The 67,832-nt window shown below is 36.2% G+C and overlaps 2 protein-coding genes across 8 annotated transcripts; both read right to left on the bottom strand.

Annotated features, from left to right (window-relative positions):
* Positions 1–7,273: 7,273 nt before the first annotated feature.
* Positions 7,274–14,407, bottom strand: LOC132278728 (uncharacterized). Of its 2 annotated transcripts, none has more exons than XM_059780595.1 (8): positions 14,056–14,407; positions 13,500–13,611; positions 13,319–13,405; positions 12,552–13,238; positions 11,276–11,609; positions 9,124–9,205; positions 8,250–8,505; positions 7,274–7,669 (listed from the first exon to the last, which is right to left on the bottom strand). In XM_059780595.1, exons 1-7 carry the CDS (start codon positions 14,254–14,256, stop codon positions 8,299–8,301), a joined length of 1,710 nt encoding a protein of 569 aa, XP_059636578.1. In that variant the 5' UTR covers positions 14,257–14,407; the 3' UTR covers positions 7,274–7,669; positions 8,250–8,298. The 2 variants fall into 2 exon arrangements, with proteins under 2 accessions (XP_059636578.1, XP_059636577.1); XM_059780594.1 differs by having other exon boundaries at positions 11,276–11,636; positions 14,056–14,405.
* A 5,998-nt stretch (positions 14,408–20,405) lies between these two features.
* On the bottom strand, positions 20,406–39,476 carry LOC132278563 (uncharacterized). Of its 6 annotated transcripts, XM_059780377.1 has the most exons (12): positions 39,212–39,468; positions 39,012–39,063; positions 38,751–38,802; positions 35,998–36,083; positions 31,603–32,735; positions 30,951–31,043; positions 30,661–30,839; positions 28,977–29,208; positions 28,006–28,141; positions 21,790–21,884; positions 21,552–21,675; positions 20,406–20,717 (listed from the first exon to the last, which is right to left on the bottom strand). In XM_059780377.1, exons 1-12 carry the CDS (start codon positions 39,292–39,294, stop codon positions 20,649–20,651), a joined length of 2,334 nt encoding a protein of 777 aa, XP_059636360.1. In that variant the 5' UTR covers positions 39,295–39,468; the 3' UTR covers positions 20,406–20,648. The 6 variants fall into 6 exon arrangements, 5 of the variants coding, with proteins under 5 accessions (XP_059636360.1, XP_059636363.1, XP_059636364.1 ...); XM_059780380.1 differs by having other exon boundaries at positions 38,425–39,063; positions 39,212–39,308; XM_059780381.1 differs by lacking the exon at positions 39,212–39,468 and having other exon boundaries at positions 38,425–38,802; positions 39,012–39,026.
* Positions 39,477–67,832: the final 28,356 nt, after the last annotated feature.

The following is a 67,832-nucleotide window of genomic DNA, read 5'->3' as shown; positions in this document are numbered from 1 at the left end:
ATAATTACGTTGTTATGTGTTAGATGATTAAAATATCATCTATGGTTGTTGTATGTATGGATTGGATTAGGGTTAGATATTCTTAAATGAGAATAGTTTAGTACTTACTGGTTAGTGTATTATTTTACATTAATAAAATAATATTGGGGAAGACGTGGATGATTTGTCAAAACTTGGATTTTGGATATGTGATTTAAACAATTAAAATCATTATCGGGTTGGGATTAAATAGAGTATTTCTTTTATTATAATTTGTTGTTTAAATGATTAAACAACTGACTAGGATGGGATTAAGGTCAAAGGAGTTTTTATAAAATGAAATGGTAGATTGGTCTAGGTATGAATATTATTTTAATAATTATTTAATAGGTATGGAAATTTAATAAACCTATTAATGGATATGATTAGTATAGTATATAAAATTATATATAGACATGTATATCGTGCTTTATTAAAGTTAAAACTTTATTAGGTTTGGTTTTGATCAGAGATGATCTGCTTATTGGTTTTCAGAGGCCTGGTAGAGTGAACTTGCTCGTAGGGTTTAACCTACGATTTATTTTTCAGGTTATTAGAGGTTCCAGTCTCGAGGTTGAGGATCCGCAGCTGGGAGACTGTCATTCGTCTATTCATCTTGTGTACTTTTAAATAGTATTGGATTATTGGATAATGTTTTAAGGGGTCCTTGAGTTATGGGATTTCCGAATTGTAATTGTTGGAGAATCATTAAGTAATATTTATTTATTAGTTTTCTTCAGCGGTTTATTTATTCTTTATTATTCTTCTTTGTATTCTGTGCTTGTTAAATACTTAAATTGTTTTGATATCCCTTGATTTTGTGCGCGGACTTGATCAATCCGTGTTCCAAAATTAGGGGGTATCACAGTATACCCATACAAAGAGATAAAGGGTCCCATGAAGTCAATACCCCAAACATCAAAGATTTCAATCACAAGTATAGATTGTTGGGGCCATTCATTCCTTTTGGTAATCTTACCTAAGAGTTGGCATCTAGGACATGTTAGACAGTAGGTATGGGTGTCCTTAAAAAGGGTGGGCCAATAAAAACCTGATTGTAAGATTTTCGCAGCGGTCTGTTTAGAGCTAAAATAGCCACCACAAGCCTGATCATGACAGAATGAAATGATGGACTCTTTGTCTACCTCGGGGACACACCTACGAATGATTTGATCTTGACAATACTTAAACAGGTAGGGGTCATCCCAAAAATATTCTTTAACCTTAGCTAGGAATTTATTTCTCTCTTGCTTGGACCAAGTAGAAAGGGTTTGACTTGTGACAATGTAATTGACAATATTGGCATACCATGGTGCAGGAGATACCGCAAAAAGTTATTCATCATGGAAATAATCAAAGATGGGAAGAGAATTGCTAATCGAATCAACAACTAGATGAGACAAATGATCAGCGACTACATTCGCAGAGCCTTTCTTATCACGAATTTCAAGGTCAAATTCCTGAAAGAGTAAGATCCATCGTATCAACCTAGGTTTGGCATTTTTCTTGGAGAGAAGATGCCTCAACGCAATATGATCGGTATAAATGATGACCTTAGATCCTATCAAATAAGAGCAAAATTGGTCAAAGGAGAACACTACCGCCAACAATTCTTTCTCAGTGGTCGAGTAGCTTAGTTGGGCATCATTCAGGGTTAGACTAACATAGTAGATGACATAAGGTGATTTATCTTACTAGCATAAATTGATGGGAATCTGTTTACCTTGAGTAGGTTGGGTGTCGAGAACAATGAAGTCGACTGGGTAATAAAAATCGGTCACTTTAACAATCACATCCTCAATGATACCCCTTGGAATCTTAACTGATCGATCAGCTAATTGGATTCTAACATCGGTTTTCCTCAAATTGTTCAATCATAACTCTTGGTAGACAGAATAAGGTAACAAGTTCACACTAGTACCTAAATCCAATAGGGATTAGTCAGCAAAATTTTCGTCAATCTTACAACTGATAGTTGAACTACCAGGGTTTTTATGTTTGACCACAGCTTGGTTTTGTAGGAATGAGGAACAATGTTGGGCGATGAAGGCTTCCTTAGGTATGTTGGTTTTCCTCTTTACTAAGTTTTTAATGAACTTTTCATAAGAAGGAATTTGCTTAATGGCAGTAAGAAATGGAATATTAATCTGAAGATTTTGAAAAATTTCGAAGATCTCACTATATTGGGAATCCTTTTTATTATTGACCAGTCGGGAAGGGAAAGGTGCAGGTGGAACATAGGGCGGAAGAGTGGGATTATCAATTTGAGAATCTTTGTCCTTTTTGGCTTTTGAAGTGTTTGATGGACGAGACTCTGATAGTTCAGGCTCATGTTGGGTGGGTAACTCAACCTTATTATCAATTTGTTTCCCTGACCTAAGGGTGATGATAGAATTCACATGGCCATTTGATTGGTCAATGGAAAAGGAAGTTTCAATATGATGAACCCCTTTTGCCTTAGGGTTGATTTCAGGTTGGCTAGGCAAGGTACCTCTTGGTCGTTCAGACATAAGAGAAGTGAGTTGACTCAACAAATTTTGCATTGATTGTTGGAATTGCAGTTGGTTATGAGTTAAAAGGTCAAAATGGCTTTCTAGCTTTTGAATTCTCTGATTGGATTGCTTATTGGATTGGTCGAGATTCAGAGCAAACATCTTCAGAGTGTCCTCATAGTTGGAAACATGTTGGTTTTGTGGGACAAGAGGAACATAATTGCTCATGGGATCAAGTGCTAGATCATGATTATTACTCAATTGGTTGGTCGGTGGGAACTGACCTTGAGGAACTAGCAAACCTTGAGATTAAGCTTGCCTATTGGAATTACCTTGGAAACCGGATTGACCACCTAACGTTTGGGGAGGCAAATTTTGTCGCCATAAAAAATTAGGATGGTTTCTAGTATCAGGATGGTAAGTTTGGCTAAAGGTATTAGCCGTCGGTCTCCTTTAGGTATTAAAGGCGTACACTTGAGCATCTGAAGGTTTAGATGTAGAATAGACAGGACATGCTTCAGTAGGATGAGATGAAAATAATACAGAGTTCAATATTTTTTCTAAAATTCTTTCGTGTAATTCTTTTATTTTATTTTTATGAAGATTGTTTTTATTTCTTTATTTTGTTTTCGTATAAGTATGCTAACTTAAACACCCCTTCTCAAGGGAGTGATGAAGCTACCATGGTTGAATTACAAATAGCTGTATCATGCATATTGTGTAAGTTTTTCTCTTTAGAATATTATTTTACTCTTGTATTTTGTATTCTTATTTTTATAAAAAATTAGGAGGATTCTTCTGGTTTGTCAATTAATGGTAATTCGGAGAATGCCTACTTCTATTTACCAAAGATATATCGGATTAAGTAAAATATATTCTTATATATATATATATATAGCAAAGTGTTATTTCACGCTATTATTTTCCTTCATCCTTCCAAGTTGTAATTGGACTGGTGAAGTGATTTGATTATAAGAGAAAAATTTACATAAAAAGAAATATACAAAGTTATTTATAGTAAGCCATGGTGGTGGATTCTTTCGTTTTAGATTTTTCCAATTATTTGATCAGTCTTATTTATTTATTTTGTTTTTAGTTTATTATTCAAAAATCATCAATTGTTTTAAAAGTTCTCTCCCAAAAATTTTGGTTTTGATATTGATTCACGAGTTTAATTCTTGTATGGTTCGACCCTACTTATTGTATATCATCTTTAATTTAGTCTTTACAGGTCTTTCATTATTTTTACAAGAAGTGTAGAAAAGCAATGACAAAATCCATAAATCTACACTCGTCATGACACAAGATTGATTAATATCCATCCAAATGATATTAGTTGGATTTTTTTTTTTGTTCAAATAATCTGTTTGTTTCAACTAACTGAATTTGTTTCCAGAGTAGTTTAGATTGTTATTGAATAACTAATTTTTTTAACACCACGCTTCATTTTTGCCAACTGCCTTTATAGCTACTTTCAAATCTAACCTATGTTATAAAAGATAAATTTGAAATTGTTTGTTGACCACTTAAATCGCTAAGACTCAGAAATTGGTTATTGCGGGCGTGCCATAATTAATGTGCTTGGTTTGAATTCGAACATCTAGTCTCTTTCAGAGAAAATTGTAAGAGAGAGAACAGAAAACTCTCTCAATAGGAAAAAAAGAAATTGCAATAAAATAAAACTAAAGGGTATGTTTGGCTAAATGAAAATAGATGGTGGAAAGTGAAAGTAAAAGTCAATAAAATAAAATTAAAGGGTATGTTTGGCTAAATGGAAATAGATGGTGGAAAGTGAAAGTAAAAGTGAAGTGAAGGAAAAGAAAATTAAGTTTCCATGGTACATTGTGAGAAAATATTATGTTGTTAGTTTGGATATAATGAAAGACAAAAGAAAATAATTATACTTGTTAAAATTGTCCTTATAATTTTAAATATTAAAAATTTAAATAAACTTGAGTAAAATTAATTCATGCATCAAATTTTGTTGTTGATAATAATATTATGAACTTGTGTGAGACACCAAGTCACCTAAATTACTTTACTCAAAAATATTTTATTATATATATATATGTGTGTGTGATTTGGACATTACAATTTATTAAGATTGTTCCACTAGATGTTTTTTTATATTAGAATAAACAAAACTAATAAAATTTTACATATAACAACCAAGTTTACGAGGGTTTTTTTTTTTAAATTCAACTATAATTATATAACGATAGTATATTTTGTATATAGAATATTTTGTATTATTCTTTTTAAGGAACGTATATATTTCCTAAAACAAATTCTAAAACCTAGTTGATATATATAACTACATATTGAAAATTAATATAATGCACTTAAAAAATACCCACCATAATATGTTATATGTATATACGTATTTGAAAAAAAAGAAAAAAAAAAAAAAAAAAAAGGGGAAAAAAGAATAAAGCAAAAAAATGCTAAAAATAAGATCTCTCACGAGTTCATTTACGTTTGGAAAAAAATTGTCTGTCAAAAAGGCATAAAAAGATAAAGGAAACTCAAGTTATCCAACAAATAATTATAGGTATAATAAGAATTTATAATATAACTTAACAATTTTTCTGATAAACAAAAATTTTCGCGTATTTTTCGTTTCATTCTAAACAAACGGACAAAAAAGTTTAAATATTTTTGAATTTTTTTTTCATTTTTACTAGTTCTATCTAATCAAATGAACCGTTAGTGAAATTAAACGAGAATGAGAAAACTATGATAACTGCTAAAATCAAATTAATGAAACGAAACTTCTAGGAACAAGAATTCAGATTGCAGAAAAGAAATAATGAAGGAAGTTGCACTAGAATTTGATCAACTAAAAGAAAACTGAATTAAAACTAGAAAGAAAATCAATTAAACTAAGAAAAATTTAGAAAAAGAATACTATTGATGCAATTGTTTGAGAGGTGCTGGATCCCTTACCATGATTATTGCACTACTATTTAAAGAAAAACCAAAGAGTCCTAATACAACTCTTAAAATAATACGATAATTAAAGACTATCATAATGTTAAGACAAACTAAACCACTAAAAAGTCCGAACATCAAATAACTCATTGTCCATCAACAGATTGACCTCCTTCAACGTTAGAACACCCACTGTCGTGCCATCACTGCCAAATCCAGCTTTGTCATGTCACTGCCCAGAAGGGTGTCAACACTGTCACGGCCTAGGGTTTCTCCAGTACTATAGCCACCTCTGCACTCACACATACTTGGGTATTGTAGAGGGCTCTCACTCTTGGTGGGCTCCTCGATCAATCACTTGGAGCTTGTTGGTACACTCCATGACCTATTTATAAGCCCAATGAATTCGTTTGAGGACCATTTAGGATTATTATTGGTGTGACATTCCTCTTTCTTATAATTAGTTAAGATCCTCAATTTGAAAAACCAATGCAACAGAAACACACCATCACAATTACAAAAAAATTTAACAGAGTATAATACATATAATAAAAATTAAAAATACACCACCACGTTACAAATTTATAATTAACAAAACACCCAAACAGAGGGAAGGACATCTCTACATAGTAGAAAGAATGGACAAAATTAGTCCATTAATTTGTTTCAGGAATGTTATAGAACAACTAAAAAATTTTATCACCTTTTACCAACTATCTTCATACCTACCCTCAAAAGAAAATTTAAATTCATGATAAAAAGTAACTTACAGACCTTACTCTCACTCCGCTCCACCCGTGGAGGCAATTGTTCGAAAGAGGAATAATCTATTAACCTATTAATATGTCTCCTAACTGCAACTCTCCACGCATTCTAATAGTTATGAGTCTACAAAATTTTCTACTCTTTTGAATCTTCTCTATTTCTCTACATATTTACAAGTTCTTCTAAAACCTTCCAACTCTCTCTATATTACACCACAATTCCTTATACAAATTCGGAAGACTCTAAAATTCTATTATACTCTACTCTTTTCATGTCATGTAAACATTCTTTTCAGCGCTCGTGTGTCGAGTGTTATGCCATAATATCCCTACAATTAGGCAGGGCGAAGACTCTAAAACTCTACTATATTCTACTCTTTTCATGCCATGCAAAGATCATTTTCAGCACTCGTGGGACGTGACGCCATGCAAACATCCTTTTCAGCGCGCGGGACGTAACATTAGGCAACCATTGTGAACGTTGCACAAGTAAAATGGTGAATTCCTTTTGAGGACCATTTAAGATTGACATATCATTTGTGTCTCATTCCTCGTTTTTATTATAATCAACACTTCATATAAGATCCTCCATTTCAAAATTCAGGTCACTTGGGCCTAATTTGGCAACGCATGAATGGAATGAACCAACAATTTCCTTATTTGGTACGACATTTAAAGTGGGAATGACTATTCCCTCGGAATGAAAATCTATTTCACATCTAAACCGATGGAATGAAAATTCATTATAAGAAATGAAATTATTGGCTACCACCACCACCGCCTTCGTCTTCCACCTTCCGCCACCGCCTTCCCCAACGCCACCGCCTTCCACCATCACCACTTAGAATGATGATTATCACTTCATTTCATATTTGCAACCAAACAATAGAATGAGAATGACCATTCCATTATATTTTATTTCTTTTCATTCCTACCTACCAAACTGGTTTTAGAGAAAAACCAATGTGGTGACACGAGGTAAAATAATTGCAGCTAGGCTTTCTTCTAAGAACTGATGCACATTTCTGAAATCATATTGGAGAAAGTAAAGATTTTGGACCATCACAGTTTCGTATAGTTGCACAGCAACTCCATAAATATGGAAAGAATATTAGTAAACAATAACATGCAAGAAATTTGCATACTTATAATTCCAAATCTCTGGAAAAAGAGCGAGCCCAACCAGAATAATACCTACACTGTTTTTTCAAGATTTGGTAACACTAAAGTTGTTTACATACTTACACACGTACAGGCATTATTAGACAAATTCACTAAAAATGGATTAAATTCCAAAAATGCTACAGAGGGTGGATATTGCTTATCATCTGAAGATCTTTGTTGAGGTAATGGTGCTTGATGCGGCTAGAAAACCGAGTTACCAATTTAAGTGTCGAAACATCAATTGCTCTGCACTGTTCACCATTCATTCGCCTTCTCCTACTCCAGTCATCCAACTCATATCTGGGCAGAGATTCAATAAACTTTTTACTATAATTAAAATATATATTAGTTAATCGAATATGAGGTCTTTTGAATTCTAATGGGAAAAAGATCATTTCATGGTAGTGCACCATTCTAATTTAAATGAGTCCCTTATTGTTACATGTAGTGACGTATATATAGTCATTTTTAGAAATTTCATAAAACTACATGAATCCAAAGTTTTATGACAATTGAAGTGATTCTATAATGGGCGCCATTCAAGTGCTAAATAAAATTGAAAAAATAGGATATCCAAATGATTTAAACGTGTAAGAGCAACATAGTGAAGAAGGCCTGATGTGTTTGTATTTGGTAATCTTCAATCAATTTGGATGAATTGACACAAATGAAAAGCACAAGTCACTATCCTAAAAGAAGTCTTGATAAAAGTGTCCCCAAAATGATGACAATGTAGCAACATATTTTGATGTTCTCAAAAACTATTGCAAATGATTATGATCTTTGAGTCACTTATATGTCAAACAATGTGGAATCTAGTCATTTCTAGGTTCTGTTAGGGGAAAATAAATGTCTTGAGATTCAAAAATAGAGAAGTTACCTGTCAATTGAGGCTGTTTAAAAGGGCAATCAGACAGCTGAATGAGGCGCTAAAAAGCATGACAGGTAAAGCAGCCACTCAAGGAACTTATCTGGCGGGTCCTGCGGAAAGATATGGCCTTATGGGATGCTCTGACAACTTGATGAGCTTGATTGGCTAACACTGAACTCCTCATTTCTTGTGCCTTCTTTTGAGCTGACCTCAGTTTGTTCATTATCTTATCCATAGATGACGATCTCTTTTTTTCCAGTTTCATCTGCACATACGTTTTAAGTCAGTAAGGTCCGATTACCAAATGGACCAAGGTGCAGAAAACACACATTTTAAATATTTACTACCAGATGCAAGTACCTCTACCATTGATGTAAAAGATTTTGCTTCATCGATACACACATTCAATTTGGTCAGCTAGAGAATTGAAAATGGAACTGAAAGTAGAATATTGAGTTTTGACGAAGTGATTAGGAATCTACTCCTTTAATATGTTTACAGTGAGCTGCACAATGTGTTTCCATTCAGATACAGACAACAATGCATGTCTTAGATTACTAAAATTTGATACCTATGGATATGATAACAAGAATATCTTACTAGACTGCACTGATATTGTTAAAAACCAAACAAGACAAAGTAAATCACAAGAATTTGGTAGGTATATATAGATAAGTTTTTTGGTATGCTACACATTCACAGGGCTTACACACACATCACCCTTTCCCACCAACACCTCTTGTTGCCCCCCTTTGGCACCTTTTGATGTTGTGGCTCATCCTTTTGGAAAAATATATATGCTGAAAAAAGAATTCATGCATAATCTAATCTATCGAGACAATTTTACAACTGTGTAAGGGAAAACATGCAATTAGAAGAGAACCTCTAGCTTACGCATTTCTGCCTCTGCTTTTGCCTTCTGCAGGTTCTCCCATGCAGTGATTTTGGCCTCCTCCCTTGTAAATCTGAAATATATATTTAAAAGTGCATATCAACAGAGGGACATAAAGAAGGAAGAAAGGGAGGATAGGGGTTGGACCGCTGGAGAGAGAGGTCATCAAAAAATAAATGTGTTGTACTTTATGTCTCCTTGCATTGTAATTTTAATTGGATTATAGTCTATAAACCACGCATACAAACATGGGACATGGGTATGCACCATACGGATACGGCCGGCAATATGACGACAACAATAACAAAAACCGTTTTTCCCAATTACTTGGGGTCGGCTACATGAACCCGGTGTTTTCATTCTGCTCTAAGGCCATATAGCCTTGGTCAAACCACAATTATCATATCCTTCCTTACTAACTCTACCCACATTAACTTTGGTCTTCCTCTTCCCTTAGTATTACACTCAATGTGAACCATATCACTCGTCCTAATTGGCACACTCAAAGGTTTTATTTGCACATGTCCAAACCATCTTAACCGATTTTCTCTCATTTTATCTCCAATTTGCCCTACTCCAACGACTCCCGAATATGATCATTTCTAATTCTATCCTTTCTAGTCTTACCGCACATCCATCTCAACATTTGTATTTCTGCCACTGTCGCTTTAAGCATATGTTGTTTCCTAGCTGCCCAACATTTTGTGCCATAAAGTATGGCCAATCTAATAATTGTTTGACAGAACTTCCCTTTCATTCGTAAGGGAAAAAACCTATCACACAATATACTAGATGCACACCTCCATTTAACCCATCCTTAATTCTATAATTAAGGTCATCTCCAATTTCTCCTTCATTATAAATAATTGGGCCTAAATAACGAAAATGCTCGCTTTTTTGCACCTCTTGATTCTCAATTATCACTACATCCTCATTTGTATTCTAGATTTACTAAAGTTACACTCCATGTATTCTGTTTTATTTCTACCAACCATTTTAATTCTAAAGCTTTTCTCCAATTCTCTAATTTGGCATTAACTCCTCTAGGACATGGCAAAAAAAATAGGACACGGCACAGCATGGATACAACAATAAAAGAATAATAATAATATAATACATTATTACATATACAAAAATTTGATTTTTACTCATTTTATCCACACTATCATAAATATAATCAACAATTTGGAACTCAGAGCTGGATGACGAAATAATAAGTGCTGCTTTTGTTTTCTAACACTTTATGTTATTTTTCTATTAACCAGTCATATTTTTTAAAATTGCATTGGAACTCTATTCCTTTTTAAAAGATCACAAAGCTACCCGTTGTATCATGAAAGTGTCCCAAAAGTATCGTTAACGTGTCCCTGTTGTCCCAATAGAGTCTAAGCAGGAAAAAAAAAAAAAAAAAAAAAAAAAAAAAAGTATTCCAACTCCAAGACACTCCTAGCCGCGTTGAACACGTGTCCGACTATTCCCACACATGCTCATGTCAGACACATGTCCAACACCCCTAAAAGAGTGACCGTGCTTCCTAGATTCTCGTAATTTTATGGAACTACAAGCAACAAATTTAAGTATTCAAGTAAAACACATTATGTTGACCGAAAGGAAAAGAAATAAGATGTGGTGATGAAATAGAACAACAAAAAAAAGGACTCTTAACAAATCCTAATAATTAATATGAAGTTCAAAAAAATCTAAATAGATCAATATCTTCCAAACTGCATGTAATCCTTTTGAAAATTCAATTGAGTTTGGCAGAGGAGACAATTTTACTACAAGGCCAATAGACTCAAAATATATCAAATAGAAAAATATGGTGACAATTCAAATAACCATAAGGCTTGATTTATCCAGAAGACCATATTGTCACTGCAACACAAAATGAATCTCTGACATGTCTTATCATACAGAGTTGTGGTTAAAAGCAGTCAATCGCAATAGGATTCTACAGACTACATGTCATGTCTTTTTATTCATTGTGGTGAGTAAACTCAATTAGACAATTTTCTAGCTGTTTCTCTTCATGTCTTGTCATTGGCTTCCTAACAGCAAAATTAAACCGGTCCCTACTCTCTCCAAGTCTCATTCATCATATTTTCTAAAGCTGGGAAATTTCATTGAAGTAACAGATACATACTTTGAAATGCTATTTGTGGTTTCTGAAACTTCCCAAGCAGAAGATCGAGCCCCCACAGCTTTCCTTTTCCAGGCATCAATATTTTCTGAACCCTTCCCTGGAAATCGAGCTCTCTGTTTCTTAGACCATCTGGTCACAGTGACCCGTTCATCAACCTGCACATCTCTCACTTCTGATTTTGGAGAATGGACACTCTGCAGCTCCACAATGGGGAGGACAGATGGAGTTGAGGGAGAGAAAGATAAATTCCTTTGGGAAGATGAGTGGAGGCTACCCTCGGGGCTCATCTGGGTTGCCATATCCCTTCTTGAAACATCTCGAGAAATATCGGTGGCTGCATCCTTAACACCATCAATCTCCTCTGAATATTTGATCCAATGCCAAGACGCCACAACCAACAAAAAGGAATGATAGACTTTTCAATTTACAAATTGAAAACCACATCCTTTAAATAGCATACACAACCAGGAAAGAAATCAAAGCAGGTATGTTGCTTTGCACATAACTCATCATTACAAAAGAATGTGAAGTTCATAAAAGGTAAAAGAGCAAAAGTGCATGTGGACTAACTTCAGAAAAAATAGTAACTCATTGACTCACCCAAATATAAAGATTCCCTAAACAATTTGGAAACACACTTTATTAAAATGTTCAACTTGTTACCAATTAGCTTTAACTCAGCCGGTATGAGTGAAGTGAGAGTACGTTGACAATTATGTTCAACTTCCTATAATTGAAGTATCATATGCAAACTCCTTCAAAAGAAATAAAGTAAATAGGAAAAAAAAAAAAAGTAGGATATTTTATTTTGCATTGGAGAACTCATTTCATCTAAATATCAACTTTATTAGATACGTAGAGTACTTTTACATAGTAAACGGATGAGGATACATATTTCTGAAAAAAGTGAGATCACCTAAATGTCAATAACGATAAAAGTAGGGCGACACATTTTTTTGTAGTTAATCTAACATGTTTTGCTATTTGTGCTTTGAATGTTGTATCCAGCAAATTTTCTGCTGTAAGATGTTGTGCAACTACTGATTTAGTGATGTCTAAAGAATATATTGAGAAACAACTGATGGTATCCAATAAATAAGATGTGTTATTGTCAATCTCATAGCCAACTATTCACTCACTGTGAGCAATCTTCAACACTGAGCCATAGCCATTCAAACCATATCAGAGAAATTGTACAGAGCACAGCATTAAATGTTAACTGAGAAGAGATGAAACTGACGTTAAAAATAAATAATAGAGAGAAATGAAACTATACCTTGGGTGCCAGCCAAGGAAGATTGATTCAAAAGTTCAGAGCACCCATGTACACTGACTGACCTTGCCATGCAAGGCTCCATGTGTGCAGGGAAACTTCCGCCTGCCCCACGACTTCCACCACACCGAATTGACAAACCTTCTGTTGCCATCACCCCAGCTGAAAACGGAGATCTAGCCATCAAACTCCTAATATTTCCTCCTTCAAGCATTGGCACAGCAGGTGAATACAGTGAGTAGTATGCCATTCCAGGAGGTCCAAGAGGCCCACTCTTGGACTTGGGCCGCCTCTGAGGCTGTGTAAATGAAGGCCTCACCGGACCATCTGCTGCAACCGGACTGAAAATCCACCTCTCAGCATCTTCCCATTTGGAAGGCAGAGTCCTCCCGCTATTGAAAGGCAACAATGCAGCACCAACATGCCTCCGGTTGGCATTGGTATGCAACGGCACACGTTCTGAGCTCCAACCCTTCTGCATCCCAACACTAGTGTGCTGATAATTTGGTGTTCCTGGGCTTGGGAACGTACCAGTTCGGCGAGTCAAAACAGAGTTTTTCTTCATGATTGCAATCCGCGGGGAGGAGCTTGTGGCATTGCTTATAGAAATGTTCAGATCTAGCGAAGCAGGTCTTCGCCTCTCCGACTTTTTCAAATGAGCTTCAGATCTGGATCTCCTGTCTTGACATTCTGATTGGAACACTAACAATTATAATTTTGAAAAAAAATAATAATAATAAAACTGATTTGAATTGGGACACAGAAATTACCTTTGAGAGCTTGAGAGAAGAAGTTTCTAGGTGAATGCAGGGTTTGAATTTCGTCCTCCGTCTCTCCCTCGTCGTCTTCTTTTTGAACTGAGTACAATTGAAGGAAATATGAAATTTGAGTGCAGTTATACTAATTTCTTGCTTTATTAGAAGACCACATGAGATCTAAGATGTAGGGTACCTTTTGCTTTTCCCACTTTTCTGCTAAGGTAACAGTTCTTGTGTACTGTTGATTTGTTTGAATCTGGATCTACACCGCTCGAAGCCTCACCCTGATCATGTCCTGCCAAATCCTGTTTCAAATCAAAGATTTCAACTCTTCGTAGTCGACAAATTTCAAATTTAAGAAGTGGATTTGATTTTTCAAAAAACACTATTATATCTTCCCAATTTCAAAGTTTTCAAAATAAAAGTCAATCACCATTACTTCCAAAAAAACAATATCGTTCAGTCGTTTTCTATCTTGCATAATCTATACATATATAGAGTGTGTGTTCTGACAGATCTTCACATGCAGCATGTCAAGAATCAAAATATGATGTGATTTAAACATGTAAGGAACAATAAATGCAGATAAATAATCAAACAAAACAGCGATTTCTTCTATCTGAGCTCACACACACTGTTATAAATCGATGTTTGTTCAAATATTCAGAACATAAATTCACTAGAAATCACCATACACACACGCACAACAAATACAATCGAAGAATCTGATGAAAACAGAGTGGAGTTACCTGAGAGATCTCGGAGACCAGAGAGTCGTGATCGTGGACATCAGACGCGAAGGAGCAACGATCGACGCTTCCAGAAGCGGAAGAGAAGAGACTGAAGTTGGATTCGACGGTGAAGATCACAGAGTCGGGGCTAACATCGCGAGCTCTGTACCTCAATCTCAGCTGGTCCTGACCTTGAAACCCTAGCTCCGGCATTGTCATTTGCTTATTCTCATCACAGTCCCACAGTTAGAAAGAGAGAGATTCTCTTTCGTGTTAACTAGAATCTGTTGCCATGAGGAACGGTTTAGGTCTCTGTCATTACCTTTTGAGGCCAAGCTTAAAGCTTACCATTATCATCTGTGTTTATAGTTTATATATATATATATATATATACACACACATATACTGTGTGTGTATATATATATATATATATTGGTTTTTGACATTTGAGGGGGTGTAAATCATGATGTTGTGTTAAACAAACACAGCTTTAGTGGGATTCACTTCTTTTAATGTTGGGTCTTACTATTAGCTTGACTATAAATTTGACTTGACTGGAAAAATGAAAGGGACACACTATAGGGACCCCCTAATTATTTCATGAGATAATGTCAGTTTGGTCCAATATGGCCCCCAAATTTAAAATATAGGAGTAACCCTTTATGATAAAAGCTCTTTTTGTTATATTTTGTTTTGGAAAGATAATATATTTTGAACTTAAAGTAAGATTTTAGATTTAAATTCCCTTTTTCCTTTTTTTTATATATATATATATGTTTTAGTTTAAATTTCAACATTGATGGTTCGAATAAAAAAAAAATCAATTTCTTATATAACTTTGTTGATTGAGGGTGACATCAGATATCTCGAGAATCTGAATCCTCTATGATATATTAAGGAAGATGAAAATCATTATTTTCACCTCATTTTTTAAATAGTTTAGTATTTCATACACAAACAAATGTGTCAAATTTATTCAATATTTTTACATACATGTCAACTAATAATTGATTGAGACCAATTATTCTCGTACTATAATAATTTCTATATTAAGAGATGTTATACTTCTCTGAAAATAATGTTAAGAAATTTTGAAACTATGATAACATTTTTCAAAAAATTACAAAAAAACAGATATTTGAAATCCATTTTTTTTTTTACCAGCTGTTCAAAAAATTGTCTACCAAACCAATTCTTAAAACTCTTTTTGATTTTTAGTTTCCGAAACTATTCTCAAAAAAAAAAAAAAAAAAAAAAAAAAAAAAAAAAAAAAAAAAAACACTCAATATTTATATAAATGTTGGTGACATATTGATGATGTTGGGATTGCCAAGAGACACGGCATCAAATCCACAATTTGTCTCAGTTAGCCACGTGCTTCGAGAAGATCATCAAACAAAACGTGATTTATGCTAAACGTGATTTATTTGTCATACACTAGTATTTATTTTGAATATTATATATGTATATTCAACTTAATTTCATTGACCGCTTAAACTGATTTTTAGCCAATCACTTGGACTAATGTTCTACTATTTGATTCACAATTTTTTTTTCCTCAATATTTGATTCACAAATTCAATGCGCAAAAGGAGAATATGTTAATTTTTTAAGTTTCAACTTATTCATTCATGGTTTGCAGTCACGATATTGATTACGATATCATTCACGATTGCGATGTAACGATTTTAATGAATTCGAGCGAATATCAATGTAAATCGACCGAATTAACTTGTTAGTAAAAATATATAACGTTATCAAACATTTTTTAAAAATATATGAACCGACCGATACTTCAAGCATAAGCTAATACAGCGAACTATGCCACCACTTTTGTTAGTCTCCTTTGAAAGAGGTGGGAAAACCCTTACTTAATAATAATAAATAATTTCTTAAATTGGTTTGAGAAATATGAGTTGGAAAATACCAACAAAAAGCAAAGAAACAAACTTTATTTTGTTCCCATTTTCTTAGTAACTTTTTAACTTCTTTTGTGTTTTTTTCTCCTGTCATTTGGCTATCTCGGCACTATGTATAATGAAATTACCTGTATGATTTGAGACCAATACTCTTGATCATCCAATAATTTTACATACGGAGTAGTAGTACTATTTAATCGATTTTATAAACCAAAACACTACTTATATAGTAGTAGTAGTATAGAGGTTGAGAAGAAAATAGTGGCATCGAATTGTTTTTGATTCTGTTGGGCTATTAATTACTTGTACCAATTGACTTCTTGTGAGATGGTGGAAATTAAAAATAAGTGGTTCGTGAAACGAGGTAGTGGGCTCACATTCTGTCCAAACTCCAAACACAACAACAGGGGTAGCTGGACAACCTGGCCTCACGCCGATCAAACCGGGTCACGTAATAAATATATAATCATCAACTACCCCCTTGGTTTGTATCGTGTGTATATATATATATATATGTATATATATATATATATGTGCATATACTGATTTATATACAGTAGAGCCTACTGTCACGGGCCTAGAGATTTGGCGCAGCGGCACGGCCCGTGCGGCACCAAGGCGTTGCTTCAGCTCGCGCAAGCGCCCTGGTCAGCCACCACGACCTGCCCTCCCAAGGATACATGCTGACTGGTTTCGGCCTGCCATGGCCTCGTCAGGGGAACGGCTCCAGCTCCCGACCAGTTTGTGCAGGGATGGCCAACTCCCTTCTTCATAGTCAAGTCCAAGACTAGCGACAAGCACCTCGAACTGAACCGAGTCGACCTGCCTGAACTCTGAAGAGGTACCATCCTGTGCTCCTGCACGCCCCTTCCCTGGAACCATTCCCAGTCAAACTCTGCTCTTTGCCAACCAGCATGCGTGTCTTCCATCCTCCAAGCGTCTTAGGAATCACTTCGTGACATTCTCCCCCACCCAAATCCTGCGACGTCCTCGTCGCAGTGCGGCGCTTCACTACTGCGTCCACTCCCTTCCAAAGTCTGCCTCCATGCGGTATGCTCGCCTTCCTACCATCGCTTCCTTGTGCAGCTCCCTGCACTGCACTCGCCCAATGATAGGCCTCGGACCAAGGGGACGTCCACTCCTCAAGGACGTGACTCTTCTCCGTCATGCCGCCTCCGCGACATCCCGAGCAAGCAATGGCCTTCTGCCGACTTGATGCTCGCCCTTCACCATGGTTTGCATCACCCAAGGACTAAGCACGAACTTTGGTGCGCGCGGCCCTCCGGCCCTTCAATGCGCAACTTCAACGGACGCTTCTTCCTGGGGAGATGGAGGCTCTCCCCCCCAACTGCATTGATTCCTCCACATCGACGCAACTTCAATGCACCGTCTTCATTCTCTGACCCCTCCCGGACCGACAAGGGGGCACCCCACCGTGCTTTACCCCAAGTCCTGCTCTGATACCATTTGTCACGGGCCTAGAGATTTGGCGCAGCGGCACGGCCCGTGCGGCACCAAGGCGTTGCTTCAGCTCGCGCAAGCGCCCTGGTCAGCCACCACGACCTGCCCTCCCAAGGATACATGCTGACTGGTTTCGGCCTGCCATGGCCTCGTCAGGGGAACGGCTCCAGCTCCCGACCAGTTTGTGCAGAGATGGCCAACTCCCTTCTTCATAGTCAAGTCCACGACCAGCGACAAGCACCTCGAACTGAACCGAGTCGACCTGCCTGAACTCTGAAGAGGTACCATCCTGTGCTCCTGCACGCCCCTTCCCTGGAACCATTCCCAGTCAAACTCTGCTCTTTGCCAACCAGCATGCGTGTCTTCCATCCTCCAAGCGTCTTAGGAATCACTTCGTGACACTACGCATGGAACTTCCCCAACTCGCATAGCTTCATCAATTCAGCGCAACATTACATTAAATTAAGAAATTTTTTTTTTATATATTTTTTTTTTCTTCAAGGGCAACAAAGTCAGTAGTTAATTATAATAGGGGATGCGAAGCTCAGGCTCGAAGCCTGGCGCTCCCATAACCACAGGTGTTGGGGGCAGGAATGCCATTTCATTACTGATAAAAGTGTTGAGGACAGTCCTTGTGCTGTTAGTGTCTCTTACTTTTTATGAAACATTAAAAATTTAATACTTTTTGACAATTTCTTCTTCTCTCTCATATTAGGATTATATGCATTTGTATAATCTCTTTAAAGTATATTTACAGTGCATCACATTCCTCACGAACAAAAAATACCTCTAAAATTTTAATTTTGTGCAAATAGGTCATTTGATAAATTTAAATACTAAGTTGACTGAATTACTTGAATCATTTTATAAAATATATAAACAATCTGACATAAGATAATGTGCACAAATCACCTATATATTAATGAGATTAGTAGCGGTATTTTCAGAAAAGTAAAAGAGCAAAACATGTATTACATCACTAATTTATGTCCGATTGTTTCATTGAGGCGTATTTTTGCATAATGTGAAAAGATAAAAGAGTTTTTTTTCATACTTTTTCAAATAAAATAAGTGTTACGGGAATATTTTTGAGGTATTTTTTACACTTATCCCTTATCCAAAAAGATAAAGTTTACCGAAGAAATGAGATATACTAAAAGTGCTAAAAGGATAAAGTGCTCAGAACTTTCAAAAGAGAGCAATAGATAGTCTAGGAATTCTTAAAATTATATAATTTTTACTTTCTTAAAAAAAAAGTTTATATATATATATATATATATATATATATATGATTTTTTCTAATAGTATATATAACTTTTATTGACTAAAATGGCGAAAATTTCGTGATGGTTTTGTGGTAGCTTTTAAGCATATATAGAATTATCTGGAAATATTTTTACCGAATGATTAGCGTGTTAGTTTTATCAATTTTTCATTACCAATACAATTACGATTGTTTATATTTACAGGTTTACTGCCAATAACATGCGACAGTTCGTTGAACTCTCTGTGCTCCTGTACTCCATCAATTACTTGGTTTTTGACATTTCAGAATTTGAGTGGCCAGTCTGCCATACTTTATCTTGAAATTGCTTAATATAGGAATTTTAACATTTATTTAAAATTAGTATTTACTCAAAACAATTTGTTAATTAACTACTTGTAAAAAAGTATTTTATTTTTGATAATGTTGTAAGTTGTAACTGTTTCCAAAATTAAGAATAGAAATTATTTTCACCACGTATATCACAAGTGTCTTTTACTAGTGTGTGTGTGTATATATATATATATAATTCATTCAAAGTAAGATTGAAATTTGTTTATTTGATGGTTTCCTTTAAATAAATAAACTGCAGTTAAATAAAAGTCTGATTTCACCAGCTCAGGTGATGAACAAGCATGTGTCCTTGCCTGTGACCTCTGCGAAATGAGTTATGAGTTGTTTAGTCACCAACTTGGCTCAGGGGCAATGTCCCTTGGCAAAGTTCCTTGGGTCATGATGAAACGTTCACGGTGTAATTAATTCCTTAGGGTCTCACGTTTGATTTTCACTGAATGTAATTAATTCTTTAAAGTCATATATTTGATTTTCACGGAGCGTAACTAATTCCTTAGAGTCGTACATTTGATTTTCACTGAGTGTAACTAATTCTTTGGGGTCAGCTTTTGTGATCATATTTTGCAGACTTATCCCACCCGGATTGGGAAGCTGCCCTTCTTAAATATTTCAAGCTTTTTAATATTACTACAAATAGAAGCATGGTTCCCAAAAAACAAACAAATTGTGAATCACTGTGCTCAGTAGGGTGAATGAGTTGGGCAAAGAGTTTCATATACTAACTAATTATTGGAGTCTTGTTAAAGGGTCATGTTTATGCCAGCCAACCAAACCCGGAGGTTACTATTTTCAGCTCTTCTTTCATCCCAAAGCAACAGAAACACGCACGCTTTCACACACATACAATAAAAGAGTAAACAGTTTTAAGATAACAGGGGAGGGTCGCTATGTTATAAATTGGGCACAACGCCAATCAATATTTTGACAAATAGAGATCTGTGTCAGACAGTACAATCGATTCGGTGGAAATCTACGTTGTATTAATTATTTTGGTTGGTATTCGTCTGTTGATAAAATTAATAAATTTGCACACCTACATGAGTTCATCTCCTATTTCAATAGTCTTGTACGAGGACAATTGACAAACAATTTTGTGTTTGTTTTTCCGTGGACGGCAAGACACACTGAAAGGACCAAAATGGCTCTCATGTCAATTGATGTAGGACCAAAAAGTACTCTCTCTGATTGCAAATACATTCAGAAGGGAACCAGTAAAGAAGAAGAGGGTACAATAGTAATTTAGAGGGAGAAATTTTGCAACTCAATAATCAAAATATCAGAAGGTACCAAATCAATGGATCAAGCCATATATATCTATAAGCACTAAAATGAAACCCTAATTAAACAAAACCACCAAAAATAGAATCATGAAGAAATAAGAAAATTCTCAAATATAATATAATATTAAATAAATTCACATCTGACTAATGTCCACAGCATAAGATAATAATGTGCAAAAATACATATAATGACATATAAAAATATACATGGGGTTAACACCTACCAGTGAAACCCCGGTCTCCCGTCACAACCTGTACATTTTACCTCCATGGCCGGTCAATATCCACAAAATCATGACCTTGGTCCTGTTTCCATAAGCTGATGCCTGTCTTCTACACCGAGGTGCTGCTGAAGTAGGCAGTAACGGCCTTCAACTTGCCATTTAAGAAGTTCTTCTCCACCTGAGAGCATGGACATCGTAAACTAAAATGTAATCTAAATTTAAAATATTAAATAGCAGAATTATCATCTCAAAATACTAAGAAATAAAACAACATACAAGCTATAGCAAGTTTTGTGGCTACAAATTTAATAGGGTAACGACAATGTGGCCTTTTCGAATATGCATTAGACAGACCACCCACGAGGAGCGAGGGACTAAAGGTAGAAATACACCCCAAAGACCATACAAATTGATCCTCCAAATGACAGTGCTCCGGTAAAAAGCATGACATATAGTCCTATACTCCTATACTATTTACAAATTTATGTCATAACTAGACAGACTCATTCAATGATAAAAGTAAAAAGACAATCAAGTTCACTTATTCAGGGCGAATTTGGATGTCAACGGAGAAGGAAATTAGGAACCATTTCGTTCTCACCAGGAATTGAAGGAACAAACCCCATCATCTGTGCTCAAATCATTACAGAAAGAGAACAATTCAGAAACAATGGTAGTTAATTTGAAAATTTTCCATGAAGTTGGAAAATTGGTCTTTTACAACCATTCTAGTCATTATTCCAATTGAGAGGACAGAATTACAAGTCAAATGCTACATAAGAAGCAATTCGGTGACTCTATTTCTTGATTCTTGTTCGAACCCCTAAGACACCATTCCACACACAACCTAGCCAAATGATGCACCCTAAGCTCATTTTATCCATTTTGACACAGTGAACGACTCTGCTTCTATTGAAGCCAAAAAAGTGGCACTAAGTTCTAAACAATACAGAAACCAATTAGTTGCCCAAGGAAAGAAGACAAAAAGGTTAGAGAAAATCTGCAAGAATACCTCTAGTGACCAGGGAGGATTATTCGATAGAGATAACTCTGCCAGTTGGTTGAGATCAATGTTTCTGGGAAGGAACATGACAATCCTGGAAGCAATCCCCTTTGCAACGTTGAAAAGAAAGTATCTGACACAGATCCGTACAAGTGTACAGTTAGAAACTCCTTTAAAGTTTAATCCCCAACTCTTCCCCCAAAAACAATAAAATAAGTCTGAATTTGCCAAAGTTAAGAAACCAAACCCATCATGTGGCTTAAGCATTGTCTTGATGTCGTATGTTGTTACTTTAGCATAACCAGGTCCTCCCCAAGGGGGTGACAAGAAGACGGTGTCAGCCTGCAACACAGGAAGGATTAGTGATTAAGTTATGCTTTCACATTAATAAAAAAGATTCACCAATTACAAAATCAGAAGTACACAAGTGCAAAACACCTACCAACCAAACCAAAAACCTGAGGATTAATATCCTACAGAAAATCAACAAAAGGGGCAAGAATGTGCAACTCCTGGTACAAGATTTATTTTAATTTCTTTGTTATTATTATTATTTATCCTGGCAAACAACTCCAACAATTTTGAAAGCATAGGACACGCAGAAATTTAATATATTATATATATATAACTAAACTTCCTTATAACTAGGACTGGAAATGAACCGAGCTGTTTATGAACAGCTCGGGCTCGGCTTGTTCAGAGCTCCGCTCAGGATCGTTTGTTTAGTAAACGAACCGAGCTTGAACAATGTTAAGCTCAGCTCGTTGAGTTCGTGAACAAGCTCATTTACAAAAATACATTATATTCCCTAAACCTATATACAAGTGTAGCCCAAATTCATTTATATATATTTCATTGGTTCAATTAGTATATTTATATGCCCATCTAACAAACAAAGTCCATTTAATTAAGAAGACCATTGGCCCAAATCATGATTTCATCTCAGCCATTGGATTAATTGTACAATATGGTAAAGGGTTAGATTGAAAACCCTAAACCATAGCCGCAACAACGTTTCTGAGTTCTGCAACCATGCTCGGCAATCCTTCCACTGCACCGTCCTTGGACTCCCCAGGCGACATCAAGGTTAGTTCTCCCTCTCTCGAGCTCGTCAAAAAATTGCCGAGCCGAGCTTGATCTTAGCTATGCCAAGCTTGCTTGAGCCGAGCCCAAACGAACTAAAGTTCGGCTTGGCTCAATTCATTTGCAGCCCTAACTATAGCATAAGAAATATTAGATAAATACTACTTATTCTCATAACTAGGACTGGAAATGAACCAAGCTGTTTATGAACAGTTCGGGCCCAGCTCAGTCAGAGCTCCACTCAGGATTGTTCGTTTACTAAACGAGCTGAGCTTGAACAATGTTAAGCTCAGCTCGTTGCGCTAATGAACAAGCTCGTTTACAAAAAAATACGTTATATTCCCTAAACCATATATACAAGTGTAGCCCAAATTCATATATATAATTATTGGTCCAATTAGTACTTCAGTATTTATATGCCCATCTAACAAAGAAAGTCCATTTAATTAAGTAGACCACTGGCCCAAATCACGATTTCATCTCAGCCAGTCAGCCACTGGATTAATTGTATAATATGTTAAAGGGTTAGACAGAAAACCCTTTACCATAGCAGCAAGAAGCCGCAACAACGTTTCTGAGTTCTGCAACCACACTCGACAATCCTTCCACTGCACCGTCCTTGGACTCCCCAAGCGACGTCAAGGTTAGTTCTCTCTCTCTCGAGCTCATCAAAATGTTGCCGAGCCAAGCTCGATCTTGCTACGCCAAGCTTGCCCGAGCTCGAGCCGAGCCCGAACAAACTAAAGCTCGGCTTGGCTCAATTCATTTGCTGCCCTAATTATAACATAAGAAATATTAGATAAATACTTCTTATGATGTCTCTCCTTGTGGTACCTATGCATGCCACCTCATCAACCTGCAGTTGAGGCTACCAAATTTGATAACACACATGAAAAATTCCACTTGTAGCATCTAAAGTACAAACAAGCACAAACATTTTTTTACAGAGAAGCCAGAATCAAACTTCAAGAAGGCTGTAAAACACATGGTACCATGTTCAATACACCTCGGATAGGCCCAAAAATGTTGGTCTAGTTTCAGATATAAGAAAGGATTAATTGTAAGAGAAAAAAGAATCTCTCTTAAAAGCATTTCTTTTATTTTACAGCACAAATCGTAGAAGAAGAAAGAACCTCCCCATGTTTTATTCTTCAACAATTTGTTGTAATTTTACAATTCAGTTAGTAATTTTGAAACAACAATTATTGCACTCCAACTGTAAATATCAATTTTAATCATACATAAAGTTACTAAATATTTTTTTCTTTACTTATTTGGGATCTCTCACTCTTTAAAATTGCATTACAAAACCTCATAGACATAGAAGTCTCAAACTGAATATCATTTTATCATGCTCGTCTTCTTGCTCCACCCTGGGATTAGTGATAGAAGATACATACAAGGTGACTATATTTGCTCCATTCCTATGCCTTCTAAGGCGATATTTGTTTGGAGACCTTCTAGGAGTTTTCTCGGAGTCGGACCCTCTTTTTCTCTTGGAACTGAATAAAGCTAGATGACAAAGCTGAGCTGGAAGGTACCTTTTTTTTATCCTATTGAGGTACCTCGAACCGACAAAAATTACTAAACCCTCCAATATTTTAACCCCCTGAGTAATTTTTTGCATTTGAAAATTTTGTGAAATAGCCAGAAAAACAATGTCAATAGCAGTTCCCTTGTCATTCACATGAACTCCTTGATTCCAACCTCCAAGCCCTCCTTTTTCCTTGATCTTTACTTAACAATTTTGTAAAACTATCTTAGTACCATTTGTACCTAGCATGTGATAAGCGTCAAATATTGCATATTTAAGCGCCCTTAATTGCATTAGTTAAGCCCATTATTTGATCTGCGTATAAAGATTAACTACATTTTTATGTTTTTGTGTTTTTGCAGGTCTTATTGCTAAAAAGGAATAAGAATAAGATTTTAAGGGTTTTTGGAGCACAAGTCATATCGGGCCTACATATCAAGTGGTTTTCAAAGAGAAATGACCTGAATAGGCGATGGATGCAACCAGAGCTAAAGAAAGAAGAAGAAGCCAAAGTAGCATGCCTCGCATCCGGACGCAAGAATTGGCGTCCGGATGCCAAACCATTAGGACCTCGCGTTTGGACGCAAGACCATGGGCCCCCTTTTTAATTAAGTCCGATTTTATTCTATCTTGAGCGGAAATTCGAATTTTGAACAAGATATTTTATTCTGAAACTCCTGTAAGGATAAATGAGGGGCAAAGGCTTGTATCAAGGGAGGAGTTTTGGTTTTTGAAAAGGAGATTGTGAGGGAGAGGATTTCTTTAGGGTTCTTGGCTGAGTTTTGCAACAATGGTGAAAGGAGGGAATTTCTCTTCTTCTTCAATCCTGGAGTTTGCTACCATATCCATGAGAGGCTAACTTCCTTCCTAGGGAGTTGATGTAACCTAGACCAAGTAAACATATGTTGATTTGTATTTCAATTTGGGGATTCTTGTATATATTCAGTTTCATAAACTAGAAGTGTTTACATTGAATTAATATATTTTACATTGAATTGATGTATGTGGTTATCATTTGAATATATAATTTTGTTGATTTGTTTATCTTGTCTTAGAAATCACATTGACACAATTATACACTTGATTTCCTATAGTGACAATGGGAAAGAATTTATGGAATGGTTATATTGGCATGTAATTGAGTATTTATATAGGTTATGCTTAAGGAAGATGGACCATGCTACACCTTTAGATTAATGTAGTTAGGTAGATGGCCTATACCAACTGAAGATAATCTATGATATTTAATTGATTTCATGTGCTGCAACATACCATTGAAGGACCTTAATAGGCCATGCCTAGGGAAGATGATTCATACCACAACCTAGTTTAGGTGGATGAACCAAGCTTACCAAAGATGGATTATGCTTAGTCGTGAAATGTATGATCTTCTTGACGATGTGATAGTTTTATACTTCTACACATCATTTTATATATATAATTGTCTATCCCCAAGATGAGTGCAATTTAACATGTTTATGAGGTTGAGGTGAAGTCAATTCCCTAGCCTTCTCTTTATAAGTTTAATCCATTCTATTCAATTATTTACTGTTTTATGTAATTTAAATTCGTACGTTAAATGACAAACCAATCGAACTATCATCTCTGTTATCAAATTAGGAAGTAATTTTTCAATTCTGTTTGCCATAAACTAGCAATCCTTGTGGTTCGACAACCCCCTACTATAGCATTAATTTGCAATGATGAATGTGCTATTGTTATAAGTGGTATTTTTAAGTGGTACACATTTGTGCGCATCAACATGTATCAGAATAGTTATATGCCTCAATAGAGCTTTGCTCACTGCTTCTTATTAACAAGTTTAAATTTTGAAGATTTTCCTCATTTACCCTAGCTTTCAACTCAGCAATTTCATAAGGCTTTAACACAATTAGCATGTTTGGTCGACCAACTCACTGTTAAGAACATAAGTTAATATTTAATAGGGTTAAATGCTCCTACACCCGAGGTTTGGATTTATTGCTCTCAGATTAAACCTGAGTAAAAATCACTATGACACCCCCTTGATAAAATAAAATGCCTAACTTACCCTTCACCCCACTTTCTCTCTCTACCCACCTCTACTCCCATGCGTCCCGCCGCACCACCTAAACCGCCACCGCCACTGCTCGCCTCCTTCATCCCTTCTCTCTCTCTTTAACCAACAATCGTAACAATCCCATTTCCTCCTCTCTCATCCAACTGGTTGCTATTCCTCTCTTTCTCTCTCTTCCTGTTCATCCACCTGTATTTTCCCTTTTCCACCCCTCTCCCTCTCTCTCTCCCCAAGCGAACTTAGCACCAACAAAGATTTAGAAATTCATGGATGGGTAGGTACATCAGGAAATCGAGGACGAAAGGTGAGATTGCGATTATGGAGGTTTCTCAGTCTCTTGGCATTCAAACTCAGGCCAAAACCCTCGCTTTGCAAAGGCTTCAAAAATCGCCGGTCACGCAACCGTTGACGGCTGCGGTTTTCGGCGGTACGTACCTCCAGCTCCGAAGCCGATGCCTCAAGAAGCCTCCGATCCTCGTGAGTGGGGGCAATTCAAAAAGACCGAAGCAACAACCTCACAAAGAAAGTTGTGTACCAGACCCTAGCCGGAACCAAAACCCCAATTCGAGAACGGGGTCGAGGTTGAATTCTGGTCGGTGTCGCTCGATTCTTTGAATAGCAAGGAGGTGACAGAAGATGTGGTGGGTGAAGAGAACAAGGTTCTAGGAAACAAGAATGGTGCTGATTTGGGAATTGAAGTTTCTTTTGGAGAGAATGTGTTGGAATTTGAAGGTAGAGAGAGGTGGGGTTTTTTGGGTTTTCTTGTTTAAAGCCTGGATTTTTTTTACAATTGTGGTTTTCTGAAGGTTTTTGTTTGTTTGATTGCTGAGAAAATGTGGAAAAGAGAAAGAAACTAAAATTTTCAATTTCTTATATTATTAAAATGTTTTGAATTTAAAGAAAGAGAAGCTGATTTCGGCGGTGGGTTGGATCTCAGCGAGAGGTTCCAATGTTCAGACGGTGGTGTCTTGACGGAGAGCGGTTGTTGTGGTGGAGGTTCAGGTGGTGCAGGATAGTACTGGGAGAATGGAGGGTGGTGCAACGGGACGTATGGGAGTAGAGGTGGGTAGAGAGAGAAAGTGGGAATGGAGGGTAATTTGGGTATTTTATTTTATTAGGGGGTGTCAGGGTAAATTAAACCAAATCTGAAAGGGGTGTCATAGCAATTTTTACTTAGGTTTAATCTAAGAGCAATAAACCCAAACCTCAGGGGGTGTCGGAGCAGTTAACCCTTGATATTTTTAAATCATATATTCATTATGTCCAGCAAGCTTCTTCAAGATTGGTCCCCTAATGCGAACACAGGTATACTTACTCATCGACGAGGGTTCGAAAAGTTTGAATTTATAGATGGCTATAGTGGGTATTAGAGAAGGATGACTCCTGAGGATAACAAGGAAGTTAAGAGAGTATTAGTTTGTTTTATGTCATTTTATATGGGAATCAAGGTAAAGGGACCCAGTCACGCTCTCCAATTTGATAAATTATTAACAAAAACCAATGAAAAGAAAGAAAACACATTTTAGGATGTAATTCACTCTTGATAAAACAAAAGGCAAAACATATACCATAATACGAAAAGACAGTGCTCCTTTTTCCTTGCTACATACTTATCCCATAATCTCATTGAGTATGAAGAATGTTATGCCCTAGTTCTTTCCCTCCACTTAAAGATATATTATCATATAAAGATGAGGATTGATAATATTAATATAACTCAGAAATATTGTAACTTCCACTTTACAACAGATGGGACTGTATGTTTAAACATGTGGCGAGAACTTTAATACCTTCAACTTTGGTGCCAGAAGGAAAGAGTCCCCTCTTATGAATTCTATACGGTCATCAACTCCATAGATGGCTGCATTATGTTGTGCATAGTCAATCTTCTTCGGATCAATATCAATTGCAATGACATGGTTGCTCCTGAAAAGAAAATGACAAAAGAAAAAAGAGAGAAAGAAAATCAGAACATTTTAACAAGAAAAACATGATAATCATTTATATTATTCTCTACATTTGAGTAACGCATCCATAGTGAAGGAGTAAAGAATGAACCTAAATTTTTTTTGATAAGTAAAGAATGAACCTAAATTTTTACATAGTAAATTGAAACAATTTTAAGCATTCAAAGAAACATATGAACTTCTTAAATTAATTAATGCGAAAACCAATAATTTAACTACTAAAAGTTAAAAGCTACCCCAGGTAAAACAATCATAGTTATAACTAAGGAGTTCCAAATTATAATTGATACTAGCAACAAATAGTAAATACATAAGAGGATCTGATTTGTTTTACCAGAAGATACCATAATTGGCACACAAATTAAACCTAAAAGATGGTATATTATTATACTCAATAAAAAAATAAAAATAAAAAGATACAGTATATTATTATGAAGTATGCACATCTGACTAACGTCTACAGCGCCTAGAGTATAAACTTGCAACTCCACGTTAGAGTCATTTAGGAATGTTCAATCCACAATAGACCCCCAAGAAATGAAATTTTAAAAATGGTAAAATTAAACCCACCAATCCAAGCTCAAAAGGCATGTACAAGATAGGACCACCAAAATATTCAGAAACTTCAGTATCATGATCTCTAAGCTCAGATACACCGTGTGATATTCCCCTACAATTGAAGTGAAACATTTGATAAAGCACCGCAACACCCTTTAGGTTTATTTCAAAGGAACTTCAGATGTCTCAATATATTTCTAAATTAATAATACAGCAAGAATGACAGTGGTGCTCACCTCTGTGCAAATTGAATAGCATTGCCACCAACTCCAGCAAAACAGTCCACAATGATGCCAGTGCCACAACGGGATGCATGATGTTTGGCTATAGGCTCTGGCGTGACAGAAAACCATCCTTCTTCGTCCATTTTAATACCATCATCAAATCTGGAGAACAGTAGGTATCTTTGCCACCAATACTTGCTAATAATGGGAGAGGACTCCTCCCAAATCCCTTGAAATTGAAGATCTGTGAAAAGCACAAAAATTTATTGTGGCGGAACAATTTTTTTATATTACACAAAGTAATTATAGACTTCAGTACCATAAACAGCTGAGAAAAACATCAAAAGCACCAGAATCAATTAGTAAAATTAGCACCATGAACAACAGTTTCAAATACCATTTTTTTTTTTTCTTCAGTCAATAAGCAAGCATCAGACACACGATCTCTTCTATAATGCAAATATTATACAAATCTATCCCCTCTCATATAAGCCTAGCTCTTTATCTGTTCAAGAGAGATAAAAGGAGTTAGAAATTGATATATTCATTTGAAATTTTCCCAATCTCCTTCACTCACAGTAAAAATAAACTTTAAATCTCTATACCGATTCTCATTTGTTTTTACCACATACTAGGAGTCAAAAATTAAAAATGTTCTCATTAACTAGCTCTATGCTGCAATGCTTCAAGTTGGCAAGCAATAAAGAAGATTAGTCTTCAGCATTATCCTCTTCTTCAAATCCCCATGCTTGGTTCGAACCCCAAACCAGTATATAAAATGGAGGTCATTTTTATAACAGGAAATTGGCATGTTGACGATAATACACTATGACTATTATATATTGTTAACAACCATCTACTCCAAAAGCTTAAGCTTTAGAGAGGGTGTAACTTTAACAATTAAATCCTTCAACACACCCCCTCACGTGTGGCCTTCTTTTTGGTCCAACACGTGTTTTTCAATTTTTAATTAGGGTGATGGTGAGCTTTGAACTCGAGAGCTTTGGCTCTAAATACCATGTTAACAACCATCTACTCAAAAAGCTTAAGCTATTGGAGAGGGTGTAACTTTAACATTTAAATCCTTCAACATATATATTTCAGATTTAATGGCTAATGTAGGAACTGGCTTGCGAGCCACGCAACCCATTGACCGTTGCCATGTGACGACTCCAACAAGCACACACGTCACATTGACTTTCAGTAAAGCGACATGATCTCCTGATGACACGTGGCTATATCTCATTGGTCAACCTACTCAAGGAGTGTAAGCCAATCCCTCATTTTGAATCCAGAACATCTTTACGTAAAAGCCACACGCCGTTGAGATTTCAATTTTAAATCCAAGTTAGTAAGGTTTGTTACTCAAATCATTTAAGTGTTAGCTAGTACAAGTTTACAGTGTTTAGTGTTAGCTATTACATCTTTAAAGAACCATGAGCATAATCTGGTAAAAACTTCAACAGGAAAAAGAAAGCAGAAAAGTGTAAAGGATAACATGAAAGAAAGTGAATCACCTGGTACAGGATGTAATTGTTTTACCTATTTTCTTAACAATTAGTAACTTATATACAAGGAATAGCCCACATAAGACATCTTCCTAGCAATCAGTTTCAGACTGAAATCAACTATCAATTATTGTGTGGACCAAATTAAATAGTACTATTATCAATTGAATATGGATCAAGACATAAACCTTCATTGTAATTGGATAATTTCCTACGTGATCGTGCTCTCCTCACTTTTTCTTTGTGTTTTGTAGAGATAGAATCTTGCTCAGCATCCAACTTATCTCTTGAAGACTCCACATCTCCTGTGTGCATTTTACTATTCCAATCATAATCAGATACAGCTTCAGTGAGTGTACTGGCCAAGCTGCAAGCAGATTCAGATGTCAGAAGTCCAAAATTATGTTTTAGTGACAATGAGAACACCGTGTAGAGATGCTCGTAGACACAATCAAATATCATGCTTCTGTAATACTACCTGCCAGCATCAGATACTTGGAAGAACGTTTCCTCATAACACTTTGAATGATTTTCCTCACAAGAGAGAATCTTCTCGGGGTTGTTTAATTGCCTGGAGAAGAAAAGCTCTTCAGTTTTATAACCATCTATTGGTTGCAAATTTCTACTGCAAACATCACCAAAAACTAAGGGCTAGTTTGGTGTGGTGGAATGAAATAAAAGAAAGTGGAATGGAATGGTTTTTTTCCCATTCTTGTGTTTGGTGCCAATTTAAAAATTTGGTGTGGTGGAATGAAATAAAAGAAAGTGGAATGGAATGGTTTTTTTTCCCATTCTTGTGTTTGGTGCCAATTTAAAAATTGGAATCATCATTCTCCACTATTCTTGGAGAATGGTCATTCCATTAAAATCATTCCACATTCCAACAAAAGGAATGACCATTCCATTCCCTACTCATTCCATTCCCACCTCCATTCTCATTCCATTCCAATTCATTTCACCACACCAAACTAGCCCTAAATGTTTTAGACTGATTCTCCAACTGTGACAGAGTGAATAAAATGATTCGGGCTCAAAATAAAGAATTCCTATGTTTTACTTAAAAAAAAAAATCAATACTAACTCAGGAATATGGTTGGAAGATAAACAACACAAAGAAATGGAAAATATACCCGTCAACAAGCTCCTGAGCATCTGATAACAAATTCAGTGAAATTTCACTGATGCGACTTTTGTTGATATCTGGGGGTTCATCCAAATGTTCAGGACTGCAGCTTAAAGCAGGTGTTGTCATTAAGTCATACAAGTTGTCAGCAGCGAGCTCAAACCCCTCTGATGGCTCATCAGGTGGCTGGTGCACTGATCTGTTGTCATTATTGATATCCTGAGATGAGTAACAGTTATACTGCAAACCACAAGAATCTAGCAGTTCAGTATGATGGCAAGAAAGTGCAGGGTCAACATCCATCTCGGCCGTAACAACAATTGTTTCGTTTGGTTTATTAGTAGTGTCATCAAAAGCTAGGTTTTCCATGCCTGGAGGGGGGTACCATGTTGACTCGTGTGTTTTGATATTATAAAAGTAGTTTCTCATGTAGAAAGAGTCCCAATATGCCCTCCAGTCTGAGTCCCAATATGTCCTCCAGTCTCCAAAGTCACCATTGCATTTACTGCCAGTTCCATCACAATCAAGAACTTCTAAAGATTGTGAATATGCAACCACGTCATGCCCTTGTGGCAGCTCAAAGTGAATATCACTATAAAAATGTTCACCTTCTCTGTCCTGGACAACGACTGAGGGACCTTCCAAACAGCAATACTCCATTAATATCTCGTCCTGTGCTTTCTTATGATTGTCAAAACCATCATTTATTGAATAGCCTTTTTGAGAAGTTCCAGCATCTAAACTGATCGGAGTAGCTGCAATTTTCATGTTGTCCTTTGAATTATTGTGTACAGAATCACAATTGAGGCCATAATTTGACACAACATCAGATTGGCGTACCTCTTCCTTGGCAGCAGCACAGATGACCACAGCAATGGAACTTGCTGAATTTTCTCCTTCACCAGAGAGAGAATGAATTTTATCATCCACTGCAATATCACAGGAAGATGATTCACTCTGGCCCAGCACTGACATGCAACATAAAGAATTTCTTGTATTGTCATAAAAAATAGAGGGAGATGCAACCTCTCCATCACTTGTTTTGATTAAATCCAGGAACCCGTCCTCATATTCATCATGACCATATGGTTGCTTCTTATTTTTTTCCTTTCTTTTTCCTTTTATCCTTCCATTTCTCTTCTGCAATGCAATCTCAATATCAGTATCTCAAACAAGCCTAAAATTAATAATAATTATATTTAGAGATCATTTCAGCAACCTTCTTGTAATGAATCATTATACATGTTCTACACATAGAAGTCAACCTGTGAAGCATACAAGAAAAGATATTCAACATTATTCTTTTCATTTATCGTATTGTATCCTGTATCTAAAGATAAAATTTATTTCATAAAAACATTGAAAAATATAAATAATAATAATAATAATAATAAGCAAAAATATCTAATAAGTTGGAAGCTGAACTTAGGGGAAAGTGATGTTCATTTACATGACAAATTAAGTGTTAAAAATTTAGTGCTTGAGATCTCACATTTAACATAAGCCATTCGGAATTTTTATTTATTTTTTGGTAGTAAGCCATAAGGATATTCATGACATACTTTAAGAATGACATTCCAAAAAAACTCTATTGACACAATTATAGATTAAATGTTTCCTGTGGAATTAGCAAAAATATCTAATGACAGGGAAGCTAAGCTTAGGCAAAAAAGTGATGTTTATTTACATGACAAATTAAGTGTTAAAAAATTTATTGCTTGAGATCTAACACTTAACAAAAACCATAAGGATATTCATACGGTATTTTTAAGAAATGACACTCCAAACAAAATCTATTGACACAATTAAATATTAAATGTTTCATGCAGTTTACTTAAATGATTAATATCTGGTAGGAAAAGTGTTCCAAGGGATTTGTGTTTAATAACTATACTGTATCGGTGTATCCTACTTGTCATATGTTGCTCCTGCATTTAGAATTATAGTAGTAACTCTGAATTTTATGTTCTCAAAGTTTTGTCTATAATGGAAATTTCTCAAATGCCTTCAAAAACTTGGGAAAAGAAAATAGATACAATAGCAAGGCTTCCATTCAATGTAGGGGCAAACATCAAATGGTGTCAGATTTCAAATATTTTATAGGATATACTTTGTAAAGAAGGCAAAAGAAACCAAAAACATATTCTCTGTTAAATTTCATCATTTACCTTTAACGATATTATGTAATTTGTTAAGGAAAATTAATATATTAGATGTGTTCCTTTTTTGAGAGTTTAGAGTCCTATTTGGCCTTTTGTCGCTTTTGAGGAATGTGTTCCCCTTTTGAATGCTTCTTTATATATATATTAGATCCTTTTTTTTCCTCAAAAAAATGCCAAAAACAATGGTGTAATTATATATGTGTCTCAGAGCACACATTTAACATGGGATAAATATTTGAAATATATCAAATCATATGTATCTGCTGCATACATTAAGAGGCCTAAGAAATTTAAAGAAGAAAGTTCTGAAATTTGACACAACTTCAAGACAGTACCGACAATAGATTCTGATTTCTTTGAAGTTAAGATTATTTAGAGTCCCTAACATGCTATGGCCACTAGAGTTGGACTATAATACATTTTATGATTTTTCCTAATTGGGGTATTTTAGTAATTTGGTTAAGGGCAGTGGAGGGGGACTATGGTGCTCAATCAATTGTACTAACAGGTCTACTGGTTTGCGGCTTCTAAAGTAGTAGTCTCAAGTCTTAACCTTCACACATTTCCAACTTTAGTTGGTCTCTAAACAAAAATCTTCTAAGGCTTTGTTTGGTTAGGTGGAAACAGCTAGAAAAGAAAGGAAAGAGAATTTTTAAATTTTTTTAGAGTTTGGATAGATAGAAAGAGAAACCTAATGGAAATTTTAGTTTCCTGCATTGAGTAAATACAAACCTATCCTTTGGCATTTTTTTCACAAATTGGCTACTCTCAGGATACACACCCACATCCTCGCACTTGACAGCCAAGCCCTTAACCACTGCAATAGGCAATGGCCACTTAAAAGTGGGATATTATGTGTGTAGTAACAAATTGCCCACAAGATTCTCTGTTCATCTGGTTACTCCAGCAACTGGACAATCTCGTTACTTGAGCATCTGCACTGGAAGAAGAAGATCCAATTGCGACAGCGTTGCCTTCATCCTACGTGCTCTAACACTATTATAAGTAGACCTTTAAAATAGACGTGCTTAATAAAATATGAAAATCACATGAGCTCAGAGTTAAAAATGAAGGAGGGTAATCAAACTCGCTCTAGAGACAATCATATTGAGGATAAATACGAAATTCCCCAACCAACTCTACATACTATTCTCAAAGAGAAAAAAGCTTAAGAAATAGTAATACTGAAGGCATGAAGTGAAGAATTAGAGCCAAAATCCACGCCTTTATTATGGCCAAGAATTTCCAAAAAGGGTAGAACCATAGAACGCTGCAAGACACAATTCGATTATGCAGAAGTTTCTACTTTATATCTATCATACACAAATTGCTCCCACCACCAAAGGGTCAGTGGCCTAGCGGTATCAGCCTCTTATCTCCCAAAGAAAGGTCAGGGGTTCAAGTCTCAGAAGAGACGTGTGTGTGAGTAACTAGGAAAAAAAAAAAAAAAAAAAAATTGCTCCCACCATTGATATCATTGTGCATGACAAATTCAGTAAAACCAATCGAAAGGAAGGGTGTTTTAGTATCATTATTGCTTCTACCGACAGGAAAGTCAAACACCAGGTACTTAACTACTCCAAACTTCATATCTTATGCTCCACCCCTTACTTTAAAACTATTATGGTAAAGATTGCCCTACAGCAGTGTCGTATTGCTTATCTAAATATGTTGACAACTATAGCTTCACCAATAATTGAAAATAGTCATTAACATATTTATCTTTGGCATCTGAAAGAGCCACCTAAATAGGAAGTATAACATCTGCAAAAGCATGGACAATCATTTCTAATAACTAGATAAAATCACAAAACAGCATCATTTCAATTTTATTATTAATATAGTCGTTGAGGCATTTCTATTCTTCCAATAACTCCATTCTGAAGTGATTCGTGGACATCTGTTATGTATTTTGGTGCAATTTCCTTGTTAATTCTGGGTATTGTTCCATGTTGCATTTATGTAAATTTCTTTTATGTTTAAAGGTCAAGTTCTTTAGCTGGCTCTAACATTGAGGTGCATGCCTAGTACAATTTTTTCGTTTTATGTACTCCAAATAAGTGATTGGGAGCATAACTGAAAAACAGATATGTACTCCACAAGAAATCAATACATCACCCTAACAAAATTAACCAAAGGAATAAATACAATGAACAAAACAAAGAACAGTGCAAATTTTGAATCCAGTGATCAGCATTAACATAAAACAAGAAAACTGAATACATGGAATGTTAGCCTACCTCCTTGTTTGTGTGGAAGGAAAGCGGAAGCCCCAAATTGTTCATCAGTCCGGCAAGTTCAACATCCTCCAGAAAAGGTCTGAAGTCTGAACAGGTAATAATGATAAAAAAATTATTTAAACCACTTGAGACACTAGGAGGATAAACAAAATTTTAGAGTGCAATAAATGTTGGCATTAGAAATAGTAAAATCAATACCCTAAATTCTTTTTTATGGACATAATGGGTAATGATTTAAAAATAAGGTAGTATCAAGAAGACCTTAGAATATGATTGTGACTTACCATGTATACTCATTGAAGACATTACGAGGGAGCATAAATTACATAATCCTTTGGGTGGACAAGGGATCTTGAGGGAGTGACTTCCTCTCAAGCACTCTGCACTCTCTTTTGCTATTGGTGTGTAGCAACTCATGAAAAAATCCCAAGACTCGTAGATTGTTGGGCAACACCATCATATGGTTTGAAATGCCACTTGCAGTATAGCAACATCTGTCGGAGTTCTTGAGCGAGTTGCAATAGATTTTGGAAGGTTTTTGATCGGAAAATTGAATGGATTGATTAACCCATGAATAGCGAAATCTCTATGTTTTGATAGTGGATTTATCTTTTACCATTTTACCCGTGGACATATGCTCTTTAGTATCAAGCCATGAAATTCCTTGCTTTTACTAGGTTGTGATGTGTTTTGTTTTTTTTTTTTCCCCCAAACTTAGCGTGCATACCTGCACAAGATCCTTGCAGGTATTCCACATGTATTTGATTCCGTACTAATGGAATCAGACCTTCATGATTTTAGTGCAAGGCATTCAACAAATCAATAGTTAGAGAGGGTAGGAAAGCAACATAGGGTTGTGCTGCTAATCATTCACATTAGGTAGATGATTCACACATGTATGATCACTGGAATGGAGATGATAGAGTGGCATAGCATTTGGTAATTTTACTATCAAGATGGAGATTGTTGGGTTGGTGATAGCAAAAAATCAAGATCGTTAGTTGTTTTGCTGGATATTTATGTGCAACAGTTTTTAGTGAGGGTGATTTGGAAGGACACACAAATCCCAAAGCTCATGGATTGTTAAATGGTCCATGATGCTGCCATCACATGTTGGTTCAGTACGAGACCATGAAAGTGAAAACAGGTTATGTAATAACAATTACCAACTTATTGAATGAGATAGATGCAGATCGATTTCCAATAGATTATCTCATAGATTATTTTAACCACGAGTGGAGTAATCTCGAAGTTTTGACAATGGATTTTGTTATGATTTAGTGTCGTAAATTGGCAAATTGTGTAACAAAAGCCGGAGTCTGTAATTTTTTTATTTTATATTTTGAGTCATTCAGATAGAGTTGATTACTCTTGATCCATTGGGGATGATCAACAATGATGAAGATGTCAAGTGAAAAAAGGTAATTTGAGTAACTTTGTTGATCATTAACAATTAGGGTTTTTATTTAAACTCAAGCGAAAGTACAATTTTGCATGATTTGGTTTGATTGCATTACAATTAATTTGCATGTTCCTGTATAAGTGTTTCAGTTAACCTAATATAGTTACCCACAAGGTTGCTTTTGCATGAAATTGGTTTTATTGCATTAAAAAGGCAAAAGATATTTTTGCATCAAGAGGAATCAATCCCCCTAGCAGAAGGATGATCCTTTAAGTGCTGAGAGCAAGGGATCAATCTCCCAGGCTAGCGATCTACCCGTAGCTGCTGGAACTCAGTTTTCTTATTCATTTTGACTTCTAAATCTTTCCAAAAAGCTATTTCTTATTAACTCCTCATTCAAATACCTATAATACATATCTATCCAAAAAAAAAAAAAAAACCTATAATAAACTATCAGAATTTTGAAAAAATATATTAGAAACATATAAAACAGACTTTGATACGTGATTTACATAGAGATTCATAAGATTATCTATGCATCATTATTTTTGTTTATCACACACACTTTGAGGAGGGGGTTCGTGTTTTTTTTTCTTCGTTTTTTTGATAAGTAAGATATTATAAAAGAGAGCCCAGCAGGGGAGGAGCGGCTTCATTGATTGGACAGCAGCAGAACTCAAAAGGAGTGTCTGGCGTTAGACTGGTTTAGAGATAAATCAATTTAGGTGATTCTTAGGGGTAAGAATCTGAGACATTGGCGTTGTACTCTCTTGATTCATTAGTGGATTGGTTTGTGTCAGGATATAGTCTTGTGGTTTTTTCCGTCTAGGTTTTCCACATAAATTTGGTACATTCATTGATTGTTTTACTTTGCTATTATTGCTTTGATTATATTCTCATGTTTGAATAATCAATTGGATACATCAAAATGACATATAAATGTCAAGGGATTCAAATTAATAATCAATATAATTGAAATTGAATTCAAAAATCAATAATAGATAGTTTGGGTTTGAAAATTTTACCCTCTAGGTTCGGTATTACGCATACTCTCACATCAGAGCCTAGGATTGCGGTGCTGCACTTAACAACCTTTACCAGAGCATATTGATTGTAGACTCATCAGATTTATTTTTTGATATTTGTCCTTGCCATGTGCTTTAGTGCCAAACCACGTAAATCTTAGTGCTTTTTACTTAACTGCTTTACACACTGGTTAAGGATCCCATTCTCATTTTAATTTCTAATCACATGGATGTCAAAAATTAAATCTACTTGACAGCCAACTTATAAGTAAATTGCATAAGGATATATTCAATTATGAAGCTAATGAAAGGAGTGGAACACTTGCCGCTTGCCAATGAAATGGTGTCACTGCCGAAATCATCTTCTGGGATAGATTTCTGCATTCAACAAATATTGATACAATACAAGATACTTGAAGATAAAATCAATGTTAAATTAAATTGGAAAAAAATGAGTATTTTCAAATCTAGCAAAACATTTTTTTTTTTTTTTTTTTTTTTTGATAAGTCAAATCTAGCAAAACATATAAGAACTATTATGGAAAAATTGCAACTACGCTCAGTAGAATAAACAAACAGGAACTCACCATACGTTCAGAAAAAGCCAGCACTTCTCGCGTCTCTGTTGAATCATCGTCCCTGTTCAGCAGAATATTTGAAATTGAATCATAATTTTCTGAAATTTATTCTTTTTCTTGCTTTGAACCTTAATAGTTCTATTTTTATGTAATAGATATTATGCACAAATACATACACATATATATAGAGAGAGAGAGAGGGGGCGCACCATAGGAAGACTTCAGTAAGCTTGAAAAGAGAGCCTAGGGCTTTGATAGCAGGTGCTTCGCTTTCGAGTTCGACCACATCCATTTGTTAAATCTTGCACTGATTTGATCTTTCAACTATAGATATGGCCTTGTCTATATGTTTATGAGAATATATATACGTGTGTATATAATATATTTGGGAGGGAAAGCTAATGGGAGGAATTTTAGGTTTCGAACATTGAACAGAGTCGTGAAGTCCTACTTTCAGTCAAAGATGCATGCTGCAGAGTGCAAACTCAAAACGACGTCGGTTATAAACGAAGAGTTCAGTTAATTTATTTTATTTTATTGTTTAACAAAATAACTTGTACGTAGGCACATTATAGTCCATTTTTTTTTTTTTTTTTACAAAGTTTTATGAAATCTTTATCAAGAAAGATCTAGCATAAATGAGATAAAACTAGCAGGCTAAATTCAAATTATAAAAATGAGATAAAATAAAATGTGACATTTATGAGTTTTTTTTTTTTTTTTTTTCATTTTTATATTTGTTTACCATTTGAACTATCTATGACGGTATTAAAGTTTTTTTTTTTCAATCTTTCGAAGAAAAAAAAATCTATGAAGGTATTAAGCAACAAATTTTGGGTATTCATAGTTGAGGAATAATAAAATGAATCAAATCAATTGCTCTAAAATAGAGACCAAATCAAATCTGAGATTATAAAATTTTCGCAAGTTTAATATTGAAAAAATAACGAGATATGTAGAAAAATAATACTGTATTAAAATTTCTTGAAAGAGTGAATCTTGAAATCAAGATGGAGTCACAAATTTTAAATTGGTGGTTGAAGTAGTAATATAAAATAGAATAATTATAACAATTTTTGTTTCCAAGCATTTTTAATATATTTTTTAAAAAGCAAATCTATAAATAATATCAAAACAAATAAAAATAAAAATAAAATTAGTTAAATGCCAATAAATGAGCCTGTCGATTGTTCATTATTCATTTTCTTTTCACTTTAAAATCATAACAAATAATTTATATACAGATAGAGAGAGTATCTAGAATGCAATGATTACAACACTTGATTTTTTTTTAAAAGAATAAAGACTTTAAAGAGTTTCAAGTGATTTTCTTGACAAATTACCTTTAATTACCATAAATAGGTAACTATAAATGGGAATTTTTTAAATTTTTGGAAGGCTAACTTTAATTTTGTTATAAAAATCACCATTAATAATTATAAATAATTACCACTAATAGAGTTTTACACAATTGAAAGAGTGAAAATAATAAATAATTAACTTTTATATGCATAATTACCATCAATAACCGTAAGTTATTACTACTACTAAAGTTTTGAAAGAAAAAAAAAAATTTATTGGCTGGTTTGTCTATAAAATATCTAAAATTTAGAATATGAAAAAATAATAAACAATTGATAGAGTGAAAAAATGTAAATAAATTAAGGCCTCTCAAGGCTTCCAACAACGTACAAAAGTGTTTGTTTGGTTGTTTAAAAGTAAATATTCATTGATGTATTAGACATATCACAATCGTCGTGTAAGATACACACAAACGTATAATCAATTGTGATGTACTCAATGCATAATGCACAACGAATATTTACTCGTTGTTTAAGAGACCGAGTTAGTCGTTCTTTCAAATTTATGCATATCATAAATCATAAATATGATTAAATTATTATTATTTTCTTCCGTCACAATATTTTATTCCTAAAAAAAATTAAGGCATCCATACTCCGTAGCATCCAACAACAAAAATGCTTCATTATTCATTGCTTATATACTAAAGTTATGCGTTTCGAATTTATTCATTGTTTCCATCAGTCTATATTATTTTATCTCATATATTCACAATCCGTTATTCTTATTTAATTCGATGGTGACTTTTCACACACTAAAGGCGTCCTTCCCTCTACCGTCTCTTTTATTCTTGATTCACTTTTACAGAACAATATTGCAACTGTGTCTAATTGTATTATTTATTAGAATAAAAGAAATTAAAACATATACATATAATTTAATCGAGTGGCCTAGTGTAACAAGGGTCATTTTGTCCCACATCGAAATCGAATGGGAAAGAGATTGGATATAAATGGGTGGGTATGCAGCCTTACCTAACAGTTCAAGCTTTTGGGTAAATGGGCAAGCGCCCACCCGTTACAGTTGGTATCAGAGCCAAACCCAGTCCTTGATCCGGTGCCACGCCAAGCGCCCGGCCCGGAAGGCGTCCGGGTGAGTCCACCCGGGTAGGCAGGGTGGCCCAACCGCAACGAGGGCGTTGCGAGTTTGGGTGGGGGAGAATGTAACAAGGGTCGTTTTGTCCCACATCGGAATCGGATGAGAAAGAGATTGGGTATAAATGGATGGGTATACAGCCTTACCTAACAGTTCGAGCGCCCACCTGTTACACCTAGCCAAGTAGGGATAAGTGGGGCAACTGCCCCACTCAACTTTTAATTTTTTTAAATTTTATATGAAAAGATTTTTATATTTGTATTGTTGTCCCCTCTAAAACAGTTTACATATATATACTCTTTATATATACAACCAAAAGTCTATTCACGGAAGGAATATAATCCTGACATCATTGTAAATATATATAATATCATTGTAAATATATATAATATATCTATTAATTTATACTTTCCAAAAAATATGATATTTTTTCCCACTAGTCCAAAATATTATATACTTTACCACTTTTCAAAAAAAATTCATCAAGTTATTCTACAACACTTTTGACTTTACCACAAACAATTTCATCACATCTTCATCTTCAACATTTTCCACAAGCCAAACAAAGCAAACGGAGTAACCATTTACTAATAAACAGAGACTCAATAAGTCGTACTGCAATGCGAGAGACAGGTAATCTGATATTTTTTTTTTATCATCTAAATTTATTATTATTTGATATTTTTAATTATAAAAATTATTAGTTATTACTATCAAATTGTTTTAGGGTCTATTGTTCTTTCAAATTTTAGTTTTTTTTTTTTTTTTTTTTTTGCATATGTGATATATTAAAACAGTTGGGTAATTATATTATTTTCTTTTTCATATCTTATTATTGATTTGTTGAATATGATTTTTTTTAATATATTTAATTGAATGAACTCAATTTTAAAACAACAATAAATAATTTAAAAAATCGTTGTGAATGTACTGAATTAATATTTTAATTTTTACATATATTGTTTTGGTTCAAATTATATATATATATATATATATATATATATATATATATATATATTATTGTTATTTAAAATTGCCCTCGCAGAAGAAAATTTATGACTACGCCACTAATTTAATCATCCATGAAACTTGAAAGTTGTATGATCATTTGCAGAAACAAAGTGTTGGAATGATTGATTATAATGTACTACGGTTTTGTCTATGCATGAGATCGAAAAGGTGGGAACTAACATTTTAGCTAAATTTTTTATGATCTGGGATCATAATTTATCATTATAGGCCATCTAATCCATCGCTTTTAAATTTTTACTTATTATATATATATTCCAAATATGGAGTAATTTTTACAATTAAATTCTGCTTCTTACTTAATTCGGTATACAACACCCAGTCTTCATTACCACCTATTTGGTGAATCTAATAATTTTCTTTGAGAGGCCCTTACTTCTGAATTTATCTAAATAAAGGTTATATTATCTGCACACGATTATTATTGCACAGAAAGGATTCTATCATCAAAATCAACTCCAAACTGACAATCACTCCAAAAAAAATCAGTATGTAAAATATCTTGAATATGGGATGGTTGTTCATCCCAGTGGAGGCTGCCGGTGGCGATGATTCCGTTCGTTGGAGAAAACTTAAGAGAGATAAAAAGAAAAAAAATAGTTGGCACATAAATGAAATTGATCTTCTTAATGACACATAAACGAACACATATATCAATTGGGGTTTGCTAGTAGACGTGAGGTTGTTGAGAGAGAGGTGGTCACTAGGGTTGAGGCCGAGTTGGAAGGATGGGGGACATGCTTGGAATTTTACTTTCATAATGAGTAAAAAAAATGCTGCCCTACATGTCAAACACCATTCAAAATAACTTTCAAATTTCAAAAGCTTAAAGTAGCATTTGAAAAACCAATTCATTTCAAAAGTTAAAAGTAGCATTTGAAAAACTAATTCAAACAGGGTTTTCTTTAAAAGATCAGGTCTTTCACAATATTAAGATTCAGCTCGAGTCCCATATCTTCTTTGACAATGTTGAAAGGTGATCGAAACATAGTTAGAATTCTAAATTTTTGATCCAATTATAATACAGTCTGGCAACTACTATTGAATCTGAATTTTTGATCCAATTATAATACAGTCTAATAACTGCTACTGAATTTTTATATATAATTCAGATATGAGGCTACTCTAACACACAAGTACAAGAAGAGAAATAAATGAGCCCTTCAACTTATCAAAACTCTGTGGGAAGCAAATGAGCTCCCCACCTCTTTATATGTAGCCAAAAGGATAAATTAGATATTTACAAATAATTCTACAATTTTTCACTAGCGAATATTCATTTAAGTAATGCTATTGTAAGATATCTTATATTGTACTGGGATTTGTATAATTCAGTTCAAATTGAAAAGTAAAATTATAATCCAAAATTGGATAGGAAAGCCTTTACAATTCAAAGACTAAGTTGGATACTTCAAGTCCCACTTAAAAAAGGAGACAAGTTATGTCAAACATGGTACTCGAAGTGGGGGCAATTTGTAGACACTAAAATTTTAATGCACTTTTGTTTTGACAAATTGACCCATCAAATATGGGTCTAATGTTTAATTAACTTATTTAATTGGCCAAAACTTAGTCCACTTAAATTATTTAATTAGTCCTGCCAAGATTATTAAATGACAAGATAATTATTCCAAATAAAATATATTTGGAATAATTCTTTTTATGGATAATTATCATAATATAGCCGGCCCGGCCCAGTTATGATTTTGTCCTTATCAGGAGAGGACACGTGTCATCATCCTATTAATCTAAGAAGCCTAAAAATAGAGGCCTGGAGAAAGGAGGAAGGAGGTCCAGAAATTGAGAGACTCAAAAATTCAAAGATCCAAAAATTTAGAGAATCAAAAATCCAGAGGGCCAGAAATCCAAAGGGGACAGACAAATTCAGAATTCATAAATCCAGAATTCCAGAGAGAAGTACAGAAACTCTGCAATACTCATCCCCAACATCCAAACCTGAAAGTGAAGAACACCAAGCACATCAAATCGTGCTGTTCTTCATCAAATTTCATGGTGATCAACAACAAGCACATCAAATCATGTCGTTCTTCATCCAATTCCACAGTGATTCAAGATCAAGCTCGTGTAGCCTGTAACGACCCACTCCACCACAAGGTATGATATTGTCCACTTTGGGTCTGAGCCCGCACGGTTTTGTTCTTGGGCTTCACCCCAAAAGGCCTCATACCAATTGGAGATGACACACTTACATATAAGCACTTCACCTTTCCTCTACCCAGGTGATGTGGGATTTGTGCACCCGTAGCTCGCCAGTGTGGTAGCCTGACAGTGTCTTTTGCACCCGCCCACGGCACACCCGCCCATAAGGTCATCACAATCCACCCCCCTTGGAGGCCCAACGTCCCCGTCGGCACACTTCTAGCTGCGTCAGGCTTTGATACCATTTGTAACGACCCACTCCACCACATGGTATGATATTGTCCGCTTTGGACCTAAGCCCGCACGGTTTTGCTCTTGGGCTTCACCCCAAAAAGCCTCATACTAATTAGAGATGAAACACTTACATATAAGCACTTCATTTTTCCTCTACCCAGGCGATGTGGCACTTGTGCACCCGTAGATCGCCAATGTGGTAGCCTGATAGTGTCTCTTGCACCAGCCCACGACACACCCGCCCACAGGGTCATCACATAGCCCTTAAATACCAACAAAGGAAATCGAATTAGAGGATCTTATTCTTTGTAACGAATATTGCAGAGGATTGTACTCCAATTTTCCCAAATTAATAAAATTCTATTATTTTTGCTCCTTATTTTGTTTTTTATTTGCACACTATAAAATTTGTGTGTACAAATTTTTAGCACGCCCAGTGGGACATCCTCTGCCTCTCATCTCTTTCTCCTACATCAAATCCTCAACAAATTCATCGTCAGATTCTATGACTTCCAATAAGATTCAGACGGAGAACAAGAATACCACCAAGGTCATCGCAGTCATGACGGATAACATCATCACCACCACAAAAGGTGGTAAGAAGGTTGCAACTTCGTCAAGTGGTAGAAACAACTCTGCAAGTTCAATGATGTGGAGCATGGTCAAAGCATCCATTCCTGCCAAAAGACAGCACGATGCAAAGAGAGTCGATTCCGCCAAATCTGTCAAAGTAACAACTTAAACCCATACTGCCTTCACCTCACTGGGGGCAAGGAGGAAGGTTCCTACAACCTCAAAGGTTGCTCCAGTCACAAGTTCATGTTCAAGGCTGGTCCACCCAAGGCCAAAGATTTTTTCTAACTCCATCACTGTGCCAGTATGATGACGAGTACTACCTCGTACGAAGAGCAGTTGACGACTATGGCCCGTGTAATTAAAAGATTACAACACTCTCTTAAGGAGCAAAAATCTGAAAATTGCCTCGCTGATAGAAAAGTTAAAATTGCGTGACGACAATGCTAAGTCAAGCAAAGGCCGAATTCCTCATTCTAATTTCATGCCAGAGAACACTCCAATTGATGATCAAAATGACGTGTCCGCCAATCCAACAATTGATGCTGCCTCCGTCACCTTACTTTCTGTTCAACAACTTCAAGACATGATAATGAATTGCATAAGAGAATAATACAGCGGCATTTCTCAAAGTGCTCGCATGTACTTAAAGCCTTACATAGAAAGAATTGACATCTTAAAAATGCCGGTTAGGTATCAACCTCCAAAGCTTCAACAATTTGACGGAAAAGACAATCCTAAGCAACATGTCACACACTTTATACAAACTTGCGGTAATGCTGGTATAAACAGAGATCTCCTTGTCAAGCAATTTGTTCGTTCCCTCAAAGGGAATGCATTTAATTGGTACACAAACCTCAAAGGTGGAGATATTAACAGTTGGGAGCGGATGGAACGAGAATTTCTCAACTGTTTCTGCAGCATTCGTCGTATTGTAAGTATGCTGGGACTTACAAACACAAAACAGATAAAGGGTGAATCCGTGGTTAACTACATCAACCGTTGGTGAGCTCTAAGTCTTGACTGCAAGGATCGTTTGTCTGAAATTTCTACAGTTGAAGCATGTATGCAAGGCATGCATTGGGAGTTTCTTTACATCTTACAAGGGATTAAGCCTCGCACATTTGAAGAACTTGTTACTCGAGCCCACAACATGGAGCTTATCATGGAAAATCATGGTGCTAGAGAAGATGTTCCTGATATATCTGACAACCTTCAAAAAGATGAGAGAAGTGAGTCCAAAGAAGAAGACAATATACTTCCTAACTCGGATAACGAAATAACTTTATCTGTCATTATAAACATCACCTCGAAAGACTTGCATCACGAAACACACCATGCTACAACAATGACTTCAACCAAAAGTGCAAAATCACAGAGGGCATTAAGTTAAGGAAACCAAGAAGAAAATCCTCAAAGTGACGACGAGATAGTCCGTGCCCTCCAGTATAAGCTTGGATTATTGTCTGATTCTTGCAAAGTTGAAGAATAATTAAATTTGAAGTGCTCCCAGATACGAGCCTAAACTGTCTACCTGAAAAAAATCAAGAACTCCTTGATACGAGTTTAAACTGTCCCAAAAAAAAAAAAAAAATGACACTTCTTGACATGAGTTTAAACTGTCTACCTGGAAAGAAATCAAGAACTCTTTGATATGAGTTTAAACCGTCTCCCAAAAAAAAAATTAACACTCCTTGACACGAGTTTAAACTGTCTACCTAAAAAAAAAAAATTTAAGAACTCTTTGATACGAGTATAAACTATCTGAAAAAAAAAAAAAAAAAAACTCTTTGATACGAGTATAAACTTTTTCAAAAAAAAATTGAACTACGTGATGTCTTGATCCCTATTCACGGTACGTGATGGTCGTCGTCCTACACCATAAGCTTAAGAGTGTGCATTAAGGCGAGGGCCAAGTTTTACATTTATAAAAGCCACTACTACCTTCACTAAAAATATAGTTAGGGCGAGTATAGATCGTCCCAAGGGATTGGAGTCGAATTTGGTTGTGGAATCACAATTAGGGTTAGTAGGTCGAGTGATCAAATAAATAGTTGGTTGGTTGATTAAACTAGAGAGCAAATTAAACTAAATAATTGAATGTAATAAAGAGTAAGTAAGAGAGAGAAATCTTGGGGTTTAGAGGTCACCACCAAACTATACTTTTCTACACCCTTAACAAGTGACTAATGAGGGAAATGTGTGTTGCAATATTGATGTGTGTGTGTGTTTGGTTGATTCAATTAGCAATGGTGACCAATTAAGTATATATTGTCTAAGCAGCATGTGAAAAACACAATATATCTAACAATTAAGTATATATTGTCTAAATAGCATGTGAAAAACACAATATATCTAGCAAGTCATTAATCCTTTCATTAAACTCACAAGCCAAATACACCACAAGGTTAGAGACATATGCTACTTGCATTCAAAAGTATGGAACATCAAACAATAAGCATAGATTGTCCTCCCATCTAACAACTATGCTACTACTACACTACAATTAAGCTAATGACATGAAATTAAACTAATTAAGCTAAGGGAGAGGCACAATCCATTAAGAAATGAGCATGAACCATCAAGAAAATTATAAGAGCATTCCATTAAGCACTGTGTTTTGACAATCTCTAGATCTATGACATTAATACACATAGACATGCATCAATAACACAAGAAATAGAGACAAATACATGAACATCTATTTTAGCATACATAGACATATGGATATAATGAAATGATCAATTGGAACCATTAAACCACATAAATCATTGAATAAACAAGATCTATATATATATAAGTGCCAAAACATGTATTACAACACTAATCCCTCAATAATACACAAAATCAAGATGTAGAAAGCATGCTTGGGGCTAACTTTAGCCCCAAGAGGATGTCTAGCCACTCATGGTAGTGCTTCTCCAACCCTCAAGGGCAAACTCCATGGAAGAAATCTACTCCTTGGTTGATGAAGAGCTCTCAAGCTTGTGTCTCTAGCCTCCTCCTCATTTCTTCCTCCCTAAGAATAGCCTCTATTGTGATAGATAATTCCTAAGAATGCTAAGTATCTCTCTCAAAAAGTGTATCATATTCTATATATAGGTAGGTCAAGTGACACACAAAATGAGCTGGGGTCGTGCACAAAATATTCCCTAATGATTGGATAAGGACAACTTTCAATGAACTGAAAATTTAACTTTTTCGCACTGGAGGAAGTTCGATCGATCAAACCTTAGACTTGGATCGATCGAACATAGCTGAGATCTATCGAACTGAAGTTGGATCGATCCTCAATGGCAGTGCCTTTTTAAATAAAAACAAATATGAGATATTTCGAAGATATTTTTAGGAAAAAGACAAAAGTGGTTGGTAGAGTGGTACAATTAGATAAGATCAATCATTTGGATAAGAACATGTAGTTCGATCGATCGAAGAATGATGTTAGATCGATCTAACTTTTGAGATCTCTGAAAATGTCATCATGGCTCTGATCCATCTTGAAGTGCTGAGATCGATCATGTTGGATCGATCGAACTTTGATCTAAGATTGATCAAAGATGTTGATTTTCACCTTTTTCTTCCTCATTTTTCTTCCTTTTGCTTCCACTTGGCTCCTTTCTTTGATTCATCCCTGAATTGCTTCATTTCTGCTTTTATTTGGCTAAGTTAGCTTATTTTCGGGATAAGTGCTTGAAAATGGAAATAACACGAAATCAATCTAAAATGGTAAAGTAAGATAGATAAAGGTACTAGAATGCCTAAGCTTAAAGGGTTTAAATACGCACTTTTCAGCGCTCATCAGTACGTAGGCATCTTGGAGGCTTGTTCCAAGTTCAGAGGCTTTGGAATTGATGTCTAACCCTATAACATTCAATTGCCTGATCCTGATAATGAACAAGTCTTCAGAGGCCGCAATCTAACAAGTCTTTAGAGCATGGAATTGATGTCTAACCCTATAGCATGGATACGTATATATAGATTATAAAATATCTTTTATTTGTACTGGGATTTGTATAATTTAGTTCAAATGTGAAAGTAAAATTATAATCTAAAGTTGGATAGGAAAGCCTTTTACAATTCAAAGACCAAGTTGGATACTTCAAGTCTTACTTGAAAAAGGAGACAAATCCTGTTAAATATGGGACTCGAAGTGGGGGCAATTTGTAGACACTAAAATTTTAATGGACTTCTGTTTTGACAAATTAACCCATCATATATGGGTCTAATATTTAATTAAGTTATTTAATTGGCCTAAACTTGGTTCACTTAAATTATTTAATTAGCCCAACCCAGATTATTAAATGAAAAGATAATTATTCATAATAAAATATATTTGGAATAATTATTTTTATGGATAATTATCATAATATAGCTGGCCCGGCCCAGTTATGATTTTGTCCTTACCAAAAGAGGACACATGTCATCATCCTATTAATCCAAGAAGCCTATAAATAGAGGCTTGGAGGAAGGAGGAAGGGGTCCAAAAATTGAGAGACTCAAAAATCCAGAAGTTCAGAAATTTAGAGAATCAGAAATCCAGAGGGCCAGAAATCTAAAGGGGATAGACAAATTTAGAAATCCAGAATTCTAGAGAGAAATATAGAAACTCTATCAATACTCATCCCCAACATCCAAACCTGAAGGCGAAGAACACCAAGCACATCAAATTGTGCCGTTCTTCATCAAATTCCACGATAATTAACAACATGTACATCAAATCGTGCCGTTCGTCATCCAAATTCCACGGTGATTCAAGATCAAGCTCGTGTAACCCTTGAATACCAACAAAGGAGATCGAATCAGAGGACCTTATTCTTTGTAACGAATATTACAGAGGATTGTACTCTAATTTTCCCAAATTAATAAAATTCTATTATTTTTGCTCCCTATTTTGTTATTTATTTGCAGACTACAAAATTTGTGTGTACAACACCAATTGGCATTTTTAAGCTGTCAATTTTTTCTATGTAAGGCTTTGAGTACATGCGAGAACTTTGAGGGACGACACTGTATTGTTATCTTATACAATTCACTATCATGTCTTGAAATTGTTAGACAAAAAGTGAGGTGACAAAGGTAGCTTTAATTTCTTGGTTGGCAGACATGACATTTTGATCATCAATTAGAGTGAAATCTGAAGAAGGAATCTGGATTTTGCTTGACTTAGCAATGTGGTCACGTAATTTTAACTTTTCTATCAACGAGGCAATTTTTAGATCTTGCTCATTGAGAGTCTATTGTAGTTTTTCAATTGCACGGTCCATATTCATCAATTTCTCTTTGTACGAGGTAGTACTCGTCATCATGACTAGCATAATGACTAAGTTAGATGAGGTCTTTGGGCTTGGGTGGACCGGCTTTGAGCTTAGACTTATGACTGGAACAACCTTTTTCTTTGCCCCCAAATAAACAAATGCGCTATAAGTTTGAGTTGTTGCTTTGATGGTCGCCGCATCTGACACACCCCAGCCCAATTTACACTATTTAATAAATTAAACAATTGGAATGCATCTAACCATCTTCGTTAACCTCATACATACGTGACTTCATTATACATCAGAGTGACTGGTTAACAATTTATAATTAAAAACAAACTATAGGCCCATTACGCAAGTTCTGACAAAACTAAACTGTTAATTACAAGTTACACTGCCAAATTCTACTACAATAATTACATCTTACATAAAAGACCTTTCCTTTCCCCCATTCACACCCAAGATCGTAGACATAGCAGTGACGACCCAATCTTGTACTTGAAAAACATATATATAGAAGGAGTGAGCTTAAAGCCCAATGAATAAAACATTACTACATCAGAGTAATATAAACAAATATTATCTGATAACTTCAATTAAACTTCATTAACATATAACTTTCAGCTTTACAGGCATTAAAATATAATACTCTCCTTCTAGGCCAGAATATGGACCTTATAGAATACAGTACTCTCCTTCTGGGCCAGAGTATGAACCTTATATAATATGTTACTTTCTTTCTAGGCCAGAGTATGGACCTTATATAATATATTACTCTCTTTCTGGGCCAGAGTATGGACCTTATATAATATAGTCAAATTATATAAGCATCTTCATTTCATATAAACAACTTCAATACTTCAATTAACACATTCAAGTGTAAAACTTCCAGTGAGTACACTCACCTTGGCTATTTTTCAAATTGTCTACTTATCCTTTGAATGATATTGCCAAAGTGATCAGTTCTTTCTCCTTGCCTGTACCTGAATCTAACAAAGATTGTAGAGAAATCCCTTTCTTTTTTCTCCCTTTTCCTTTTTATTTCCCACACGGCTTCACTTTCTTTCCCCTTTGTTTTCCCTTTAAAAACTTTCTATACCTCTTGACACAAATTGGGCTAAAATTCAATTATATTAAAATTACAATGAAATTACACTGTTATATACACTTCAGAGGATCTACATTAGGAAACTCTAAAACTAGGAAACTGTCTAATTCTAGAGATATTGACCAAAAACTAATTCCCTAAAATCAGGGATTACAATGACTAAAACATTGCTAAATCTCCTAGCTAATTACAGTTATACACACACGGTTTCCTTATTTATAGAATCGAATTTTCCACACTCCTCCTCAAGCTGGTGAATAGATATCATCCATTCCAAGCTTGCTTGCTAGTCTCTGAAAAAACGTCCCACACAATCCTTTGGTGGGTATGTCTGCAAGTTGATCACTAGTGAAAACGAATGGAGTGCAAATTAGGCCACTGTCAAGCTTCTCCTTTATAAAGTGCCTGTCAACTTTAATGTGCTTCGTACGGTCATGTTGCACTGGATTATGTGCAATATTAATGGCTGACTTATTGTCACAATAAAGCTTCATTGGACCTTCCCATTTAAGTCTTAGATCTTCTAAGACAATTTTCAGCCATAACAATTCACAAATCCTAAGTGCCATTGCTCTAAACTCGGCTTCTGCACCGGATCTTGCCACAACATTCTATTTTTTACTCCTTTAAGTCACAAGGTTGCCTCATAGAAAAGTGCAATAACCCGAGGTAGATCTCCTGTCAATTACAGACCCTGCATAATCTGCATCAGTGTAGCCTTCAAGAGTTAGCTCATTCCCTTCTTAAATAGAATTCCTTTGCTCTGTGTGCTTTTCAAATACTGTAGGATTCGATACACAGCCCTAAGATGTAACTCTTTGGGATTGTGCATAAATTGACTTACAACACTAAATGCATAGGCTATGTCTGGTCTAGTGTGTGACAAGTAGATAAACCTTCCCACAAGTCTCTGATAGGAGCCTTTATCTACTGCCATGTCTTCCAGAGCATCTCTAAGCCTGTGGTTGAACTCTATAGGCGTCTCTGCTGGTCTGCAACCTAACTTGCCTGTTTCCATCAGCAAATCTGTTACATATTTTTGCTGAGATATGAAAATTCCTTCTCGAGAATGTGCTACCTTAATGCAGAGAAAACACTTTTGTTTGCCGAGCTCTTTGATTTCGAATTTTTTCACTAAACACTTCTTCAAATTCTCCATTCCTTCCAAATCATCACCTGCCAGTATAATGTCGTCTACATAGACTAACAATGCAGTCACTCCCCTTGATGCCGAGTGCTTTACAAACAAAGTGTGATCGCCTTGGCTCTGTTTGTATCCCATATCGAGCATTACCTTGGCAAACCTTCCAAACCAAGCTCTTGGAGACTGTTTTAATCCGTACAACACCTTTCTTAACCTGCATACCACCTGTCCTGTATTAGAACCAAACCCCGGTGGAACTTCTATATAAACCTCCTCCTTGAGATCACTATGTAAAAAGGCATTTTTAAAATCGAATTGCTGTAATTTCTAGCCTAGATTAGTAGCCAATGACAACAACACTTTAACGGTGTTCATCTTCGCAACAGGAGCAAATGTCTCAAGATAATCTATTCCATACATTTGGGTATAGCCTTTAGCAACTAACCTTGCATTGTACCTCTCTAACAAACCATCTGACTTGTATTTCACCGTGAATACCCATCTACATCCTACCGGTTTCTTCCCTCTCGGCAATTTCTCCAAGTCCAACGTCTTGTTCTTCTCAAGTGCTTCCATTTCGACTTTCATGGCATTCTTCTAATACTCATTACCTAATGCCTCGGATATGGTCTTGGGAATGGAGATTGTGTTTAGGCCTGTGGAAAAGGCTTTGTGGTTATGGGACAAATTCTTGTATAACATGAATAAGCACAGAGGGTGTTTAGTGCATGCTCTAGTTTTCTTTCTAATAATAATGGGAATATCATAATCACTTTGATCAAGAACTTCAGTAACACCATATTCATTAGAAATAGGTTCAGTAATTACCTCGCTAAGTCCAAAAGCAGGGGTTGATTTAGGTGATTGAACCTGCACAGATTGAGTGATTGGTGCCATTCTTCTTGAAAAAACTAGGTGCCATTATTCTTAAAAAAACCAGCAGTGGACGAGTAGAGTCTTGAATTTGCTCTCCCTTTATCATCTCTTGTGACTTGGGTGTATGAGGCTCGGTTTCAGGTTGTATGGATTTGGACTGAATGTTTGGCTCAGGCTGGAATAGCTCAGGTTGATCAACAGGAATGGACTAAGTGTCAATAGGAACGAACTGAGTGTTTGGCTAGTCAACAAAAACAGGAACTGAGGAGGAAGACAATAGAAAATCAAGAAGAAAAAGATCATTGTCCTTATCTTCCGTGAATGAGATCTCCCCCTGAAGATAAGGATGAGTAAAGTAATGATCTTCTTCGACAAAAGTGACATCAGTTGACACATAGAATTTTCTCGTGAGAGGATGATAGCATTTGTACCCCTTTTGAGTGGAAGAATAGCTAATAAAGACGCATTTGACAGCCCATGGATCAATTTTTCCCCTATTTTTAGAATGCACATGGACAAAAGTAACACAACAGAATATTTTGGGAACAAGACTACTTGAAGCATTGAAATTAGGAAAAAAATTCATTAGCATTTGCATAGGACTTTTAAAATCAAGAACCTTTATAGGCAATCTGTTTATCATATGAGCAGCAGTTAAAACCGCTTCCCCCCAATATTGCTTAGGAACATTTTTTTGAAACAAGAATGCTCTTGTAATAGCTAAAATGTGACAATTCTTTCGTTCATCCACAGCATTTTGTTGGGGTGTGTTAACATAAAAAGATTCATGTATTATGCCCTTTTCTTGGAAATATGGTGAGAGAAACTGATGAAAATAGTCTTTAGCATTGTCAGAACGAAATCTTTTTATTTCAGTGCCAAATTGTGTTTTGACCATGTTGTAAAAAACAGGAAAGACAGAGCTCATATCAGATTTATTTTTCATAAGAAAGATCCAAGACACACGAGTGCAATCATCAATGAAAGAAACCAACCATCGAGCCCCAGAAATGTTAGAAACAGTGGACGGTCCCCAAATGTCACTATGAATAAAAGTAAATGGAACAGATGTTCTTTTATCGCTTATTGGAAAAAAAGCACGTTTGTGCTTTGCAAGTTCATCGGAATCACAATGAAAATTTTCAACATCTAATCTTTGAACAATAAAGGAAACATAATTTTAAGGACTCTAAATGGCGGGTGACTAAGACGGAGGTGTTGAAGCCAAATCTTGTCTTTATTGGATTTAAAAGACTCTGAAAGAAATGTTAATGGTGAGGAATTCGCAACACTAACTTGACCATTAGGTTCTTCAAGATAGTAGAGACTATCCCTTTCTCTAGTATATCCAATCATCCTCCTCGTACCCTGTTCCTGAAATACACTACAAGAGGGATAAAACACCACACTGCAATTAGAATCTTTAGTGAGCTTGTGGATTGACAAAAGGTTGGTAAATAATTTTGGTACATGGAGAAAATTCTCAGTGTGAGGGTTTTGCTTCTAAAAACATCTCCCTGACCAGCCACTGTTGTCATAGAACCATCGGCTATTGCTATCTTCCTATTACTAGGATAAGGTGTATATGAGATAAATTTTTGTGACAAGTGGCTCATGTGATTTGTAGCTCCTGTGTCAATGATCCAGGAGCTTGTGGTAGATATATCTGAGACTTTAAAAGCATGAGCAGAGGAAGATATACCTAAGAACGCCAAAGTGTAAGTACCTGTTGTAGATGGTTTCTCCAAAGATCCCAGCAGATTCTTCAATTTCTCAATTTCCTCTCTATCGAACTCAATAGATGATTCTTGAGATTTACCTTCTCCAGCCTGTTGTATATTTGCCATATATGCCTGTCATTATCCCTTTGGCTGTCCACATTTTGCCGTCTCCGGTTTGCCGTAAAGTTTCTAGCATTTGTCCCTAGTATGGCAGGAATTTTTGCAATATGTGCACCATAGGGAATCTTTATTGACTGGCCTTATAAAATCTGCCCACTTGTTGTCTTCATTAGATGGTTGCTCCCGGCCAAAGTTCCTCACATTAGCAGCTTTTGTAACCAAGGCCGAACTGTCCACTGGGTTATTCTCAATCATAACTCCTCTTCTTCCTTTCTCAGCATGAACAATTGCAATTGTTTCATTAAGTGATGGCAAATCTTCCTTTCCAAGTATTTGGGCTCTTACTGCATCAAATTCAATGTTTAATCCTGCAAGAAAATCATAAGTTCGGTCTTTTTCGGCAAACCTCTTAAGAAGGGCTGCATCTTCGCTGCATTTCATTTGAATGCACTGGTAATGATCCATCTCTTGCCATAAACTCTGCAATAGATTGGAGTACTCTGTGCTTGATCAACTTCTTTGCTTGGTGGATGAAATCTTGGTCTTGATTTCATAGATTTGTGCAGCATCTCGGACTTTAGAGTAAGTCTGCTTCACAGCCTCCCATATTTCTTTGGCTGTGTTAAGAAACATACATGTATCACTGATTTTTGGCAACACAGAGTTCCATAACTAAGACATCACCATAGAGTCTTGTTCATCCCAAGCATCAAATTTGGGATCCCCTTTGTTAGGCCCAGTACCGAGTAAATGACTCAGTTTGCCTCTTCCTTTCAAGAACGTGCGAACAAGTTAAGACCACTTTAGATAGTTCTTCCCGTTCAACCTGTACGCTGCCTAGATGTTTTGCAATTCCCCTATTGGAATTGAGTTGATGCCTTTAGTTAAAGGAACCTCTGAGGTAGTCGTGGTGTTGTTGTTGTCGGCTGTTTTCGACATGGTCTTTTGGTAAAAGGGTTACGGTCTTGAGGGGTGATAGTATGGGGTTAGAGATTGATAAAAATTAGTCTAGCGATATGAGAGTTCACAAGACTAGAAATACAATTCCCAGAATTGAGCCTACAACTCTGATACTATGACACAAATTGGGTTGAAATTCAATTGTATTGAAATTATAATGAAATTACACTGTTATATACACTTCAAAGGATCTAAATTAGGAAACACTAAAACTAGGAAACTGTCTAATCCTAGAGATATTGACCAAAAACTAATTCCCTAAAATCAGGGATTACAGTGACTAAAACATCACAAAATCTCCTAGTTAATTACAGCTATACACACACGGTTTCCTTAGCTAATTACAATTATACACATATGGTTTCCTTATTTATAGAACCAAATTTTCCACAACTCTTTTGCAACACTAGTTGATTAAGGAAGTCTCAAAGATAAACTTCAATGTAATATTATTTTATTTCTATGCCACGTGTCATGTGCGGGTGTGCTTACCAAGTTGTGCTGGAAAATAGCCGCCATTTAGTAAACTTATTGAATAAGCCTTACTAACTATAATATAATATTATGTATACAAGATTTCATATATAATATCCACCATATATATGTATATATATATATGAGTACTACAACCTTCTATTAAGTTTCCTAAAGAAACTTCTACTAATTTCTAACTAGTAATATGTGATTACCAGTTCATCACAAAGCTTTTCCCTCTAACAGCTTGCATTATCATTAATAATAGTAATATTAAATATTAAAGCTTTAAAAATTCTAAGTTCACGACCTAATCATTCAGCATATAATTCACACACAGGCATGCATACTTCATTTTACTGTCACTAAAGACAATACCTCATAGTATCAAACCCACCCATACAAACCTTCATTACATACTGATCGGTTGATCAACTATACATCAACCTTCGTAATAGCACGAATCATTGTAAAATAGGGCTATTGGTCGGGTAAGTCGAACCACTGGGACTGCGCTAGTCTTAAGGCAACCTAAGTGTCTAAAGTCATTTTAGAGTGATAAGGGGTGTTCATAGAGGGTTTGTTTTATGGTCACTAAACTAGGAATTCAAAGTGCATAAAATAATAGTGTTAGTAAATGAGAGTTAGAGATAATAAAAGGGGAAACTAGAGAAGTGAATCCACCTACGCCCTAAATACATGCTAGATTAGGTCTAAATTTGGGGATAAATAGCATATATGCAATGGTCAAGAAATATGAAGCAACTCCGTTGCTTAATAATCATCAAGAAGTTCACTTAATCAAAACAAGAATGGTCTATCAAAAGACAACACATTTGGACTACCTAGACTAGGGTGTAGTATCAAATACATTAACTTAAGCAAAAGACCATCAAGCATTCAATCAAATGATGAAGCACATGAAGGTAAGAATCAAGCATAATTCATCAAAGGAGGTACCTAAGCAATGGAATATCAAGTTTCAAAATCAACATGCCTTGAAAACCATTCATAGTTAATATCTTCATTGTCACTATGAAAATAAAAGCAATAAGACTAATGTAAGAATCATCAAGACAAGCTAAATAACTCACATCAATCATTTAAACATGAATATTCATTACAAGAAGTAATAAGCTCTTAAACTATGAAAAGACCAAAGTTTATACATTATAATCCCCAAAATAGAACCTAATCTAGAACATGAACAAAAGGGGAGGCTTCATCACCTCCCTAGATGAGGTTTAGTTACCCATGAGTGAGCTAGAAGAAGGAAGAAGCTTGCCCTTTTCCTCCATTTTCGAGCTCCCTTCCTTTTGCTCCAAGAACCCTCTTCTTCTTGCTCTCTTCTCTCTCCTCTATCTTGTAGAATATAGGATAATGATATGTGTGGCCTTCCTTGCCTTATCTCCTTCAACAAAGCTCTCTCTCTCCTCCAAAAAAAACATCCCCAACCACCTCATAAAGAAGTAAGTAGAAAATGAGGAAACCAATGCACAAGTGGCTGCCAAAATGAGAATTCCCGAAGCCAATTCCGCCCCAAATTCGAGCACTCTAAGCAAGGCCTCGAGCGCTCGAATTTAGTGTAAAAATGCCCATGCTTCACTTGCTCCGCCCAGACCTACTTTGGTTAAACAGCCATAACTTTGCGCTCCGAACTCCGAATGACAAACCATTTAAAGATTTGGAGAGCTGATTTAGAGCTTTAAAAACTTCATGTTTTGATGAAGACCCAAATCTCAATTCTGGTTGGTCGAAAATGGGGAGAAAGGCAGTACTTCAGTGCTGCCAGGCAGTTCTGCGCACCTCTGGTAACAAGGCCATAACTCTCTGCTCCGAGCTCCGAATGATGAACTGTTTGAAGATTTAGAAAGCTAATTCAAAGCTCTAAATCTTTCATGTTATGATGGAAGTCCAGTTCTTGAGCTTTCTGGGTCAAAATGGCGAGCAAAGTCCTAACTCCACTGCTGATCTCGTGAAGCAATCTGCCCTAATTTCGAGCACTCGAAATTAGGCCTCGAGCACTCGAAAATTGGCCAGAATGCCCTATGCTTGGTTTGCTCATCCCGGACCTACTTTGGTTAAACAGCCATAACTTTGCGCTCCGAACTCCAAATGATGAACCGTTTGAAGATTTGGAAAGCTAATTCAGAGCTCTAAAAACTTCATGTTTTGGTGGAGATCCAATTCTCAAGGATGATTGGTTGAAAATGAAGATCAAGGCAGAATTTCATTGCTGCCAGGCAGTTCTGCGCACCTCTGGTAACAAGGGAATAATTCTCTGGTCCGAGCTCCGAATGACGAACTTCTTGAAGATTTGGAAAGCTGATTCAGAGCTCTAAATATGCCATTTTATAATGGAAGTCCAGTTCTCGAGTTTGCAAGGTCAAAATGGTGAGCAAAGTCCTGACTCCACTGCTGCCAGAAATTCAGAATTGTGCCTTTTGATGGCCAAAACTCCACAAAGCCTTGATTTTGCTCCTTTTTTGGCAAATGGACCTGAAAATGCATAAAAACATAGAAATGAAGATAATCTACATAAATTAACATACAACGGACTTTACTAATGCAATTTAGGGCGCTTGAATATATAATATTCGGCGCTTATCACACCCCCAAACTTACATTTTGCTAGTCCCTTAGCAAAACTACAATGAAAAATTTAATGAAAAGACAACCATGGGCTTGCTACTGCAAAAATATCATCCATGGTAAAATAAGATATATACATTGCTCAAAAAAGAGCTGGAGATGGGGTCATTGGGAAGACTACCTTGCATATATGAAGCGTTGATACAAAAATTGGCTAAATACATTTCCACATACATGCATCAACATCAAAGTCTATATAAATAACTCAATTATCATCTCTTGAATGGAAATTAACTCTAGCTTCAGTGAAAGTGAATTAGATTCTCAACATGCGGCTTTTACTTTCTTTTCCAATTCCAAAGCGCAAGTTTTCAAATCATTGAATTCCCCTTTAAATGAGGTCCCTAAGGCATGATTTTATTTACAAGACAACTTTTGTTGCTTGTTGACAATTTATTGTAACTCAAGCGAAACATAGAATGGTTGTGCAATGCTGAAGTCCCTTAAGCTTTCTAACCAACCCTTGTAGCAAGCGTTAGGCCAACAACTCCCAAACCAGATGGCTTTAGGGTGTTAAGTGTCGAGACACTCCATAGGGCTTAATAGCTCAAGTTGGAAAGGCTACGAACTCCAACGAACCATGTTTATTACCAGTTTATTTTTTTGAATGACCGTGCAATGTTTAAGTCCCTTAAGCTTTCTAACCAACCCCTGTAGCAAGCGTTAGGCCAACAACTCCCAAACCAGACGGTTTTAGGGTGCTAAGTGTAGAGACACTCCTAGGGCTTAATAACTCGAGTTGGAAAGGCTACGAACGTCAACTGATCATTATTTTCTTTCTTTCTAAGTTTTTTTTTTTTTTTTTTTTTTTTTTTTTTTTTTTTTTTTTTTTTTTTTAGATTCATGCCAAAAGTATTCATCCATTAGGTTCATCAAATCAGATTAACTAGGGCAAGGTCAAGGTCAATCAAGTTGCATGCCTCACAGTTAAGTTTCCAATGTGCATCTGTGCATTGTGAAGCTTAAAAGAGTGTCAAATCCAGCGAGAATTTAATTGAGACATTTATACAGACTAATTTGAATCTACATGATCATTTCAACTCAAATTTTCTTTATTTTCAAAAATATCAGCTGTTTCTATACACAAAGTTTTAAACATATGCTTTCATCTCTAACAGGTTTCAAATTCCATTATCATTGCTTAGCAAAAATGTAAAACCAAAAATACATAAATGCACCCCCAAACTTGAATGTCACATTGTCCTCAATGTGAGAAGACAAGTAAATCAAAATAAGCGCAAAGAGGGTAAAAGAACAATAATACCAAGTGGAGTGACGACGACGTAGATGTTCAGCCATGTGAGTGCGCAACGGCGTCCCCCAAACTTGGACATGAAGACCTATCAAGACAGAACTAATGTACACAGGTGAAAGCATAGGTCTCTTAAGAAAAAAAATCAAAACAGAAATGAAAACACTAAGACGAATGTGATTGCAAGGTAAAAATCCATACAAAATACAAATTGGCACACATGAGTCATAAGTGTAAAATGGAAAACAAAACAATGCCAAAAGCTGTGCATTTAGAGAGATAAAGTTGGCTTAGGCAATTCGTCAAATACGTGGTGTGCAAGACAAAAAGGAAGAGGGCCAAAGGTTGATTAGAGATGAGAAAATCCAAAAATTTGGCCCTGCAAATGCAATACACAACTCCCAAACAATCACAAATCCTTCACACAAGCAATCCCATCCTCCATTGATCAAAAATTGAAAGAAAAAGAGGGTAGACACTTACCCAACAATGGAGAACACAAGGCCCATTATTTGTGGTTAATGGAAGATGTGGATGAGAGGTTGATGATGGTGCTTGGGTTAGAGGAGAGTGGGGAAAAAGGTGGAGGAGGTGAAGGTGGGTTTGCATGGGGTGGTGAGGTTGAGGGTGGTTGGGTTGTGAAGTTGGTGGAGGAGAGGGGTTGGCAGCCGAGGAGAGGAGATGAGGAAGGTTGGGGGGTTGATGGTGGTGAGTTATGGGTTGCATGCATGGTGGGATGAGATGAGGGTGGTGAAGTGAGGTTGATGGTGGTTGAATGGTGTGAGGCCGAGAGGGATGGTGGTTCACATTTAGAGCACTCCAAATGGGAGCTAGAGTGCTCTAAATGAAGGCAGTAGCTTGGGATGAGATTGGTTCACATTTAGAGCACTCTAAAATGGAATTAGAGTGCTCTAAATACAAGCAGCAGCCTCGGAATGATGGTGGAGAAGTTTGGAGCAATCCAAATGGAAGCTAGAGCTCTCCAAACTTGGGCAGTGAGCATGCAAAATTGGTGTGGTAATTTGGAGCAATCTGAATGGGATTTGGAGGGCACGAAATTGGCTCAGTAGGCTAGGGGGTGAGCTCGGCTGTGAGAACTGAAGCAATGAGTGAAAGGGAAAACATGCAAGACAGTGAGCACCATAGAAGTTGAATTTGTTGCAATGGAATATGGAATGTGAGCAACATGGAAATGGAAGTTGTTCAAAATGGAGTCCATGCATGGAAATTCAGTGGCTTGGAGATGAAAGAATGCATGCAATGAATGCATGCAATGAAAGAATGCATGCAATGAATTTTAATGTAGGGAAAATTTTTGAAGCCTTGCAAGAGAATTCCAATCCAATGCATGGATGGAAAATTTTTGAAACTTAGCACTTTATCTCTAAAGCATGGAAAAAATTTTAAAATTTGCAAATTCAGTCCATTCCACTGCATGGATGGAAAATTTTTGGAAAAATTGTCGAATTGCTCAACATTTCTAATGCCTAGATGAAAAAATTTCAAACTTTGCATTTCATCTCCAATGCATGGAAAATTTTGGGGAACCATGATCCAACAATGCGTTGAAAATGAGAGGTTGTGCACATGAGTTGCATGCCAAAGATCCTATGAACTTGCTCGAAAGCGATGGAAATTTCCGGGAATGAAAATTAGAGCTGAGAAGGTCTAAGAGGCCAGTCTAAAATTGCGGAACGCAACTGAAGATCATTTTAGAAAAATCAAATTTTTGGCTTTTCTAAACCATTTCCCAGAAAATTTCAAGGCACGAGCAATTTGAGAAGGTAGGGAAGCTTGGAACATCGAAAGAATTTCTTCCCTTGCTTTGCTAAATTTAATGTCGATAGCTAGACGAACCAGGATCAGGATCCATTGGAGAGATGGATCCTTAACGCTCCGTATGCAACTTGCCTCCTTCATATGGTCTCAAACTTAGATCAATGAATGGTGAGGGATATTGATCCTTCTGAAGAGAAACAAGTTTGGCCTTAGAGGATTTGAGCATCGCTTTTAATCTCACTTCTTTTATTTTCAGATTTAAGCAAAGGTGTTGCTTGTTCGAGATTATGGAGGCTCGTTGAATGTCATTGTTTTGACTAACAATGGTAGGATCATGACCTTCCATATTTGCAATCTCCAAGTCATATACCTCATTGTACTCAAATGGTTTGTTCACAGGTTGAGTATCATGGACAATGATTCTAGATTGGGCTGGAATGATTGGAAGAATTTTCAGCAACTTGTCAACATTCTCCTTACCTTTGTCCGGTGGTTCACCCTCAAAATGTTGAGGTAACTCCGGTGAAGAAATGGAAGGAGATGGACAATCCCACGATAGAGATGGATTTGGTGCTTCCCATAAAGGAGAGGAAAATGGTGATGGAATATCAAGCAAGGAGTTGACTTCCCGAATGGATTTGTCCACACCAAAATCCTCAAAATCAAAAGGGACCAAGCAAGCATGTAGGGGATCCTCCGTTGAAGGAGGTGGGATTGGATTTTGAATGTGTTCATCAGCAATAGTGATTTCAAAACACTCATTGTCATCTGAAGGAAGTTGCACAGCATTGAAGATATTGAGCTTAACATTCATATTCCCAAAAGAGATATCCATCAATCCGGATCTACAGTTAATGGAAGCATTAGCTGTAGCTAGAAAAGGACGTCCGAGAATTATGGGAATGTGTTTTCTTGGATCATGGACTGGTTCCGTATCAAGAACCACGAAGTCTACCGGGAAGTAGAATTTGTCCACTTTTATGATCACATCTTCAATAATTCCCCGTGGTTGCTTAATAGATCGATCAGCAAATTGCAACACTATCGGAGTTGGCTTTAGATCTCCCAAACCAAGTTGTAGGTAAACCGAATATGGAATCAAATTCACACTAGCTCCTAAGTCAAGGAAGGCCCTCTCGATTTTGTTGTCACCAATGACACAAGAGATTGTGGGGGCACCCGGATCCTTATACTTCGGAGGAGTGCTGTGCTGAATGATCGCACTAACATTTTCGGTTAACCTCACTTTCTTTGGTAAATGACTTCTGGAAGTGCGCTTTTGAGTGCACAAATCCTTAAGGAATTTTGCATAGGGAGGAATTTGCTTGATAGCATCCAAGAGAGGAAGATTGATCTTTACTTGCCTAAAGACCTCCCACATGTCTTGAATTTTGCAATTCTTATTCCCAAAATGTGTCGACTCTTGAAGACGTTGAGGGAATGGAGCTTTTGGCTCATAAGTAGTTTCCACATTTGGGGTGACATGCGTGGGACTTCCGTGAATGGTATTTGGACAAGAAGAACTTGGATTTGGACTTGAAGAGCTTGAATTTGGATTTTTCAACGGAGGGTTTTTCTCACTTGTGTCTCCATCAACCTTGTTGTCAACCACTCTACCACTCCGAAGGGTGGTGATAGCTTGAACTTGTTCATGAGTCGGCCCACTCGGAGGAGGGGTTTCATCAATCACATGCATTCCTCTAGGATTTTCAAATGGTTGAGCGGGAAGCTTACCCTTGTCTTTTTGAAGAAGTTGGTTCACTTGGTTAGCTATTTGTCCCATTTGATTTTCGAGCCTAGCTATGGATTGAGTATGGGAGTGAACCATTTGGAGAGTAGGTTGCAAGGATGTCAAGAGATGCTTGTTGGAATCTATGATTTGCTTGTTTAATGATTCCATCATTTGCACATTTAATGATTCCATCATTTGCTTGTTTGCAGCCACTATCTCATCAATTGGATTCACAGGAGGTTGAGTAGAGACATTTGGATTGTATGGAGGTTGGTAGCTTGAAGAGGCTTGGAAAGGCCTACCTTGATATTGAGAAGAGGGCTGATTTTGAGGCCCTTGATTTTGAAGTTGGGAATTTTGTGGGGCTTGTTGCCTCCACGAAAAATTCGGATGGTCTCGCCAACCCGGATTGTAGGTGTTGGAATATGGATTGTTCCCGGGCCGCGAGAACATGGCATTAGCTTGCTCTTGGTTGGGACTAGGAAATTGCTCCGGTGTGGGGCAATCTTCCGAGAGATGAAATGGACTATTACATGAGGCACAAACCGAACTTGCCAAATTTTGAGACAATGAAGGGGGAAGATGTGGTGCCATCAATTGGTAGAATTTATGAGCAATGGCATCCACTTGAGATGATTCCTCCCTTATTGATTTTTGTTGACAAGGATTGGTGTTCTTTGGAGTGGTTGAGGTCGGGGCCCTACGAGAATTGTGTTGAAGTGAATTTTCACTCAAATTCTCAAGTAAGGTCCAAGCCTCATCCGCATTCTTGGACATGAACATCCCACCACAAGAAGAGTCAACCATGAATCTATGGGTGTCGGTCAAGCCGGCATAGAAAGCTTGCACTAATTGCCATTTTGGGATCAAATGATGAGGACACTTCCGAAGAAGATCTTGTAACCTTTCCCAAGTCTCGTGGAGTTGTTCTCCATCAACTTGAGAAAAGCTTAGAATGGAACGCCTCATTTGGTTGGTTTTACTCACCGGATAATACTTCTTAAGAAATTCTTGTTGCAATTGAGCCCAAGAAGTAATAGAGTTGGGAGCGAGGGAGTTCAACAAATATTTTGCCCTATCCTTTAGGGAGAATGGGAAAAGATGGAGATGAAGTGCATTGTCTGGAAAACCTCTCAACCGGATGGTCGAACAGATTTCAAGGAACTCATCAAGATGCTTATATGGATCTTCATTATCAAAGCCATGAAATGATGGAAGCATTTGAATGGTACTAGACTTGATCTCATATTGAGCTGCATCGATGTTTGGCATCACTATGCAAGATGGAGAAGCATAGGTGGTAGGGATGAAATGATCTCTAAGAGTCATTGGCTCGATATTAGGAATTTCAGCCCTTTCATTCCTCGGATTTCCTATATTATCCCCCATTGTATTAAATTCAGTTTCAAGATCCCTTATAAGAGTGGGTTCCCTAAGGTTCTGTCTAAGAGTTCTTTCAAGAGAGTTAATATCAGTGGGAGAATCGATTGTGGGTAAGGAAAGTGACCTACGACCGAACATCAGCAACAAAGCATATACTCAACAAAGCAATTCATCAACCACAACTCCACATACGATGTTCCCTTTCTCCTCAATTATCAAGACAGAAAATGTAAATGGCCACGACAAGGACCGATGCTTGAACACAAAATATAAAACAATTGAAATAGCCTCGACAAGGGCTTGCAATTTAACTACTTCTAAGCTTAACACATGCACAATATCCACAATTCGAAACTAGAAGTCACGAGACTTACCTGGGGGCCTCTAGACTTACAATTTGCTAGCGTTCCCACGGCGAGTTTCGAGTCCCTAGAATCTCACAAACACGAAGATGATCAAAAATACACAAGGAGTATTCACAAGACACAATATTCACACTCAAACTAAAATTAACCCTAGAACTTTGGTCGCTAAACCGTTTGCAGTCCCCGGCAACGGCGCCAAAAATTGATCGGTTGATCAACTATACATCAACCTTCGCAATAGCACGAATCATTGTAAAATAGGGCTATTGGTCGGGTAAGTCGAACCACTGGGACTGCGCTAGTCTTAAGGCAACCTAAGTGTCTAAAGTCATTTTAGAGTGATAAGGGGTGTTCATAGAGGGTTTGTTTTATGGTCACTAAACTAGGAATTCAAAGTGCATAAAATAATAGTGTTAGTAAATGAGAGTTAGAGATAATAAAAGGGGAAACTAGAGAAGTGAATCCACCTACGCCCTAAATACATGCTAGATTAGGTCTAAATTTGGGGATAAATAGCATATATGCAATGGTCAAGAAATATGAAGCAACTCCGTTGCTTAATAATCATCAAGAAGTTCACTTAATCAAAACAAGAATGGTCTATCAAAAGACAACACATTTGGACTACCTAGACTAGGGTGTAGTATCAAATACATTAACTTAAGCAAAAGACCATCAAGCATTCAATCAAATGATGAAGCACATGAAGGTAAGAATCAAGCATAATCCATCAAAGGAGGTACCTAAGCAATGGAATATCAAGTTTCAAAATCAACATGCCTTGAAAACCATTCATAGTTAATATCTTCATTGTCACTATGAAAATAAAAGCAATAAGACTAATGTAAGAATCATCAAGACAAGCTAAATAACTCACATCAATCATTTAAACATGAATATTCATTACAAGAAGTAATAAGCTCTTAAACTATGAAAAGACCAAAGTTTATACATTATAATCCCCAAAATAGAACCTAATCTAGAACATGAACAAAAGGGGAGGCTTCATCACCTCCCTAGATGAGGTTTAGTTACCCATGAGTGAGCTAGAAGAAGGAAGAAGCTTGCCCTTTTCCTCCATTTTCGAGCTCCCTTCCTTTTGCTCCAAGAACCCTCTTCTTCTTGCTCTCTTCTCTCTCCTCTATCTTGTAGAATATAGGATAATGATATGTATGGCCTTCCTTGCCTTATCTCCTTCAACAAAGCTCTCTCTCTCCTCCAAAAAAAACATCCCCAACCACCTCATAAAGAAGTAAGTAGAAAATGAGGAAACCAATGCACAAGTGGCTGCCAAAATGAGAATTCCCGAAGGCAATTCTGCCCCAAATTCGAGCACTCTAAGCAAGGCCTCGAGCGCTCGAATTTAGTGTAAAAATGCCCATGCTTCACTTGCTCCGCCCAGACCTACTTTGGTTAAACAGCCATAACTTTGCGCTCCGAACTCCGAATGACAAACCGTTTAAAGATTTGGAGAGCTGATTCAGAGCTTTAAAAACTTCATGTTTTGATGAAGACCTAAATCTCAATTCTGGTTGGTCGAAAATGGGGAGAAAGGC

Source organism: Cornus florida, unplaced genomic scaffold (genome assembly GCF_030987335.1).
Source record: "Cornus florida cultivar Cherokee Brave unplaced genomic scaffold, ASM3098733v1 CherokeeBrave_3.0.0_Hap2_Chr10, whole genome shotgun sequence".
NCBI lineage: Eukaryota > Viridiplantae > Streptophyta > Magnoliopsida > Cornales > Cornaceae > Cornus > Cornus florida.
Note: the sequence above shows the minus strand (reverse complement) of the source record. Positions and strands in the feature narration are given on the sequence as shown.

Coding starts and splice junctions, on each gene's coding strand:
- LOC132278728 (XM_059780594.1), bottom strand. CDS start 14,256: ATGACAATGCCGGAGCTAGGGTTTCAAGGTCAGGACCAGCTGAGATTG. Junction 13,406..13,499: donor AAAAGTGGGAAAAGCAAAAG/GTACCCTACATC, acceptor AATTGTACTCAG/TTCAAAAAGAAGACGACGAG. Junction 8,506..9,123: donor CAGAAATGCGTAAGCTAGAG/GTTCTCTTCTAA, acceptor ACGTATGTGCAG/ATGAAACTGGAAAAAAAGAG.
- LOC132278563 (XM_059780377.1), bottom strand. CDS start 39,294: ATGGATGTGGTCGAACTCGAAAGCGAAGCACCTGCTATCAAAGCCCTA. Junction 36,084..38,750: donor CACCATTTCATTGGCAAGCG/GCAAGTGTTCCA, acceptor TTACCTGTTCAG/ACTTCAGACCTTTTCTGGAG. Junction 21,885..28,005: donor TTCTGGCACCAAAGTTGAAG/GTATTAAAGTTC, acceptor CCTGTGTTGCAG/GCTGACACCGTCTTCTTGTC.